At 49.4% G+C, this 63,312-nt stretch overlaps 2 protein-coding genes and 1 long non-coding RNA gene across 3 annotated transcripts; 1 reads left to right on the top strand and 2 right to left on the bottom strand.

Moving 5' to 3' along the window:
* The first annotated feature begins 19,117 nt into the window (after window positions 1-19,117).
* Window positions 19,118-22,080, top strand: LOC124692327. Its single transcript, XR_006999471.1, has 2 exons — window positions 19,118-21,407; window positions 21,733-22,080. It is a non-coding gene; the product is annotated as an uncharacterized LOC124692327 (long non-coding RNA).
* A 3,670-nt stretch (window positions 22,081-25,750) lies between these two features.
* Window positions 25,751-43,887, bottom strand: LOC124687192 (dCTP pyrophosphatase 1-like). Its single transcript, XM_047221006.1, has 2 exons — window positions 43,720-43,887; window positions 25,751-26,311 (listed from the first exon to the last, which is right to left on the bottom strand). The coding sequence occupies exons 1-2, from the start codon at window positions 43,885-43,887 to the stop codon at window positions 25,982-25,984; spliced, it is 498 nt and encodes a 165-aa protein (XP_047076962.1). The 3' UTR covers window positions 25,751-25,981.
* A 5,762-nt stretch (window positions 43,888-49,649) lies between these two features.
* On the bottom strand, window positions 49,650-62,163 carry LOC124690086 (cysteine and histidine-rich domain-containing protein RAR1). Its single transcript, XM_047223521.1, is given in 9 exon segments — window positions 49,650-49,976; window positions 50,064-50,284; window positions 50,386-50,552; window positions 52,821-52,903; window positions 52,981-52,983; window positions 53,959-54,117; window positions 54,119-54,199; window positions 54,202-54,231; window positions 61,954-62,163. Coding segments are annotated over 9 exon segments (1,047 nt in total). The 3' UTR covers window positions 49,650-49,883.
* Window positions 62,164-63,312: the final 1,149 nt, after the last annotated feature.

Raw genomic sequence — 63,312 nt, 5'->3', positions numbered from 1 at the left:
TATGCATTTATCTATTCTCGTTATGTGATCAATGTTGAGAGTGTCCACTAGTGAAAGTCTAATCCCTAGGCCTTGTTCCTAAATATCGCTATCGCCGCTTGTTTACCGTTTTTATCGCGTTACTACCGCTCGCGTTACTACCGCTTGTTTACCGTCCCGGGCAAAGCACTTTTCCGGTGCCGTTGCTACTACTTATTCATACCACCCGTATTTCACTATCTCTTCGCCGAACTAGTGCACCTATTAGGTGTGTTGGGGACACAAGAGACTTCTTGCTTTGTGGTTGCAGTGGTTGCATGAGAGGGATATCTTTGACCTCTTCCTCCCCGAGATCGATAAACCTTGGGTGATCCACTTAAGGGAAACTTGCTGCCGTTCTACAAACCTCTCGCTCTTGGAGGCCCAACACTGTCTACAAGAATAGAAGCTCCCGTAGACATCAAGCACTTTTCCGGCGCCGTTGTCTGGGAGGAAAGGTAAAAGGCTCTCATACTACCGGCCCCGTGTAAAGTATTTTTCTCGCGCCGTTGTGTGTGTGCTCGAAGCTATTTCCTTTAGATCCCGCAATTGCATCTTTTTGTTTCTTGTTTACACTAGTTTGGCATAATGTACAAGAGTGAGCTTCTTATTCTATTTCCCGATTTAAAACATGGATTGTTTGATGCGAAAATTAAAAAACCTATGAAATCTTATTTGCATGCCGGTAGTAATATTAGTATGAACGCTTTGAACACCATTGTTGATAATGATATAGAAAGTTCTAAGCTTGGGGAAGCTGGTTTTCATGATATTTTTAGTCCCCCAAGCATTGAGGAGAAAATTTTCTTTGATGATACTTTGCCTCCTATTTGTGATGATTATAATAGTGGTCTTTTGGCGCCACCTACTATGGAGAGTAAATTTTGTTGTGATTATACTATGCCTCCTACACTTGATGAGAATAATAATGATAGCTACTTTGTTGAATTTGCTCCCACTACAACTAATAAAATTGATTATGCTTATGTGGAGAGTAATAATTTTATGCATGCGACTCATGATAAGAATGCTTTATGTGATAGTTATATTGTTGAGTTTACTCATGTTGCTACTGAAAGTTATTATGAGAGAGGAAAATATGGTTGTAGAAATTTTCATGTTACTAAAACACCTCTCTATGTGCTGAAATTTTTGAAGTTATACTTGTTTTATCTTCCTATGCTTGTTACTTTGCTCTTCATGAACTTGTTTACTTACAAGATTCCTATGCATAGGAAGCATGTTAGACTTAAATGTGTTTTGAATTTGCCTCTTGATGCTCTCTTTTGCTTCACATACTATCTCTTGCGAGTGCATCATTAAAACCGCTGAGCCCATCTTAATGGCTATAAAGAAAAGAACTTCTTGGGAGATAACCCATGTGTTATTTTGCTACAGTACTTTGTTTTATATTTGTGTCTTGGAAGTTGTTTACTACTGTAGCAACCTCTCCTTATCTTAGTTTTGAGTTTTGTTGTGCCAAGTAAAGTCTTTGATAGAAAAGTAAGTACTAGATTTGGATTATCTGCGCAGTTCCAGATTTCTTTGCTGTCACGAATCTGGGTCTATCTCCCTGTAGGTAGCTCAGAAAATTACGCCAATTTACGAGCATGATCCTCAGATATGTACGTAACTTTCATTCAATTTGAGAATTTTCGTTTGAGCAAGTCTGGTGCCCTTTTAAAATTCGTCTTTACGGACTGTTCTGTTTTGACAGATTCTGCCTTTTATTTCGCATTGCTTCTTTCGCTGTGTTGGGTGGATTTCTTTGTTCCATTACCTTCCAAGTAGCTTTGAGCAATGTCCGAAGTGTTAAGAATGATTGTGTCACCTCTGAACATGTGAATTTTTAGTTATGCACTAACCCTCTAATGAGTTTGTTTCGAGTTTGGTGTGGAGGAAGTTTTCAAGGGTCAAGAGAGGAGGATGATATACTATGATCAAGGAGAGTGAAAGCTCTAAGCTTGGGGATGCCCCGGTGGTTAACCCCTGCATATTATAAGAAGACTCAAGCGTCTAAGCTTGGGGATGCCCAAGGCATCCCCTTCTTCATCGACAACATTATCAGGTTCCTCCCCTGAAACTATATTTTTATTCTCGTCACATCTTATGTACTTTACTTGGAGCGTCTCGTTTGTTTTTGTTTATGTTTGAATAAGTTCATCATGCTTGTGTGGGAGAGAGACACGCTCCGTTGGTTCGTATGAACACATGTGTTCTTAGCTCATAGTATTCATGGCGAAGTTTCTTCTTCGTTAATTTGTTATATGGTTGGAATTGGAAAATGATACATGTAGTAAATTGCTATAATGTCTTGGATAATGTGATACTTGGCAATTGTTGTGCTCATGTTTAAGCTCTTGCATCATATACTTTGTACCTATTAATGAAGAAATACATAGAGCATGCTAAAATTTGGTTTGCATAATTGGTCTCTCTAAAGTCTAGATAATTTCTAGTATTGAGTTTGAACAACAAGGAAGACGATGTAGAGTCTTATAATGTTTACAATATGTCTTTTATGTGAGTTTTGCTGCACCGGTTCATCCTTATGTTTGTTTCAAATAACCTTGCTAGCCTAAACTTTGTATCGAGAGGGAATACTTCTCATGCATCCAAAATCCTTGAGCCAATAACTATGCCATTTGTGTCCACCATACCTACCTACTACATGGTATTTCTTCGCCGTTCCAAAGTAAATTGCTTGAGTGCTACCTTTAAATAATTCAAAATTTATCACCTCTTATTTGTGTCAATGTTTTATAGCTCATGAGGAAGTATGTGGTGTTTTATCTTTCGATCTTGTCATTTACTTCTGACGGACTTTCACAATGGACTAGTGGCTTCATCCGCTTATCCAATAATTTTGCAAAAGGAGCCGGCAATGGGGTTCCTAGCCCCGATTAATTAACTTGCATTAATAATTCTCTTCACATGTTTTGCTCGATTCATCGTTAAGCAACTTAATTTTGCAAATAGACACTCCTTCATGGTATGTGATTGTTGGAAGGCACCCGAGGATTCGGTTAGCCATGGCTTGTGTAAGCAAAAGGTTGGGAGGAGTGTCATCCACAAATAAAGAAAAACTAAACTAAAATACATGTGTAAACAAAAGAGAAGAGGGATGATCTACCTTGCTGGTAGAGATAACGTCCTTCATGGGAGCCGCTCTTGAAAGTCTGGTTGATAAGGTAGTTAGAGTGCCCACTACCATTCGTTGACAACAACAAACACCTCTCAAAACTTTACTTTTATGCTCTCTTTATGTTTTCAAAAACCAAAGCTCTAGCACAAATATAGCAATCGATGCTTTTCCTCTTTGAAGGATCTTTCTTTTACTTTTTATGTTGAGTCAGTTCACCTATCTCTCTCCACCTCAAGAAGCAAACACTTGTGTGAACTGTGCATCGATTCCTACATACTTGCATATTGCACTTGTTATATTACTCTATGTTGACAAACTATCATTGAGATATACATGTTACAAGTTGAAAGCAATTGCTGAAACTTTATCTTCCATTGTGTTGCTTCAATATCTTTACTTTAAATTATTGCTTTATGAGTTAACTCTTATGCAAGACTTATTGATGCCTGTCTTGAAAGTGCTATTCATGAAAAGTCATTGCTTTATGATTCAGCTTGTTTACTCATGTCATTACCATTGTTTTGATCGCTGCATTCATTACATATGTTTACAATATGATCAAGTTTATGATGGCATGTCACTTCAGAAATTATCTTTGTTATCGTTTTACCCGCTCGGGACGAGCGTAACTAAGCTTGGGGATGCTTGATACGTCTCCGACGTATCGATAATTTCTTATGTTCCATGCCATATTATTGATGATACCTACATGTTTTATGCACACTTTATGTCATATTCGTGCATTTTCTCGGAACTAACCTATTAACAAGATGCCGAAGTGCCGCTCTCGTTTTCTCGCTGTTTTTGGTTTCGTAAATCCTAGTAACGAAATATTCTCGAATTGGACGAAACGAAGACCCAGGTTCCTATTTTCACCGAAAGCATCCGTAACACCCGAGAGCCGCGCAGGGGGCCCCGTGGGCCCCGCATGATAGGGTGGCGCGGCCCGGGCCCCGGCCGCGCCAGCCCTATGGTGTGGTGGCCCTGTGCCCCTCCGAGGCTGCCCTTCCGCCTATTTAAAGCCTCCGTCGCGAAACCCCCGAGGCGAAAAACCACGATACGGAAAACCTTCCGCAGCCGCCGCCATCGCGAAGCCAAGATCCGGGGGACAGGAGTCTCTCGTTCCGCACCCCGCCGGAGCGGGGAAGTGCCCCCGGAAGGCTTCTCCATCGACACCGCCGCCATCTCCACCGCCATCTTCATCACCGCCGCCGCTCCCATGAGGGGGAGTAGTTCTCCATCGAGGCTCGGGCCGTACCGGTAGCTATGTGGTTCATCTCTCTCCTATGTGCTTCAATACAATAATCTCATGAGCTGCCTTACATGATTGAGATTCATATGATGATGCTTGTAATCTAGATGTCATTATGCTAGTCAAGTGAGTTTTACTTATGTGATCTCCTGAGACTCCTTGTCCCACGTGTGTAAAGGTGACAGAGGTGTGCACCGTGTGGGTCTCTTAGGCTATATTTCACAGAATACTTATTCACCGTTGAATGGCATAGTGAGGTGCTTATTTATATCTCTTTATGATTGCAATGTGTTTGTATCACAATTTATCTATGTGCTACTCTAGCAATGTTATTAAAGTAGTTTTATTCCTCCCGCACGTGTGTAAAGGTGACAAGTGTGTGCACCGTGTTAGTACTTGGTTTATGCTATGATCATGATCTCTTGTAGATTGCGAAGTTAACTATTGCTATGATAATATTGATGTGATCTATTCCTCCTACATATGCATGAAGGTGACAAGCAGTGCATGCTATGTTAGTACTTGGTTTAGTCTTTTGATCTATCTTACACTAAAGGTTACTAAAATATGAGCATTATTGTGGAGCTTGTTAACTCCGGCATTGAGGGTTCGTGTAATCCTACGCAATGTGTTCATCATCCAACAAGAGTGTAGAGTATGCATTTATCTATTCTCGTTATGTGATCAATGTTGAGAGTGTCCACTAGTGAAAGTCTAATCCCTAGGCCTTGTTCCTAAATATCGCTATCGCCGCTTGTTTATCGTTTTATCGCGTTACTACCGCTCGCGTTACTACCGCTTGTTTACTCGTCCCGGGCAAAGCACTTTTCCGGTGCCGTTGCTACTACTTATTCATACCACCCGTATTTCACTATCTCTTCGCCGAACTAGTGCACCTATTAGGTGTGTTGGGGACACAAGAGACTTCTTGCTTTGTGGTTGCAGTGGTTGCATGAGAGGGATATCTTTGACCTCTTCCTCCCTGAGATCGATAAACCTTGGGTGATCCACTTAAGGGAAACTTGCTGCTGTTCTACAAACCTCTGCTCTTGGAGGCCCAACACTGTCTACAAGAATAGAAGCTCTCGTAGACATCAAGTGCCCACTACCATTCGTTGACAACAATAAACACCTCTCAAAATTTTACTTTTATGCTCTCTTTATGTTTTCAAAACCAAAGCTCTAGCACAAATATAGCAATCAATGCTTCCCTCTGCGAAGGGTCATTCTTTTACCTTTTATGTTGAGTCAGTTCACCTATCTCTCTCCACCTCAAGAAGCAAACACTTGTGTGAACTGTGCATTGATTCCTACATACTTGCATATTGCACTTGTTATATTGCTTTGCATTGACAAACTATCATTGAGATATATATGTTACAAGTTGAAAGCAACCGCTGAAACTTAATCTTCCATTGTGTTGCTTCAATGCCTTTACTATGAATTTATTGCTTTATGAGTTAACTCTTATGCAAGACTTATTGATGCTTGTCTTGAAAGTACTATTCATGAAAAGTCTTTGCTTTATGATTCATTTGTTTACTCATGTCATTACCATTGTTTTGATCGCTGCATTCATTACATATGCTTACAATAGTATGATCAAGGTTATGATGGCATGTCACTCCGGAAATTATCTTTGTTATCGTTTACCTCGCTCGGGACGAGCGTAAACTAAGCTTGGGGAAGCCGATACGTCTCCGACGTATCGATAATTTCTTATGTTCCATGCCACATTATTGATGATATCTACATGTTTTATGCATACTTTATGTCATATTTATGCGTTTTCCGGAACTAACCTATTGACGAGATGCCGAAGGGCCGCTCTCGTTTTCTCGCTGTTTTTGGTTTCGTAAATCCTAGTAAGGAAATATTCTCGGAATTGGACGAAATCAACGCCCGTAGTCTTATAATTGGACGAAGCTTCCGGAACACCCGAGAGCCGCCGAGGGAAGCCTCCGGGGGCCCCACACAACACCCCGGCGCGGCCGGAGGGGGGCCGCGCCCCCTAGTGTGTGGGCCCACCGTGCCCCCTCCGAGGCCGCCCTTCCGCCTACTTAAGGTCTCCGTCGCGAAACCCTACCACGTTCGACGAAACCAGAGAAAACCTTCCAGAGCCGCCGCCATCGCGAAGCCAAGATCTGGGGGACAGGAGTCTTTGTTTCGGCACGCCGCCGGGACGGGGAAGTGCCCCCGGAAGGCTCCTCCATCGCCACCACCGCCATCTTCATCAACGCTGCTGTCTCCCATGAGGAGGGAGTAGTTCTCCATCGAGGCTAAGGGGATGTACTGGTAGCTATGTGGTTCATCTCTCTCCTATGTACTTCAATACAATAATCTCATGAGTTGCCTTACATGATTGAGATTCATATGATGATGCTTGTAATCTAGATGTCATTATGCTAGTCAAGTGGGTTTTACTTATGTGATCTCCGTGAGACTCCTTGTCCCACGTGTGTAAAGGTGACAAGTGTGTGCACCGTGTGGGTCTCTTAGGCTATATTTCACAGAATACTTATTCACTGTTATGAATGGCATAGTGAAGTTCTTATTTATATCCCTTTATGATTGCAATGTGTTTTGTATCACAATTTATCTGTGTGCTACTCTAGTGATGTTATTAAAGTAGTTTATGCCTCATGCACGGTGTAATGGTGATAGTGTGTGCATCGTGTAGTACTTGGCGTAGGCTATGATTGTGATCTCTTGTAGATTATGAAGTTAACTATTGCTATGATGGTATTGATGTGATCTATGCCTCCTTTCGTAGCGTGAAGGTGACAAAGTGTGCATGCTATGTTAGTAATTGGTTTGGTTATGTTGATCCGTCATGCACTCTTAGGTTATTTAAACATGAATATCGAATATTGTGGAGCTTGTTAACTCCGGCATTGAGGGTTCGTGTAATCCTACACGCTTAGTGGTGTTCATCATCCAACAAGAGAGTGTAGAGTCTAGCATCTATCTATTTATTCTATTGTGTGATCAATGTTGAGAGTGTCCACTAGTGAAAGTATGATCCCTAGGCCTTGTTCCTAAATACTGCTACCGCTGCTTGTTTACTGTTTTACTGCATCTCTACTTCCTGCAATATTACTACCATCAATCGCACGCCAAAGAAGCACTTTTCTCGGCGCCGTTACTACCGCTCATATTTATTCATACCACCCGTATTTCACTATCTCTTCGCCGAACTAGTGCACCTATTAGGTGTGTTGGGGACACAAGAGACTTCTTGCTTTGTGGTTGCGAGGTTGCATGAGAGGGATATCTTTGACCTCTTCCTCCCTGAGTTCGATAAACCTTGGGTGATCCACTTAAGGGAAACTTGCTGCTGTTCTACAAACCTCTGCTCTTGGAGGCCCAACACTGTCTACAAGAATAGAAGCACCCGTAGACATCAACGACGAACTTTGGCAACGGTGCATACGAGGGGAGAACACTTTATTATCTTGATATTAATGTGAGGGATCATCTTATAATGCTACCGTCGCGTTCTAAGCAAAATAAGATGCATAAAGGATTAACATCACATGCAATTCATATGTGATATGATATGGCCCTTTAGTCTTTGCGCCTTCGATCTTCATCTCCAAAGCACGGACATGATCTCCATCATCAACGGGCATGATCTCCATCATCGTCGGCGTAGCGCCAAGGTCCATGGCGCCGTCTTCATGGTTGTTCACCCCATGTAGCAACTATTACAACTACTTTGAAATACTACTCAACATGAAATTTAAAGACAACCATAAGGCTCCCGCCGGTTGCCACAATACAATAATGATCATCTCATACATATTCATCATCACATCATGGCCATATCACATCACCAAACCCCGCAAAAACAAGTTAGACGTCTCTAATTTGGTTTGCATATTTTACGTGGTTTAGGGTTTTTGAGTAAGATCTAATCTACCTACGAACATGAACCACAACGGTGATACTAGTGTTGTCAATAGAAGAGTAAATTGAATCTTCACTATAGTAGGAGAGACAGACACCCGCAAAGCCTCTTATGCAATACAAGTTGCATGTCGAACGAGGAGCAAGTCTCATGAACGCGGTCATGTAAAGTTAGCCCGAGCCGCTTCATCCCACTATGCCACAAAGATGCAAAGTACTCAAACTAAAGACAACAAGAGCATCAACGCCCACAAAACCATTGTGTTCTACTCGTGCAACCATCTATGCATAGACACGGCTCTGATACCACTGTAGGTTTTCGTTGCATAGAAAACAAAAAATTTCCTACCGCAAGAATGCAATCCAAGCCAAGATGCAATCTAGAAGACGGGAGCAACGAGGGGATGATCGAGACTAGCCCTTGAAGATTTCCAAAGCCTGTAAGAGTAGGCTCTTATTGCTGCGGTAGACGATCACTTGCCGCTTGCAAAAGCGCGTAGAAGATCTTGATCACGGTGCCACGATCGGGCAGCACCTCCGTACCCGGTCACACGTTCGGTGTTGATGAAGACGACGTCCTTCTCCCCGTTCCAGCCGGGCAGCGGAAGTAGTAGATCCTCCTTGGAATCCCGGCAAGCACGACGGCGTGGTGGCGGTGGTGGTGGAGATCTCCGACGAGCTTCGCCTAAGCTATGTGGGAGAGAGAAGTAGGAGGGAACCGCTAGGGTTTGGGAGAGGGGCGCCGGCTAGGGCAGCCTTGATGGGTGCGGCCATGGTGGTGTTGTGGTGGCCGGCCAGCCCCTCTCCTCCCCTCTTTATATAGGTGGAAGCCCCAAGGTTTTAGGTCAAAGTGTCCGAATAAGACCCCAACAAAAAACCTTCCATGTGACCAAACCTAGGGGAAGTGGGACTCCCCCTTTCCTGGTGGGGTGGCCGGCCACCATGGTGGGGAGTCCACTTGGGACTCCTCCTCCCTTAGGCTGGCCGGCCAAGGTGGGTGGAGTCCCTCTGGGACTCCACCTTCCATCCTTATTTCTTCCGGACTCTTCTAGAACCTTCCAGAGAAAATACCGGATCATTTTCAAACCTAGAAACTGACTTCCTATATATGAATCTTATTCTCCGACCATTCCGAACTCCTCGTGATGTCCTGGATCCTATCCGAGACTCCGAACAAAACTTCGAACTCCATTCCATATTTCCATATCTACTTAAACGACATCAAACCTTAAGTGTGTCACCCTACGGTTCGCGAACTATGTAGACATGGTTGAGACTTCTCTCCGACCAATAACCAATAGCGGGATCCGGAGATCCATAATGGCTCCCACATATTCAACGATGACTTAGTGATCGAATGAACCATTCACATACGATACCAATTCCCTTTGTCACGCGATATTTTACTTGTCCGAGGTTTGATCATCGGTATCACACTATACCTTGTTCAACCTCGTCTCCTGACAAGTACTCTTTACTCGTACCGTGGTATGTGGTCTCTTATGAACTTATTCATATGCTTGCAAGACATTAGACGACATTCCACCGAGAGGGCCCGGAGTATATCTATCCGTCATCGGGATGGACAAATCCCACCGTTGATCCATATGCCTCAAGTCATACTTTCCGGATACTTAATCCCACCTTTATAACCACCCATTTACGCAAAGTGGCGTTTGATGTAATCAAAGTACCTTTCCGGTATAAGTGATTTACATGATCTCATGGTCATAAGGACTAGGTAACTATGTATCGAAAGCTTATAGCAAATAACTTAATGACGTGATCTTATGCTACGCTTAATTGGGTGTGTCCATTACATCATTCATATAATGACATAACCTTGTTATTAATAACATCCAATGTTAATGATCACGAAACCATGATCATCTATTAATCAACAAGCTAGTTATACAAGAGGCTTACTAGGGACTCTTTGTTGTTCACATAACACACATGTATCAATGTTTCGGTTAATACAATTATAGCATGGTATGTAAACATTATCATAAACTCAAAGATATATTATAATAACCATTTTATTATTGCCTCTTGGGCATATCTCCAACAAAAAAACCACGGGCGCCAGCCAGCAAAACTTCACTATATCGGGGAGTGTTTACAAACGCCGTGGGTTATCTTATATTCTGATAAACCCTAGCCGGCGGCTTACAAGATGTATATATAGGCGGTGCCAATGATCCGTACCGTACCGCGGGGGCCGGAGTCAGAAGTTAGCCTCCCTTTAGTATATGAATTTGGATCACAATACAACAAACTCCACCTTGAGACAAATTCCATCTTGTAGCATGAACTTCAACAATCTCCTGAACAACAAAGAAAAACACTTGTTGGTGCCAACAGCCACTTGGGCTAAACCGTTATACCAACCAAGCTTGAGCAAAGCTCAAACTTGGACAGGAACTGGCTTTGTCATCATATCAGCAGGATTATCATGAGTACTTATCTTGCATACCTTCAGTTTACCTTGAGCAACAATGTCGCGAACATAATGGTACTTGATATCAATGTGCTTTGTCCTCTCATGGAACATTTGATCTTTAGTAAGGTATATTGCACTTTGACTATCAGAAAACAATTTAATGCAAGAATCATCTCCACAAAGCTCACCATACAAACCTTTCAACCAAACAGACTCTTTGCAAGCTTCATTAATTGCTATATATTTTGGTTCGGTTGTAGACTGGGCAACAACAGATTGTAACGTTGCCTTCCAACTCACAGCACATCCACCAATATTGAACACATAACCTGTGAAGGATCTTCTCTTATCCAAATCGGCAGCAAAATTGAATCCACAAGTCCCTCACCGGTCTTGTCAAACTTCAAGCAAGCTTTGGATGTGCCACGAAGGTACCTGAAAATCCACTGAACAACTTTCCAATGTTCTTTACCAGGATCAGCCATGTATCGACTAACCAAACTCATAGCATATGATAAATCAGGATGAGAACAAACCATGGCATACATGAAGGAACCAACAGCACTAGAATATGGAACTCGTGACATGTACTTAATATCTTCATCAGTACTAGGACATTGCAATGCTGACAATTTGAAGTGAGAATCAATTGATGTACTAACAGACTTTGCATCATGCATATTAAAACGATGAAGAACTTTCTGAATGTAATTTTGCTGACTAAGAAATAACACACTAGATTTTCTGTCTCTTGTAATTTCCATACCTAGTATTTTCTTAGCAGCACCAAGATCCTTCATCTCAAACTCACTACTTAACTGTGACTTTAAAGTAGTGATCTCTTTCTTTCTATTGACAGCAATCAACATATCATCAACATATAACAGCAAGTATATTGGTGATCCATTAACAAACTTGATATAAACACAACTATCATACTTAGATCTCTTAAACTCATGTGCAATCATAAATGAATCAAACCTTTTGTACCATTGTCTTGGAGACTGCTTCTGCACCATAAAGGGACCTCTTCAATTTGCAAACAAGATCCTCCTTACCGTGCACAACAAAACCTTCAAAGTTGGTCCATGTATATCTCCTCCTCAAGCTCTCCATGCGTAAAAGCAGCCTTCACATCTAACTCGCTCAAGCTCAAGATAATGCATAGCCACAATACCAAAGAATGCACGAATGGAACTATGCTTCACAACCGGAGAGAATACATCATTATAGTCAATACCTGGAATTTGGCTGAAACCTTTTGCTACTAACCTTGCTTTAAACCTTGGAGGCTCATTAGGAGACAAACCTTCCTTTCTTTTAAATATCCACTTACAAACTGACAACCTTCTTTTGTTTAGGCAAGGGCACAACATCCCATGTGCCATTCTTGTCAAGCGATTGCATCTCCTCTTGCATAGCAGAAATCCACTTCACGCGGTCAATGGATGCAACGGCCTCAGCATATGTAGCAGGTTCAGTATCATGCTCCATCTGTTCAACACAACTCAAAGCATGATGAACAAGATTACATTCTTCAATTAAACGAGGACGTGGACCTTTGTTACGTCTCGGTCTATCAGCAGCAATGGAACCATTTGTTTGCTGCAAACAGGTGGTGAGTGCTGAACAACTGTGTTATCATTTTCAGCAACATCATTTTCTTTCTCCTCCACGTGCTCCACCTGCACGCTAATCCTCTGTTGCTCATCATCAGAAACATCAGAAATATCAATGTCATCAGAAACATATGTAGATGAACTCTTATAAAACATGACAGGCTCATTAAAGACAACATTCCTGCTATGCAAAACTTTCTTAGTTTCAGGATTCCACAACTTATATGCCTTAACTCCTGAACCATAACCAAGAAACACACACTTAACAGCCCTAGGCTCTAGCTTTCCATTATCAAAATGAGCATAAGCAGTGCAACCGAAAACTCTCAACTGTGAATAATCAGCAGGTGAACCAGACCATACCTCAATAGGAGTTTTCTTATCAAGCGGAATACAAGGCGGCTTGTTTATCAAGTAACAGGCGGTGGAGGCTGCTTCAGCCCAGAAACATCTATGCATACCAGCATTGGACAACATGCAGCGAGCCTTGGAGATGATTGTTCTGTTCATCCTCTCCTCCAAACCATTCTGTTGAGGAGTATATGGGATGGTGTGGTGCCTGACAGTGCCTTCGTCGCTGCAATAATCATTGAAAACTGTAGAACAAAACTCCATGCCATTGTCAGTACGAAGCAATTTAACTTTCTTTTCTGTTTGCTTTTCTACCATAACTTTCCACTTTCTAAAAGCATCAAACACATCAGATTTATGTTTCAGAAAGAAAGACCACACTTTTTTGGAGTAATCATCTATGATAGTAAGCATGTAATTTGCACCACCAATAGAAGTCTTGCGGGAAGGTCCCCACACATCAGCATGCACATAATCTAGAATCTCTTTAGTGGTATGAACGGAAGCATTGAAATTAACTCTTTTATGCTTACCGAAAATGCAGTGCTCACAGAACTCAAACTTACTCAAATTGCAGCCATCTAGCAGGTCTCTCCTGTGCAATTCTTCCATGCCATGTTCACTCATATGTCCAAGACGCATATGCCACAGATTAGTTTTACCAGGTTCATCAGGAATAACAGCAACAAAGCAATACCGTACAAAGTGCTACCTCTAAGAACATATAATTTTGCGGAATTCATATCACCAATCATGTGAACGAGAGAACCTTTTGATACCTTCGTAACTCCGCGAGAACCGGAGTGTTTGTACCCATCAACATCAAGGGTACCGAGAGAGATCAGATTTCGGCCATGCCGGTATGTGTCTCACATGTGTCGAGTGTGTGTCATGCCATCATGCATCTTGATCTCGAACGGAGCCAATGCCCACGATCTCATGTGGGTTGTTATCTCCCATACGCACAACATCTCCACTCTGCACAAACTCATAAGAACTGAACCAGTCTTTGTTACAGCAAATATGAAACGAACATGCAAAATCAAGGATCCACTCATCATTACCAGAAACACAACCAGCAAACACAACTAAGCAATCGCCATCAGAAGTATCACTGGAAAAAACAGCAGCCTTACCATCACCCTCAGATTTGTTTTTGGGTTGGTAAGTACCGTTCCTTTTCTCTTTGTTCTGCAACTTCCAGCAATCATCAATATTGTGGCTAGTTTTCTTACAATATTTGCAGAACTTACCATCTCGTCCCTTGGACTTTGAGCGACCTCCGTCGGTCTTGCTCTTATCTCTCGTTGTAGTTGTTGTTCCTCGTTCTCGGTCCCGCCTCGGACCTGAAGTGCTTCTGCCTTAGATGACGAACCCTCTGCCTGCACCATAGATTTCATCTTTTCCCTCTGCTGGAGGGCCTCATAAACTTCGGCAAGGGTTAGTTCATCACGTCTGTATAACAAGGTGTTTCCAAAATTCGCAAAAGAATTAGGCAACGAGACTAGTAGTATAAGAGTGAGATCCTCATCATCATACTTTACCTCCATGGACAGCAAATCAGAAACGATCTCTCTAAAGATTGATAGGTGATTCATCATGGACGCACCTTCTTGCAAATCAGAAACTTCGGCATCTCATGTTCTTGCAGCTTGTGCAAGAACAGCTTCATCTTCACGTGCATCTTACTGGTTAGATCTTTGGACGTGCAGATCGATTCCAGTTTCAACCACAACGCTGCTGCGGATTTCTCAGACAACACTTCCTGCAAGATATTGTTGGATAGATGAAGCTGAATTAAAGAAAACGTGTAAGAGTACATTGCCCCTATGTGTGGTTTTGGTAATTAATGACAACCCCTATGGACTAATGTTTTCATTGAGTTTATATGAAGGAATATTCCATAGGTACTACTTGCTCTCCATGTGTTGGATTCAAGTATGGATGTCATGAAGATAAAGGTATACCTTGTGTATTGGCATCAAGATCATCGGTATGAAGATATATATGTGATATGATCAAGAAGAAGAAATGAAGATGGAGTTCTTATGTGGAACTCAATATTAGCCATGCTCTATCTTATGTGAGTATGAGAAGATACAAGGTTGAGTTGGGCAAGTTCAAGATGAGCATCTTGAGTGAATCACATGCTTGAAGCTTGCCGTCCATTTGGTGATAATGGACATGTGAAGATGTGCATCAATGGGGCTTTCCCATCATAGTGTATGGGGGAGTATTCGTGAGTCTTCACGAAGCAACATTGATCAAGTGAGGCATTCCGGCTTGAGTGAAGCTTGAAGAGATATCATCAAGATCAAGCGGGATGCGCAAGGCAAAGGTATGGACTTGCTAGGTTTTTCTTTTACCGGTCTCAAGGTGGATGTTGGGAGACCGGATTATAGGATAGATAGCCGCACTATTAAGAGGGGCTTTCGGTTAAGTAACTTGATCACATCGTCTTAGGGAGCTCAATCCTTTGCATACTTTGCATATCCTTATTGCTTCTTGGTGTTTCTCTGTGTGAGGTTCTTGAGCTTGTTGCTAGCTTTACAACAAGCCCAAGTTCATCGAAAACGGAATCCGCATGCATCTTCTATTGCGTTTCGAAGTTTGGACGTCTTCACCGTTTCTTGACGGTGGGAGACTCCCTCTCTAAAATCAGCTAAAATGTTCTGTGAGGAGTCTCCATATTTGTTGGGGTTCTATTCGTCGTTATCTTTCCAACAAAATTGGTTTCATGTTAATCGGAGTTCGGGAGCAATAGTTATTAAAGAAAAGGTAAAAGAGAAAAAGAAAAAGAAAAGAAAAAAGGGCAGGCGGCCGGTTGCCGCCCGGCCTGCCGGACCGCATGCCGGCCCACCCGGTCGACCGGGCGGCCACCGGCCCACGCGCCGGGCAGCCCAGCTCCACCTCCGGTCCGACCAGTACCAGTAACCGGCCGCCGCCCCATCCGGCCCGCGCCTCCGTCGCGCCCGCGCGGCCCGGCTCCGCGCCGCCCGTGCTCGCGTCGGGCCGCCGCCGCCCACGCGGCCCGGCTGCCCCCGCGCGGCCCGAGGCCTCTCCGCCGCCCAGCCGCGGCGCGCGCCTCGCCCGAGCCTGGCCGGTCCGCCTGGGCCGGACCCCGACCGGCTCCGGCCGGCCACAGCTCCGGTCAACCGGCTGGGCCGCCGGCTGGGCACATTTTCTGGCCCGTTTTTCTGCCTTTTTCCTTGTCTTTTTCTCCCCAACGGTTATTTTTCTCTCTAGACTATAAATAGCCCTTCTTCCACCTTGAGCAACTAGTTCTTCCCATTCTCTCACCTCCATTGTTGCTATTTGAAGAACTTGCTCTCCCCCTTGATTCCTCCAACCATTTTTGTTCATATTTGAGGATTTGAGAGAGGAGATCTAGATCTACACTTCCACCAAACCATTTCTTCTCTAAGTGAGGGAATCTCTTGGGATCTAGATCTTGGAGTCTTTGGTTGACTTTCCCCTTGTTCTTCCTCTCCAATCTCATCCTAGCATTCGTTGCTTTGGTGGGATTTGAATGTGAAGGACTTGAACACCTCCGTGTTCTTGCTTTGCATCATTGCATAGTGTTGAGCTCTCCACCACGATTTGTTCGAGTGAGAGACCGTGAGCTTGTTACTCTTGGAGGGTGACCTCCTAGTTGGCTTGGTGATTGGTGCTCCGATGATCTCTTCAAGAAGATTGTGAAGAGGCCCGGGCTTCTCCTTCGTGGAGCTTGTGAAGTGGTTGTGGAGCTTGCCATCTCCGGAGCGGAGGAAAAGCTAACCATAAGGAAAGGGTCATTATCCTTCGTGGGTGTGGTTCGGAGAATAGGGTGAGCCTTCGTGGCGCGGGGAATCCTTCGTGGGACCTCCACTCCTCCAAACGTGACGTACCTTGTTGCAAAGCAAGGGAACACGGGAATACATCCTCGTCTTCGCGTGCCTCTGTTATTTCTATACCCGAGCTCTCTTTCCTTGTGATAGCCATCGTGCTTGAAGTACATATATCTTGCTATCACTTGTGCTACATATATCTTGTGCCTATCTTGCTTAGCTCTAGTTGCTATTGTTACACTTAGTTGAGCTTAGCATATTTAGGGTTTGAGCTTGTAAACTAAACGATAGTTTAATTCCGCATTCATACAAGACATATCCGCAAGAGTTTGTAATTGCCTATTCACCCCCCCTCTAGGCGACATCTCGATCTTTCAAAACGCCTTACGGTCTTTCCTCTTTTCTTCGTCGGTCCAGATCTTGGCATCTTTCTTGCCAAATCCATCAAGAGCTTCATCCAGATCAGAAGATTGGGTAAGGATCGCTCTCATCTTCACTTGCCAGAGAGAAAATCTCGTGGTATAATCCAGCTGCAGTAGATCAAACTTCAAGGAAGACATGTCGCAAAACCCTAGATTGAAACACGGGCTTTGATTCCACTTGTTATAAAAGCGACAAGCAAATAACAAAGAACGAAACAAGAACACACGCAGAGGACACAAGATTTAATGTGGAAAACCCCTACCAACACAGAAGGGGAAAAAACCACGGGCGCCAGCCAAGAAACTTCACTATATCGGGGAGTGTTTACAAACGCCGTGGGTTATCTTCACTCCGCTCGTCAGAAGTTAGTCTCCCTTTAGTATATGAATTTGGATCACAATACAACACGTGCGATATAGGGGTAAGTGTATGCATGTGTGAGCTTTAGCGCTACCCTGTTTAGCAAAAAAAAAAAATGGACACCGGATCAGAAAAATTCAGCACAACAATCACAGTTGGGCCGGCAAATTTGGCCCGTGAAGCACCTTGTCCAAATTTTCTTTTGTCTCCGCTTTTTTTTTGTTCCTCCTTGGGGTGCCTGCCTAAGCCTAATGTACATTGAGAACAAGCAAGTGCGTGTGGGTGGGGCGCCCTCTCGCGCTATCCACGATAGCCACTTCTTGTGGGCGGTTTTGGCAATCTAGGAGAAAACCGGCGTGGACTGGGCGAGGGATGGAAAAAAAACCCTCGCGGAGGATTACCTCAGCCGGCCAATGCTTTTCCTCCTCTCCACACGCTATCTCCCACCCAAACCCTATTTCTCTCCCTAGCGGCGGCGGCGAGCGGGCTGCCGGCGGCGGCAGCGGCGGCGGGGAATGACGAAGGATGGTTAGTGCATCCTCTTCCCCAGTCTATCCTCTCTCGTCATGTCCTCTCTCCTGTCTCATGGTGAGGAACGGGGAGAAGCGGCGGCGGGGAATGGGCGCGCTCTCCTCTGTTGAAATGTCTTCTCTCCTCTCTCCTGTGCAGCGCCGGGCAACGGAGAACATTGCCGTCTGGAGCGTGCGCGTTCACCTATTCAATCTTGCTGGCTCTCATGTCTCTATTCTAACCCCTCTCTATATTCTCTGAAGGGGCGTGGGATGGTGATAGAGAACTGAGGCGGCGACCATGAAGAAGCCCAACAGCAACTCTTCAAGTTTAGTGATTTCTCCACTAAAAAATCAGAGGTATACTTCATCAGAGTTTACCTTGTTTGTTACTTCCTTAGATTTGGCGAAGTTGAGCCTACTTGTGGATGTATCCAAGGTCGTGTGGCGATGATGGCCGTCAAGAAGGAGATGCAGGACGATTAAAACATCCTGGATAAATCTCTTGTTGGATAAACATTTGTTCTATGCAACAGTTTACCTTGACCGATGAGGTGTACACGCAGGTCTAGCTGCTGGTCGACAACTAGGTACTGCTGTAGTGATCTGAATAGCCCGTGGTAATGTATCTGTGATTGGTCAATAAGGGTTGAATTATCAAGGGTCTGCGCATTGCTTATGTTTGCAAGAAGCAAAGAGGCGGATGCAGGACGGGAAGAAGAGGACGCATGCGATGCTGTCGGAGATGATGCTGAGGATTGCTCGGATACCACACATCTTATGCAAGAGGCTCACTCGGACACCGCACATTTTCTGCCAAATTGTATGCAAAATAGCTGTTTGCGAGAAAGAAGCAAAGGGGCTCAAGTAAAAGATTGAGGGTGACTATCTCGTGAACATGTAAGGAATATATAGCCGTTGTTGTATTATGCTTCACATACTCATTTCGAATGTGATGACATGGTTTGCTCTACAAATGACATGCCTTAGAGACTTAACAAGTTTGTATACCCCTGTCAGTTTTTTGCTTCATGCTTAAATTTTGTAGTTACCTTATTCAGTGATAATTGATTTGTTTTCAGATTCATTTACTTAGAATCGTGAGGTGATTATTTATTTTGTAGCTAGCTATTAGCCTCCACCATGTTCACATTGGTTGTCCAGACAACGTGTAGTTGATTAACTTAGTTCTGAGCAATTAGATTAGGCAATATATTAGGTTTCTTCATTTGGCTGATGGATTTATGTGTTCTTGCATCTGAATGGTAAGATAGAGGAGTACCGTGCATGCCTGGGTTGTGGGAAACACTCGCCGACATCCAGATTGGTTGGTACTCTTGTTGGTGTTGCGCTGCAACGTTCCCTTTAAGCTATGTCTGAGGCGTTCTCTGTGGTGAGGGAAACAACAAGGAGGAGACGTTGATGTTCAGGGTATACCAGATTCGCTTTGTTATGGTGGAGATTTAATGCTGCACCATGCTGAGTACTGCCCTCCTTGCAACTTAGAAAAACGTTTGTTGGTTATTTTGCAATTTACAAAATCTGTATTAGCTTCCACTTGCTTGTATAAATTTGACTTTTACTACCTCCTATCCGTTTTAATCGGCACGGATACCACGCACTACATGCTTGCGATCTTCACAACTCCGCGTCGATTTAGTCAGATCGAAGGGAGTAGTTTTGCAATATGCTTCAGTTTTTACAGTATGCGGGTACCACCTAAAATATGTTTTTTTTGTTTTGTGTATTCAGGCTTAACAATATTCAGTAGCATGGTTAATACTATTTCCTGTTTTTTCAAGTTTTTTGTGTTCATGCTTAGTAATATTCAGTAACATGAGGCATTATTCACCAAGTCTACATGCCAAAAAATTACTGGGCTGTTAGATGACATGCTTCGTAATAGTAGAACAATCGGTGTGTGCAATCCATGGTTAACCAAAGCGTGCCTAGGTGCTAGGAAACAACAAATTGCCTACCGCTTTCATACATTGTCAACTTACTTTTTCTTAGAGAATGGTAGCTGCGGTACTTTAGTGTTCAAGTAGTAAGGGAAATAAATTGGCTGGCAATTTTCCTTTCCTTTTCCCCCTCCATTCTCCATGTTGCACACATTAGGGCATACTTCAGTCCCGGACTCCTGGATTTCAAATATTTATTCACTGTTGCTTCTGTATAAGGTTGTCATGTTAGTTGAGCTATCAGGTACTGCCATCACATGCATAATGAAGTTACTGCTAGCTAAGTTAGTTATAGTACAGACACAACTGAATAGTGATACCATCAATCTCCCTAGACTGAGCTTTGTTGGCCACTCCCAACTTATTCATCATATCCAGCTTAACTTGATTGATTGTTGATTTTATGATCCGAACCTTGACAATACGTAGTAAGAGTTTCCTTGTGCCTCTACACTTCTCGATTCACTCAGTGCAAAGAATATGCTATCGTCTTTGAAGAGGAGATGGGAAATAGTTGGGTGTGCACAACTGTTACGAACTCCTTGTAGAACCCCCATAGGCTCCTTGAGAAATAGTACTTAGTAGCCGTCTCATGCTGGTGAAAATACATGGACCACAAAGTCCATCATAGATTTCTAGGTGCTTTCTTGTTCATGATGCCCGCGCTTCCGCTGCTACATCTGTTCCAGAGATTACATTTTCCTCCAACCTACGACTAATTATATCATGTTGGGAGTATCACAAATTAGTGCGTGGTGTTTCTGAACCTGAAAGATAAATATATCTGGTTAGATACCCTGCTTATATCCTAAAACTTGATGGTATGTTGTAGGTCCACAAAAAAGTCTGATTAAACGATGGCTCGAAAAATCCTGTTTTGCTGATAGTTTTTTCTCCATATGACTCTGATATGTGCTGGTGATATACATTACGGACAGCTTCATTTTTTAAGTCTAGATCTAAATAAACTATCAATGTTCCTCATTTAACATGTCTACGAGCTAAGCAACTTTATAAATTGTGTTGTGCTGATAATATTTTATTAGTCATTATGGAGGTAGCGTGGAGAACGGTTGTCTGTGCTCACCTGGAATTGTAGCATTGTTCTCAGCATGTGTTATAGGTACTGTGTCCCATTACCTTCTTTGCATCCAGTTGCAACAAAAGAAACGCATCTGCTACGACTTTCTACCGGTTGACCAATGATCCGGATGAGAAACACTATTATCCCTGTCTCAGTCATTCCTATGAATCAAGAGAAGGGTTATATCTGATTAAGTATCACTACTAGAAAAGGAGGCAACAAGGGCATGTTTCTAAAGTGGTTCAGGCAAGCAACAGATCAAACATTTGTTATCAAGGTAACCTTTTTTGGATGGTTAATGGACTTGTTAATTGCTATTTAAAGTACTGGATTTGTGCATTGGTTTGCCTGATTCTCAAATTTTGTAGGTACATGGTTAAACTATTCTCAGTGATGTATCCCATTTAATGTGATAACTAAGTTTTCAGGATCTTAGTCTAAGCACCTCTGCGATATGACCATAACATCTGATGTGTTGTCAGGTCCATTTGGCTTATTTTGCTTTGGTAAGGGCTTCCATTATTATTACCTCGATGGTTATTGTCAAGCTCTTATTTTTATTTTTATCAGTTTCTTTAGTTAGTAACTTAGTATTTTTGTATACATATATATAAATATGCCGACAAGTTGCAGAATTTCCAAAAGAAATTTTAGTCCACGACTTGATGGTAAAGTATCGATACCGACTTGTGTAGTTTATGTTGGGTTCATAACTCAGGTGTACAAACCTGCTCTTGGCCATAGAGTTCATGAACTTTTTTTTCTGTAGATTTCGCTTAATCAAAATTAATCCCATTGTCCTGGATTTCCTTTTTTGTTTCTTGTGTATAGGTCACTGATGTTGAATTCAATAATGACCAAAGAGAAGTTCTTGCTAAAAAAAGGTGTACTAGAGGAGCTCTACATGTGGAACTGTCTACCCCCACTGGGACCTCAATTTACTCTTGGCCGCAATTCAGTGTGGTACCCACGGACTGAGTTATGTTTGTGTTTGGCGCTAAAATTCGGACTTTTTACATGTACACATATATTACACATAGTAAGCTAAGATTCTCGATCTAGGCTGCAATGGTGGATGCATCCCATTGCTTTTACCTATTTCTTTCAAACCGCATTAGCCACAATTTCAATATTGTAACTTTGATTTATGAAATTTTGGAGGTTGCTGACATTTCTTAATTTTGGACTTCAAGGGTTTTCATGGGATGGTGGCATGGTGCATTGAGAAACAGTTGTCAGCTTGTGTTATAATATGCTAGAAACTGTAAAGTGAAATGTAGTGGTTAAAATGGCCAGAATGAGTTTTGATTTAGATGCAAGACTGTCTAGAGGGATGCCAAGGCAACCTGTATTTGGGCGTTGAATTTTTATCATTGGACTGGGATTAGATCGCACAGCTCTGGCGAGGAGGCGCCCCATGGGGCGCCCCAACCACTAGTGATGTATAAAGCCTCACGCGAAAAATGAAGTAAATAAGATGAGAAATCATCTACATTTTCTCTTAAAAGAAAATCCTCGCCTCACCTGCCACCAAACTGAACTGAACAAATCTGAACAGCGATCTTGACCGATAAGACCCGAAATAATCCGGTCCCCTTGTGCGGAGCAGAGCAGATAAGCTGATAAAAATCCCACCCGGAGCACTTTTGTCTCCCAAATGGCACCACATCACGTCACCTGACCTGCCGACACATGTATACATCCCCAAAGGCATACGCATGTTCCTTCCGCTTGAGACCATGTATCCTACTACCAAGTTTACTATTATTGCGGTCATTACAGCATCTCCAGTCGCCCTCTCAAACAGTGCCGGATTGAATATTTGGGGACGTGTTTTGTTCGTGTCGCGTTTGGGTCGTCGCTGCCCAGCCACGTCGCCCAAACGCCCACCCCAAATAAATATTAGTGCACAAAAATAAAAGTTTTCATTCAAATATTATTATATATTACAAAGTTTGAATAAAAACGGCTAGATTTCATCTAAACCCTAGCCTACTGACCGCCAGTCGGTGCGTTCGACGGCCCTGCCCCGTCATCGCCTCCCCTCCGCCGTAGCTCCTGCTGCGCGCGCCGCCTCTCCATGCGTAGGGCGGTGAGCAGACGCCGCTGCTCCAGCAGCGCGTCGTCGCCTGCCCTCCCCTGCTGCGTCGCCTGGAGGGAGAGCTCGACGGCGCGGCGAATCTGCGCCTCTTCACGGGTACGTGCCTCGTCTTGGAGCTTCTTCTCCGAATCGAAGGACACGACAAGTGCTCGTTGCCGATCCGTCGCCTCGTCCGGGTGCGGCCCGTCATCGTCGGACCACTCGAAGTCGTCGTCGTCCTCCTCCTGCTCCGCCTCGTCGTCCTCCTCCTCCTACATTTGCGCCTCCAGTTGCACCGCCAACGCGTCGGCCTCCGCCACCAACGCATCCGCCCGCGCCCCCAGGCCACCTCCGTAGCCGCTCGATCGCCTACCGCCGTTCACGATACTGGAGCTCCCACTCCATGCGCTGGCGCTGCCGCTTCGCACACCACCGCTCGGCCATCTCCTCCGTCCGGCGCCGCCGCTCCTCTTCCGCCGTGGCGGCGTCGAACGCCGCAATGGTGTCTGCCAACGCCGCGTTCTCCTCGGCTGCGGGGTATCCCGCTGCTGACGCTCCCACCGCCGCCTCACGCCGCTGACGCTCCCGCTGCTCGATTGCCTCCCGCCGATGCCGCCGCTCTGCACGCCAAAGCTCCGCCCGGCGCCGCCGCAACTCTTCCTCCACGGCGGCATCGATGCCGAACTGCAAATCCGGTGGTGGAGGTGGTAATGGAGACGGCGGTGGAGGGAACTGGCCGGCGTCGGGGCGGTTCATCATTGCGCAGTGGTGTTCGAGCGACGATGGCTGTGCTTGCGGCGGAGAGAGGGGTCCCAGCGGCTGTGGTGGCCGCTATTGAGCGGGGGGGGGGGTCTTTTATAGACGCCGGCGGCGGGAAGAAAGCGCGGGAAGAGGCCAGAAGCGGCGGGAAGAAAGCGCGGGAACACGCGGTGGCGTGCGAACGCCGGCGACGCGTGGAGGCTGCGCAGCACCGATGAGACGTCTCGCCTGCCCCTCCGTCGCATTAAGGCAAAGCTGCGACGCTTCGGTCGTGTGTTACTGCACGCCAATAATTTCCATCGCGAGGTAGGCGACGGTTAGGTCCAAACTTGAATGTGCCGCTGACGCGTCGGTCCCGCCACACGTCGCTTTTCGTTGTGTCTGGCATGCACGGAGCATCCCCTGTGGAGCGGGGACGGGCTCGGGGCACCGGACACCGTATCGGGCCGCGTCGGACAAAAAGAGATTTTGGAGGACACGACTGGACACGTTTTTTTGTTCGGCGTGTCCAAATACCTTTGGAGGACGGTTTGGGAAACGCGAGTGGAGATGAGATGCTCTTATGTGAAGTAGTAAGAAGCAAACCTAGCTGAACCTGCGCTGTGTGAGATAGAGCTTTTTTTGTTTTGTTTTTTGATTGTAGATCAAACAAGCCTAATTTGTTTTTTCATTTTTGGTTGCTTACCACGCTTATCACGTGGTAGTGTGAGATAGAGCTGGAGGCATCAAAATCTGGATTGTCCATTCGTTGCGGTTGAACTGCGAGCAAACCGTGCAATGTTGGTCAGTAGCAAACGAGTATAGTAGGATACAGTTCAGTCTTCCAGGTGGGCACCAATAGTCAGTCCAAAAAGACACCAATCTGCCTTAGCCAATTTGAAATTTAGTTAGGCCTTGCACTTCTGGTAATAGTATTGTCATTAGGGAAAGCCAGAAGGGTGAGTCTTGTGCGTGCGCCGAGCTCGGAGTACGCTGGTTCACGTACGACTGTCTCAGCCAGCTGAACTTCTCCGTCAGAGATCAGCTTAGAGACCATGCTTGCCATCATTGCTTTATATTGTGCAAATGTAGGTTTCTGATTCCCTGTCCGCCCTGTTCTTGCAGAGTTAAACGACCTCCAGGCGACTTATGCAGTGGCAATGCCTGATATATTACCTCTGTTCTTCCAAAGGAAGGCTCAGCGAAGATTATCAACAATCTCAGCTGAACGGATCACCTAGCGCCTCAAGATTCACTGACGCTGAGTTCTGTCCATATAGTTGCTGCAGGTTCAGGTTTGGCATCCGCTGTCCATATAGCTACAACGAGACCGATTTATTTCGGTGACGCGGACAAGTTACATATAGCTTCAAGTCACTTCAGGCAGCTGTTCACAGAAGAATATATATTTCACAGTGGTTCTACTAACATTGAGTTGATATTGTAGATGTTAATATTTTTCCTATATATTTGATCAATCTTTATAAAGTTTGATTTTGAGCAAAACTAATAGGCATCCTAATATGGGAGGGAGAAGATATTACTGTAGGTCCATGAATACCTATTTCAGCAGACAGTGCAGGGAGATGAAGGAAAACTAGGGGTGAGTAAAAGTGGTAGCACCGTCAACTTGGGCCTTCCCTTTTGCACATACTATGCAGGGGGGGCCCATTGATTACACCAATGCAAGGAAACATGACATGACGCGAATCCATCCAGGATACAACTTTCATGATGAAGTTGCATTTTGCAGTACCGTCATGCATTTATCTTTACTGAATAGACCAGAATTCTGGTAAATGTAAAAAAAAAGATCTTTTCTGATCAATCCTGGCAGAAACAAGTTTACTGAACTTGATCCTAAGACTCAAGTCCACTATGAGTGAGTTTTTGTAAATATTTTGGATAAACTTTGTTGTTTGTACTCGCAGAAATAACACAGTATAAATGCCACACAACAACCAATGCTCTATTAAAAAGTGAATGCAACTGGTCACACTCTGGAGACTTTTAGCCAAACAGAGAACAGTGTCACAGTGCTGCAAGTATATGATCCACGGTGTTGCATTATGGTCCTCCTGGATACTGGAACAGGTTAAACAGAAGGTAAATACCATTTCATTTACTACTTAGCCTACAGAGGCTCCAGTCAACAGTTGTTTAATTATCCAGGCGTCTAATAATATAGAAGGAAAACTAAGACTGGTTACATAACCTAGATCAGAGAACACACAAGAACCAGTCAAGCTACCATTTAGAGACTTAGACTCCGTTGTTATGCTCGTTATTACCGGTGAGAGTGGTGACATTTTCATTAGCAGGGGCATTGCTATCGGAGCTGTAGTAGGTGTGTTTCTTGGATGAACCCTTGCACTGGTCAACCGGGTACTTGCGTGCGTTGATCTCCATCTTGCGCAGCGCAGCCTTGCCAAGGTCGACGCCGCACATGTCTGATAGCCGGACAAGGTATAGGAGCACATCAGCGAGCTCCTCTCCCAGATGCTCCTTCTCTGCCTCATCCCAGCCAGGAAGCCCCTTGGGCACCTCTCCTTTCCACTGGAATATCTCAGACAGCTCCCCCACCTCCCCTACCTGCACAGCATAAAGCACACACAATTACACAGTGAACCAAACTCCTGTGAAAAAATATCATGCTAGGTGTCAACTAGATTAGATCCAGGAGCCACTTGATGACCTTTCCACATTTTAGTTAATCACTTAATGAGCATCTTCTAGGTGGGCAAAACTTGGGCAAAAAAAGGATGTTCTAGGTCACCTTTGTTAGCCCCCACCAAAACAGAACACCACATCTCAAAAGAAATAACAGCACACTACATTACGAAAAGAAATTATTGGCATCTGGTGGCTGGTGAAGTCAGTGGGATCCGCTGATGTCCAACTCGTCCCAACTATTGATACGGATAATCTAGTCAAGAACAGAACAGGACAAATTGCAACAGAGCTCGTACTGGCAGCTACTTGCAGGGAGCTCAGGATTCAGCATTTCCTTTTCTATTCAGGTGTACTACCTGTACAGCTTTCCTGTTGACACCTGAATGGTTGGTGCCTTGGTGGATGGTCTACTTAGAGCACCTCCAGCCATCTCCCCCGACGAGGCCCCCGGCAGCCCTTTTTTTTCATCCGGACGGCGTTATTCGGCCCAGCCGCGCCCCCGGATCCTCGTTTTCGCCCGAAATAGGCCCTTAATCCATCCGGAGAGCCCAGGCCATCCCCGGCCTCCCGAGACACGGTCAGGGACTCCGGACGAGCGAAACATCGAGCGGGCCCGCGGTGTCGGCCACAGAAAGGGTAGTTCCCTCCATTTATTTCGTTTTCCCTCCAAAATGCGCCCCATATACCCATTTTCCCCGCCGAATTTTGGAGGAGCTACCGCCATTCCTCCACAGTTGCAGCTCCTCCTCTTCCCTTCCACCACCATGCCGCCGAAGAAGATCGCCGACGATGGCGCGCCGAAGGCGAGGAATCCACGGGCGCCAAAAGAGAGGCCGCCAGGTTGGATAAACGCAAGGTAGGCGGTGGATGTGGAGTGGCGGCAGACCGAAACTCGCGGCAGGGCGGAGAGGGAGAAGAAGCTCGCGGCGAAGAGGGCGGCGGACGAACAGGCGAGGCTGGTCTCCATGTCCATGAACATGGGCCAGCCGCGCATCGGCCAATTCCCCGGCCCATGGCCAACCCAAGGTACGACCGGCTCTCCTTCCACCTTCTCGCCGGCGTCACCGGCCATGTTCCACGACAGCTACGTCGCCGGCATGTCGAGGTTTACGCCGTCGGCGCCGGAGTACGACGATGCGATGCACAAGGGCATCTCGCCTGCCCTGCGCCAAGGGCCGCTCTCCTTCTCCAACCCCGGGATACCGCCGCCGAATGACGGCGTGATGCACGAGATGATCACGTCGGGCTCCATGGCCGCCGCGTCGAGCCCGGGTTCTTCACACAAGAGGAGGCAAGGGCGTCGGAAGCCGTCGCGTCGCGGGGTGCCGTCAATGATCAGAACGACGGGTTTGGAGACGGCACCCAAGACGTCGACGAAGAAGAAGAGGAGCAGGCCGACCTCGACGACAAGGAGGACGCGCCTGAGCCCATGGCGACGTGGAAGGGGAGGAAGAAAAGGAAGAAGAACTCACCGCCGATCGAGCCGCGGATCAAATGGACGGGCAAAGAAGAGGAGTGTCTCGCCGAAGCTCGGAAGACCGTTTACATGAACGGCACCGGAACTATGAGATGTATCGGCAGCGGGTCAAGTTGGCGTTCGACGAGCGCAAAATCGTCGATCCCTACTTCAACAAGACGGTGATGATACGCGGCGACAAGGCCATGGGCACCCATTGGGGGATCATGCAGGCAGTGTGCAGCAAGTGGCACAGCATACAAGAGGACATCGAAGCTCGCCCGATGAGCGGTGCCGACTTTGAATCAAAGGTAAGCTCACTCGCCGTGCCGTCCGTCGACCCTGGATCGCCGAGAATTCATTTTGATTCGCCGGCCTGTCTTTGCAGATGCGGCGGGCGTTCGACATGTACAGCGATGACACCGACGGCCAGACGTTCAAGTACCTCAACGTCTTCACCCGCATCGAGAATTGCGAGAAGTGGGCGGACGTACGCCGGAACCTCGCGAAGAACAAGGACGAGCAGTACAACCCGACACTCCAGCCCCTGCCGCGTCGGCGGGCCGCCCCGAGTTCGGCCAGAAGAAGCTGAAAGAACTAAAGAAGGCAGGCCATCCAGCCAAAAGGTTGCAGGCGTCCTTTGACAAGTGCTGGGCCAACGCGAGGGCGCACGCCGCCGGGAGGGACGACAAGTACGACGTGCGGTGGAAGGAGATGCTCGCCAACCAGGGCGTCCAGATCACCTTGCTGAAGGCAACCTCCGCGGCAAAGAAGAGGAACACCGACCTGGCGTTCCTGATCGGCGGCAACGACAGCAAGATGGACGAGGAGACGAGGGCTTGGTACGACGCCCATCGCCAAGACATCCTCCGGCCTCCGTCGACTGCTTCGTCCTCCCTCGACGTCCACTCCCGCCGGCTGCGACACCGGCGGGCGACGATGCATCGCCGCCCGATTCCGCGCCGTACAAGGCACTTGGAAGGGACCGCCGATGTGCCCGTTCTCGTCTCAGTTTCTATTTCGATCGCCTGGAATGTGGCTGATCCGATCGCCGAACTATTGGGCGATGCTTTTGTGTAGCGGGAAGACGATTTTTTGAAACTATCCCTGCTGATGGGCGAATGCCGGGGTGCGACTGGGGAAATGTTTCCACCCACGCCCTTTTGCATCCAATCCGGCGTTTGTTAAGTCCGGATTTCGGCCCGGGGGCCTCAAACGGCTGGAGATTCTCTTAGTTTTTAAGAATGTAATGTTTTAGTCCAACTAGAACTAATACATATCTTAATTGCTGACAAAAATAGAGGTTTTCAAATCTGGAAGAATTTTGCATGATGTACATGAATGCTGAAGCCAAATATTTCTCACAGTCCTTCAAAAAATCTTAACCTTCTATATCCTATCTTCCGGCCACGGAAAAAAGGGAGGCAAAATCAATGATATTAATGCTTCAATAGTTTTTCACATCCTACATGAAGGGGGAGACCGATGTTCCTTCATTTCAGTTAACCACAAGAACAGATTTGTTAATTTAGCGAAAGCGACCACTCGGTAGTTGTCGTGGTATCGTCACGGCATATGCCATAGGGTGGCTAATCGAAGGGGCTCCTGAGAGATCTCACGGCGGTATCCGGAAGCGGGTATGGGCACGAGCGACACGGCGACGTACCCAGGTTCGAGGCCCTCCGGTGGAGGTAAAACCTCTACTCCTGCTATGAGTGTATATGGTAATCACACGAGTACAATGGTGCTCCTAGAGGCGTATCCGGCTGGCCCTGAGAGGCTAAGGGAGACGATGGTCTCTCTCACGGGGCAGCGCTGTAGGTAGGTGAAAGCAATAAGTGTTCGATCCTCCCCCGCACGAGAGGGGTAGTGCGGCTTATATAGGCACCGGCACTTTACATATAAGACCCTATAGTCTACTGGCCGGCTTGGCCGGCCCGGCTTCCGCTCCTTCCCGAGGCGGTGACGTCGGGAGCCGTTGAGGCGTCGTGGCCTGTCCCATCCGGCTGCTCGGGTCGGCGGTATGGAGAGGAGGTGTCTCTGTCGCCGTCGGCCACCGTAGCTCGTACGGTGCGTCGTAAGCCATGATGGCTCTGTCCGGCGCGTGGCACTATTGCTCCACGGTGCCCGCGCTTTACGGAGGATGAAGTCGAGCGTGGACTTTGGGAACCCGGATCACCAACCCGGTTCCTTCCCGGTGCAAGACTCGCCGGCCTCGAGTCGGTCCGAGGTACGGACCCCCGGTCGGATATGGCTTGTAGAAGCCGGCTCGGCTACGGCATTGGCGGCCGTAGCCGGGCCGACTAGGACCTGGAGCCAGCCGACTTCCGGACCAGCCGGCCACGGCGCCGGCCCGGCTGCTCCTCGGCCGGCCTTTGCCGCGAGCCGGCCGGTGGTCGGCCGGCTGCTCCGCGTCCATTGCCCTACCCGGGGTCTTCCCCCGACATTAGCCCCCGAAGCGCGGCAAGGTCCTGCGTTTAGAAGGACCTAGGCAGGTTTTCCTGGCTTCTTGAATATATTTGACGGCACTTGGAGGGGCCGACTGAGGATTTCCTTTCAGCCGGCTGCGCCCTCATCCGGCTCGTTCTTGCCGGCTGCTTCTAGCCGGCAGCTTTTTATACTTGTATAGTTTCTGCTTTCTTGCAAGATTTGTTGGTGACTCCGCCTTGCTGAAGAGTTTTGGTTCGAGTGGAACTTTTCGTCCGGCTCCGGCTTGCGCCGGAGGCTCCGCCGCCTCGGGTCCTGCGCCCGACTTGACCAGTCTGACGCCTGGCCTGGCCGTCGGTTCGTCTGGTCACATCAATGTCCCTCCGGATCCGATGCGGTTGTGGGCGACGTGGTGTGGCCGTTTTCGATAACCGCAGCGATCGTGGGAGGAGTTATGGCGCAGGAGATCCGGAGACGTGGCCCACGATCGCCACGTGGAGGCCCACTTGCCCGCCGCGGTCGGCTATAAATGCCGCGGGGAGGGCACGCGGGCGGTACTTGCTCACTTCTTCTTCCTCGCGCCTCTGCCTCCGTCGCTCTCCGCGCGCCCAAGCTCTTCGCTGTTCCGGCGAACGTCCTCCGCTGGCGAACTCCGGCGACCGAAACTCCACCGTTCCGCCGCCGCCGCGCCATCCATCCGGCGCCACGGGGCCGCGCGTCTCGACGGAGCGTCCGCAGCCGCCGCTGTCGCCGCCGCGGTCGCAAGGTTCTTCCTCGCCGTTCCATCTTTCCTGGTCGTCTTCTTCTTCTTCGGCCTCGTCAATGGCGTCCCCCAGCGGATCTTGGAGGGGTTCCTACATGCGGGAGGACGACATCGAGCGCTTGGTGCGCCTCCGGCGGATCCCGCGGTCGGTGATCACGCGGGAGCACGGCAAGGAGATGGAGCCCAAGCCGAGCCCGGCGAGCGCGTCGTTTTCGGCGCGCACCTTGACCGCGGGCTGGGCCTGCCGGCTTCAACATTCTTCCGGCGGTTCCTCGACCACTTCGGTCTCCGGCCGCATCACTCGCCGGCCAACGCGTGCGTCCTCCTGAGCTGCTACGTCGCGTTCATGGAGGCTTACGCCGGCCCGTGGCCCGACATCGACTTACGGAGCCGGCTCTTCTACTTGAAGGCCCAAACCACCGAGGGCCGCTGCGGGCTCGTGGCGCCGCCTCGATCTACACCCGGCCCGGTACGCCTTTCCCCAAAATCCCCACCGTCGACTCGGTGAAGAATTGGCAGATGTCATTCTTCTACGTGCGCAACGACGGGGCGCTCGTCGACCGGATCAACCTGCCGGAGTTCAACCCGGCCCCTCCAGTCGGCCGGATCAACTGGAGCCACAACGCCCGCTCGACGGATTCGACCGCCGAGGTGAACCTGCTCTGGGACTTCCTGGCGACGGCCACCGATGGCGGGCTGACTGCCGAGGATCTCCTCTGCACCATCGCTGAGCGCCGGGTGCTGCCGCTCCAGATGCGCTCCCATAAGATCGGGCACATGTCCGGCCGGTTCGATCCGAACCGGACGTCCAAGCGCGCCGCTCAACAAGGCCCGGGTGGCCGGCCGGGTGAACCATATCACCAAGGCGAACCTCACGGAGAGTTGGAGCTACGGGCTGGTGCCTCACGACAGGGAGCATCCGCCGGCGCGGGTAAGTCCTATGTCTTTGCCATTTTCCGGCTTGCGGCTGCGAGGCCGACTTTCCTTGTCTTCTGCCGACTTCCGGCTCATTATATGTTCATGTCTTTTCTGTCTTTCTAGGTTTTTGAGCGCCAGAACGCCGAGGACGGCGACCTGGCGACGAAGAGGTGGACGCCGGATCTCGCCGATCCGGCCGACCAAGCCGGCGAGCATGCCGGCGACGACGACTCCGCCGCGGGCGCTGATCTAGGCGGCCGGGGGGAGCACAATCCGCCCCCTTCACCGGAGCGGCGGGAGGAGGAGGTGGAGCCGGCGGCGTCCGGCACGGGGCCAATCCCCGCCGTGCCTCTGCGTACGAGGCCGCCAAGCACCACGGCGACTTCGGCGCCCAAGGGCACGAGCGAGCCGGCTCCACGCCGCCTTGGAGCGAAGGCGAAGAAGCGGCGCCGGCGGCGGCCGAAGATGGTCCCGGAGAAGTCCGGGTGAGTTCTTTCTCTCTTTTTCTTGTTTGATTCCTTTTCTTTCCTTACTTTTGTGCTTATTATCTCTTTGTTTATCCGGCTAGGGCCCCTATCAAGTTTGCCCGGGCGGCGGCTCCCGGCAAGCTCCGCGCGTTGTGTCGCCGCTTCCCGCCCGGCGAGAGGGAGCGGACGCCGCAGCCTTCCTCGCGCGCATCTACACCGCCGCCGCCCGCCGCGGGGCGCCTTCCTTCGCCGTGCCGGCTGGCCTCGGCGCACGAGTCGCGGCACGCGGGCTGAGCCGGCTCGCCGGGCGACGCCCTGGACGACATGTTCCCGGGCCGGACTCGTCCTCTTGGCCCGGCTGCGCGGGGCTGGTGCAGGAATGCCGCCATCGGCCGGGCCGGAGCCGGCAGCTCCGCACCGCTGCGGCCGGAGCCGGGCCGGGAGGGGCTGCGCCGCCCACGATCGGGCCGGAGCCGGGCCGAGCGTGGTGGTCGCTGGACGAAAGTCCGGAGGAGGCACCTCGGGCGCCGGAGCGGCCCGGGCCGGCCGGGCCATCGCGCTGCGCCGGAGCGACGCCGCCACCGCGGCCGACGACGGAGGAGCCGGCCCGACGGAGAGCCGGCAAGAGGCGAGCCGGTGCGCACGGAGGGCGCCGACTCGCGCGCGCTGGTGAGGACGGGGACCCCAACGGCGTCACCGCAAGGCACACGTGGCCAGGGCGCACTTCTTCTTCGAGGTGCCGTCCGCCTCCGACTCCGGCCTCGGCTCGGCTGCCACCATGGAGCGGGCGTGGCTCCGCGCCGACTCCTACGAGGTGACCAGCCGGGAGGGAACCCCGGCCAAGCATCGGTGGAGATGTTCTTCTCCGGCCTGCGAGGCCAACCTCAAGGCCATGGCAACCGGGGCCGCGGCCGACGTTGCCAAGGTGGAGGAAGCCGGCAAGGTAAGCTTCGGCTGTTTTTAATGCGATTATTATCCTGGTAGCCCTCCGAGGCATGGGCCGGCTGCTTGGAGCCGGCACGGGTTTCGCTTGATTGACTAACTTTTTCCTTTTTCCTTAGGTCGTGGCGGATCGGCGCACCGCTCCGGCCTGACCGCGCCGTGACCCACTACCACAAGGCCAAGCTGGACCGGGCCGACTTGGCCCGTGAGCTTGAAGCCGCCAAGGGTAAGCTCTACGCTTCCTTCGACTTGATGTCTTGTTTTCTCTCTAATCTTGGTTGGCTGACATTCCTTTCTGGCCGACTTGTAGTTGAAGCCGCCAAGGTCCCGCAGCTGGAGTCGGATCTCCGAGCCGCTCGCGACCAATGCGCCGTGAGCGAGGAGGCGGGCCGATCCGCCGCCCGCAAGCTTAAGCGGCTGATCGGGAGGCGACGCGGCTGCGCCGGTCGGAGCGGGAACCACCTCAAGGAGCTTGCCGCCCTCAAGAAGGACGGGGAGGAGAAGGCTGGCGGAGCGCGAGCGGGCGGGCTGGACGAGGTGGAGCGGCAACGGCTTGCGCTTCGGGAGGAAGTCTCCACCAAGTCCACGGAGCGGCGGCTACCGCCAAGCGGCCGGACGGAGGGGATTGGCGCGCTTGACCGCGGCTTGGCGGGTGAGTGTCTCTATGTTTCCTTCCCTTTGCCGGCTTTCGGTGTCGGCTGCCGGCTTAGGTGTGGTGGCCGGCAGCTGAAACTTATCTTCTTTCGCTATTCTCCATCTTGGTGGGGCGTCGGTTCGTGCCGGCGCGCCGGCTTCTTTGTTCCTTCGAATTCTCCATCTTGGTGGGCGGTCGGCTCGTGCCGGCGCGCTGATCTTATAGGACTTCGAAAATTTGCATTTTTCGGCTTATTTCGGCTTTCGGTGGTTTTCGACATGCTTCTTCCCGCGGCGGCCTTCCCGGAGACGCGAGGATGCGGCCTTGGCAGCCGTTGGCGTTGAGCGTGAGTCCGGAGGCGGGCGGCGGCGAGGGCAGCTCGGAGTATTTCTCCATGGAGGATCACACGGCGTCCATGAGTGCCCGCGTCGAGCCCATCACCAAGCTCGGCTGGGAGCTTCGGAAGGCGGCCGAAGAGGCGGGTGCCCATGCTTCGTGGCTTTGAAGAGGCGGCGCCGCAAGATATCTCCGGCCTCGTCGGCTGCGATGGAGCGGGCGCCGGATCGTTTCCTCGGCTCGGAAGGAGTCGGCCACGCGCGCCGGTGCCGACATGGCGGCTGTCCTTCGTCCTCTCTTGGTACAACGAGGTGGACACGGGGCAGCTTGAGTTCCGGCGAGCCGGCGTGGAGGACAAGCTCCCGGCCGATCTCAAGGCCGCCCGCCTTGCTCGAGCCGAGCGCCATCGCCGAGTTCGTCGACAAGACCCTCTTCGTCGCGGACCCGAACCCTCCTGCTGTCCGATGGAGAGTACATGGACGATGAGGAGGCGGAGGACGTGCTGAGGACGACCGGCTGCCGGCTCCAGCGATGCTCCTCAGTGGCGCTTAGATTTACCTGCTTTTGATTGTTGCTTTTGCCAAGACAATTTATTAAATCCCGGGATGCGGGTGCATATGTAAGACAATATAATTATCCTTTTATTAAGGCACACTTTAATGTGTTTGTTAATCATTTGTGTGCCGGCTTGCTTTCTTTCGACTTGTTCGCTTTTTCCTATCCGCCCCACTCTTTGGTTGTGCTCTTGCCGGTCGTACGTCCAGACTTGCGATCCGTCGCCGGATCAAGAGCGGGCCGGCGAGGAGGCCGACGGTACTCGGTCGAACGAGCTGAATTCGGCAATCCGACACTTTATGAAAGTTTGCAAGTCAACTCGCTTTTACTCTTTCCCTTAGTCGTTTTTCGCGTGCGGCTCCCTAGGCCTTACTCCCGCCGGCCGGACGGCCGGGTTGCGATGCTGTAGGCTGGATCGGAAGCCAGGCTGTCGGAAGCCGGATCACGTTGCGAGCCGACCGCGTGAGAGGGTTCAAGCCAATTGGCGAAACAAGGTAAAGTACGCGAAAAACTTGTCGGAAACGGCGCTCTTGGCGCATGCTTTTCATAGCTTACAAAAGGGATACAAGGGATACATACATTCACTGCTCTCATGTGTAAAATGGGCGGAGTAACCTGACATTCCGGGGACGTTTAGTCTCCTCGTCGGCCTTGTCGGCTTGTTTTCTTAGCCTCTTGGGCATCTATGAGATAGTAGGAATCATTGCCCTCTTGCCTTGCTCACGATGAAGGGACCCTCCCATGGGGATGCTAGTTTATGCTTTGTCCGTGCTGTCCGTTGGATCAGCCGGAGCACTAGGTCTCCTTCTCGGAATACTAAGGTCTTGACCTTCGGGCTGTGGTAGCGACGGAGGCTTTGCTTGATATACGGTTGACCTGGACTCGGCCATCGGCCGGACCTCTTCAACCGAGTCGACTCCATCTTCGCGAGCTTCTTTGGCTTCGGCTTACGTGTAGAGCTTGATTCTTGGCGCGTCGTGCTCGATATCGGTCGGCGGGACGGCTTCGGCCCGTATACGAGGAAGAAGGGTGTGAACCCGGCGAGCGGTTTGGCGTTGTGCGCGAGGCTCCACGGCACTGCTGGGCAGCTCTTCAATCCGGCGGCCCGGTGAGCGCTCAGCGGCTCCACCGGCCTGGGCCGGATGCCGGCTAGGATCAAGCCGTTGGCTTTCTCCACTTGGCCGTTGGTCTCGGGTGCGCCACGGACGATAGGTCCATCCGGATCCCCATCTCTCCGCGATGAGCGTTTGAAGATGCCCTCGGCGAAGTTCTTCGCCATTGTCGGTGATGATGCTATGCGGGTAGCCATATCTCACGATTATTTCCTTGAGGAATGTGACGGGCGTGGAGCCGTCCGGCTTCTTGATTGGCTTGGCTTCGATCCACTTAGTGAACTTGTCAATCATCACCAAGAGATGAGTCATGCCGCCTCGGGCTGTTTTGAATGGGCCCACCATATCCAAGCCCCATACGGCAAATGGCCGAGGTAATGGGGATGGTCTTCAAGCGGAAGCCGGCGTGGTCCTTTGCTTGGCGAAGCGTTGGCAGCCGTTACACTTCTTCACCGGTTCTTCGCGTCTGCGGCGCGATCGGCCGGTAAAAACCGTGCTTGGAAGGCTTTGGCCACTATGGCTCGGGAGGAGGCGTGGTGGCCGCACTCGCCACTGATGGATTTCCCGTAGGAGTTCAATCCCTTCAGCCGGCTCGACGCACCGTCGGAACACCCCACTTACGCTGCGTTTGTACGGCTCGTGGTTGATGATTGTATAGGCCTTGGCCCTTCTCTCAATCTGCACGGCACTGGACTGCGTCATCGGGCGGCACACCGTCGGTGAGGTAGGAGAGGAATTCTTGTGCCCATGAAGGTACGCATCTTATCTCGAATACGGCTGACCAACGGGGTCTCCCGCGTGGGAGCTTCCGGCTTCGGCGCATGGTCGCCGGGTTCGGCTTGCTAGCCGGCGGGTTCGGCTTGCTAGCCCCGAGTGTGGCGATGAAGCCCCGGGTTGGGCGAGAAGTCCCGGGTTCGGCATGGTAGCCGGCGGGTTCGGCTTGTTAGCCCCCGACTTGGGCGATGAAGCCCGGGTTTGGCTGAGCGGCCCCGGGTCGGCCGGCACGAATATTGAATCCGAATCCGGTGACGGTATGATGGACGGCTTCTTGATAACCGCCAAGGCGATACCGGCGGAATGGCTTGCCGGGTTGAGCCAATCTTGGACAAGGCGTCGGCCGCCTCATTGTTTGCTCGTGGCACGTGGTGGAACTCGCGGCCGTCGAAGAAGCCGGATAGTTGCTTGGACATGGAAGCGGTATGAGGCCATGTTGGCGTCCTTCGCGTCCCAGTCGCCAGATGCTTGCTGTATAACCAAGTCGGAGTCGCCGAAGCAAAGTATGCGACGCACGCCAATCTCCTTGGCCAGCTTCAGCCCATGAATGAGCGCTTCATACTCCGCCACATTGTTGGATGCGGCGAAGTGGATTTGCAGGACGTAGTCCAGTCGGTCTCCCTTGGGAGAGGTGATGACGATGCCGGCTCCTAAGCCGTTGCGCATCTTTGAGCCGTCGAAGTGCATCTTCCAATGCGTGGAATCCGGCACGGGCGGCGGGTGCGCATCTCAGCCCGGTCGACGAAGAAGTCCGCGAGGATCTGCGACTTGATGGCTGTGCGTGGCTCGTAGAGGATGGTGTGGGCGGCTAGCTCCAGGGCCCACTTGGCAACCCGGCCGTTGGCATCCTTGCTGCCGATGATTTCCGCCAGAGGCGCTGTGGCGACCACCCGGATAGGATGTTCTTGGAAGTAGTGCTTGAGCTTCTTGGCTGCCATGTAGACGCCGTAGGTGACCTTCTGGTAGTGGGGGTAGTTTTGCTTCGGTCGGGAGAGCACTTCGGCGAGGTAGTAGGCGGGCGGCTGGACCAGTGCTCTCTGTTTCGGCTTCTTTGCGCTCCACCACCGGGACAACGCTAACCACTCGGTTGGTGGCTGCGATGTACAACGGCATCGGCTCCATTGAACCCGGCGTTGCAAGGATTGGCGCGGTTGAGAGCACGCGCTTTAAGTCACGGAAGGCTTCATCCGCTGCGGTGACCGGACGAACTTGTCCGCCTTCCTCATCAAGCGATACGGGGGCGGTGCCTTCTCCCCCGGCCGGGTCGGCGAAGCGGCTCAAGGAAGCCGAGACGGCCGGCGAACTTACGGGACGTCTTTGAGGCCTCTGCGGCGGCTCCATCTTCTCAATGGCACGATCTTCTCGGGTTGGCTTCGATTCCTCGGCGAGAGACGAGGTAGCCCGGGAGTTGGCCGGGCGGCACGCCGAAAGTGCACTTGGCCGGGTTGAGCTTCATCCGGAATCTTCGCGGATTGGTGAAGGTTTCTCTCGGGTCATCAAGGAGGGTAGGCATCTCCTTGGTTTTTACAACGACATCATCCACATATGCGTGAACATTTACTGCCGATTTGATCCTGCAAACACTTTTGCATGCACCTTTGGTAGGTGGCGCCTGCATTTTCAAGCCGAATGGCATAGTCGTGTAGCGATAAGCCCGTACGGGGTAATGAACGAAGTCTTTATTTGATCGGCCGGATTCAAAGGAATGCGGTGGTAGCCTGAATAAGCATCTAGGAAAGACAACGAGTTCACGGCCGGCGATCGAGTCTATGACTTGATCTATGCGCGGCGGGGGAAGGGGTCCTTCGGGCACGCCTTGTTCGAGCTGGTGTAGTCGATACACATGCGCCGGGAGCCGTTCTTCTTCAAAACCGGGACCGGGTTTGCCAACCGGTCCGGGTGCGGTACTTCCATGATGAAGCCGGCAGCTAGGAGCCGGGCAATTTCTTCACCGATGGCCTTCCTTCGTTCTTCGGCGAAGCGCTCGAGAAGGCTGCTTCACCGGCTTGGCTTCGAGCCGGACGTGGAGGTGGTGCTCGGCCAACTCCCTCGGCACACCCGGCATGTCTCTTGGAGTCCATGCGAAGATGTCCCGATTCTCACGGAGGAAGGCTTGGTGAGCTCGCTTTCCTATTTCTTGTTCAAGCCGGCACCGATGGTGACGTACTTGTCCGGCTGCGCCGGGTCCGGCGGGATCTTCTTGGTGCTTGTCGGCCGGCTGGAAATGAGTCGTCCCAGCCGGGTTGCCTCCGGCTCGGCATGTCCGTCTGCGCGGCCTTGGCGAGGGCAACGGCGTCGTGGATGAGGCTGCTTCTCGGTGGCGATGACCGGCGTCCGGGCCATCTTGGAGCTCGCGTGGCGCGGTCCATGGAGCGGCGATAGTCGCCGGCTATGGTGATGACCCCCTTTGGGCCGAGCGGCTTCATCTTTAGGTACCCATAGTGGGGCACCGCCATGAACTTGGTCGGGGCCGGCCTGCCCGGGAGCGCGTGGTAGGGACTCACGAGGTCCACCACCTCGAACTCGATTCTCTCGGTGCGGAAGTGGTCCGGCTTCCCGAACATCACCTCCGGCGTGATCCGGCCTATCGGTGGCGAGCGGTGGCACTGGCACGATGCCATGGAAGACGGTGGGGGTGGGGCGCAACTCGGCCTCTGGATGCCCGGCTTGCGGGCGGTGTCGCGGTAGAGGATGTTGATCGTTGCTGCCGCCGTCGATGAGGACGCGCGAAAATCGCACGCTGCGCCGAGTCGTGCCGATGGTGGGGTCGAGGACCATGGCGTAGCTGCCCGGCTTCGGCGGGACAGCCGGTGTGTCGCGGCGATCAAATGTGATGGCCTGCTCGACCGGTTTCGGTGCTTGGGGGACCGGCGGTATGACCGCGTTGACCTCGAGGAACGGCTCTGCGCGGCTCGTCTTGTCCTCGGGCTCGGAGGTGAAGATGATGTAGGTAGCATCTTCGGCCGGATATCGGCCATGGTGCACTTGGTTAGCCTCGTGGTGCTCGAGGTTGGCGTTCTCTGCGCCGCCTTGACCACCCGGCCCGCCGAGCTGGAGGGGCGGGGGTGGAGGGGAGGGGTTCGCCGCTTGTCGGCCGCTTCATGAAGTGGCGGTCGCGGGTGGTGTGGTTGGAGGGGTTCTTGCCGCTGTGGTACTTGCACGGCGAGTCGAGCATCTGCTCGAAGGAGTACTTCGGCTTCCATTGCCGGTCTGTTTGCTTATGGCGGCGGCTGCCGCCTGCCGCGTTGTCCGACCACGGCTGCCACATGGGCGGAACCGTACCGGCGGTCCGGCTGGTCGGCTGTGACGCTTGCCGCGGTAGTTGTCCCGCCGGCTGCCATGCGAGCCGCCTTCGGCCGGCTTGTGCTCGGCCGGCTTGTGGTTGTCCCGTCTTCTTCGGGGCTGGTGAAGCGTCAGCCGGCGCCTTGCCGGCTTCCTCGGCCGGCGCGTACTTGTCCGCGATGGCCATCAAGGCGGCCATTGTCTTGGGCTCGCTGCGGCGTAGCTTGTGCCACGGCATGGTGTTGGGCCGGCAGCCTCCCATGAAGAAGGCTGATGGCTTGCATCTCGTGCACGCCCTCGCAAGAGTTGCGCATCTCGCACCGGCGCGTCGGGTACGCGCGATCCGTCTCGTCCGGGCCACTGCTTGCACATCTCAAGGCGGTGAGGGCGACCCGGCCGGCGATAGGTGCCGGTGAAGTTGCTTCGATGAAGGCGGCCTCGAAGTCCGGCCAGCCGTTGATGCTTGCCGGGCGGCGGGTTGTTGAGCCATGTGCGGGCGGAGCCGAGCGGCATGAGGGGAGTAGCGCACGGCCCAGCGCTTGTTGCCCGGGAGATGCCGGCTAGCGGTGGAGTAGTCCTGCAGCCCGGTCCTCCGGCTTGGCTGTGCCGTCGTACTTGGGCGTGTCGCGGGGAAGCTGGAAGCCGTCGAGCACGGGCTCGTTGGCGATGCGGGGCCCGAAGCACTTGGGGCAAGCCGGTGCCTCCTCTTCCGCAATGCGGGATTCGATCAGCCGGTCGAGGCGGTCTCGGCGTCGGCGGGCTCGATGCGCGGGCCCGGCCGGGAGTGGGCCGGCCGGCGAGCGCCGCCGCTCGGGAGCCGGCCGGTGAGGGCGTCGCGGCTCGGAGTCGTGCTCCTGGTTCCGGCTTGGCGGAGCCCGGCTGCGGCTGCTGCCGCCGCCTGGTTGGTTGCTCGGCCGGCTCGGGGTTGCGCGCGTGGCACGGGAATCGCTGCGCCGGCTTGGTGCTGGGGAGGCGGACTCGGCCGTGTCCTCGGCGTTGCTCGCGGCACCACGAGCGTGGAAGCTCTAGGGTCTCGGGCGTACACGGGGTCTTTCGGCCGCCTGTTGGCAGCCTTCACCAAATCAGCCACCCGCGCGGTGCGGCGGCGTAGCTCTTCGCCCTCGGGCGGTGTAGCTCTCTGCGGCGGCTTCGGCCGCGAGCATGTTCTTGTCGGGGGTGTTGTAGATGGGCAGCTCCATGGATGGAGCCGGCTCGTCCGCGCCGTCGCGGTCGATCTCGGCGCCTAGGTCGCGGCCTCTGCGGCGGATCTCGCCGGCTCGGGTGGGGGTGTCGCCGCCTGGGGTGAGGCCGTGGGCGCGGTTGTACTCGCGGCCGGGTGATGTCCCACGGCGCTTAGCGGCAGCCAGCTCCTCGGTACGCGAGGAGGAGCACGCGGTGCGCCTCCGGGTGCTGCCTCGACGGCGGCGGCGTCGGTGCGGCGCCGGTGGTGAGCGGGGTGCTCGGCTTTGCCGGACTTGCTCCGGCCCGGGACGGTGGTGGTGGCGCCTTTGGGCCCGAGCCGGAGGCGTTGGGGTCAACGTGGCGCTCCGAGGTTGGGGCCGCGGGTGCGCGGGTTCTTGGTGACTTCTTCGCCGACCATCATGACTTGCACGACGGCGGGGGCTGGCGGGAGCGGCTGCGGCCGGCTCGCGGAGGAGGGCTAGCGCAGCGCAACACTGCCGCGGGTAGCGCGGCGGTGCGGCGGTGGCGACGTAGACGCGTGGCCGCCGAAGGAGATGATCGCTGCCGCCGGTCGGGAAGGGCCGGTCGGCGAAGCAGCCGAGCGTTGTCGGCGGCGCGATCGAGGAGCCGAATCTCCGGATCAAGCACGGAGCGACTCGCTCGCCGGTGGTGATGGTGAGGCCCGTCCGGATGAAGACACCGGCCGAGGATGCTGAAGGCCCCACGGTGGGCGCCAAATGTCGTGGTATCGTCACGGCATATGCCATAGGGTGGCTAATCGAAGGGGCTCTCGAGAGATCTCACGGCGGTATCCGGAAGCGGGTATGGGCACGAGCGACACGGCGACGTACCCGAGGTTCGAGGCCCTCCGGTGGAGGTAAAACCTCTACTCCTGCTATGAGTGTATATGGTAATCACACGGTACAATGGTGCTCCTAGAGCTGTATCCGGCTGGCCACCGAGAGGCTAAGGGAGACGATGGTCTCTCTCACGGGCAGCGGCTGTAGGTAGGTGAAAGCAATAAGTGTTCGATCCTCCCCGCACGAGAGGGTAGTGCGGCTTATATAGGCACCGGCACTTTACATATAAGACCCTATAGTCTACGGCCGGCTTGGCCGGCTTCGGCTTCCGCTCCTTCCCGGCGGTGACGTCGGGAGCCGTTGAGGCGTCGTGGCTCTGTCCCATCCGGCTGCTCGGGTCGGCGGTATGGAGAGGAGGTGTCTCTGTCGCCGTCGGCCACCGTAGCTCGTGCGGTGCGTCGTAAGCCATGATGGCCTGTCCGGCGCGTGGCACTATTGCTCCACGGTGCCCCGCGCTTTACGGAGGATGAAGTCGGCGTGGACTTTGGGAACCCGGATCACCAACCCGGTTCCTTCCGGTGCAAGACTCGCCGGCCTCGAGTCGGTCGAGGTACGGACCCCCGGTCGGATATGGCTTGTAGAAGCCGGCTCAGCTACGACATTGGCGGCCGTAGCCGAGCCGACTAGGACTCGGAGCCAGCCGACTTCCGGACCAGCCGGCCACGGCGCCAGCCGGCTGCTCCTCAGCCGGCCTTTGCCGCGAGCCGGCCAGTGGTCAGCCGGCTGCTCCGCGTCCATTGCCCTACCCGGGGTCTTCCCCCCGACAGTAGTTGAGACACATGATATACAACTCTAAAACTTTGATAAAAACATGAGGCCTTCAGCATTTTTTATCGAGACTAGGTATGTTTGGACTTACACAGACCGAACGTTTATTAAGACTGGTCAGGTTTCTACAAACTAGAAGATATAGTTGTCTGCTAAACAAGTAAAGTAAATAATTAACATATGTAACTTCTTGTTCAGTATCAGTTATAAACTAAATGTTTATATGAAATCCATAATTTTGGCGCCGACAATATCCATGACCATGAGGTGAAGGCCAAAGGACAATGAGAAAAATCAAATAATAATGTTATGCATCAGTGTTATATTAGTTCAATAATAATTAATATTCTAGGATAACTGCAGTCCTGCACGCCTACTGGTACTGTATTATGGAATGCAAGAAAAACCTAATGGTATTATGATTTGATCATCGAACAAATTTTGCATATTGGAAGTAAAGTGATGTGATACTTCAGTCTGCACACATTGAATTAATACAGTATATCTCCAATTTTACTATTACTGTAGATATGAGTGCTCTTTTAGTGCCTACTGATTACTGTGTAAGCAGAAGCAAAAAAGTGAAAAGCCATATTACCTTGCAGTGCCCTGTAAAGCAGAATAAAAAGAAACAAACCTGATAACGATGATTCGGAAAAGTTTTGTCAACATGCAACCATTTTCCTCTGGCAAAAAAGTCACTAACGCCTAAACAGACCCTTAACCTAAATTCTGCCGCTCTATTTTTCAGACCAGGAGGAACCCCATCCTCCTTCACACCCTAAGCTAAGCCGCTAATAAATGGGGCGAGAAATGAAATAAACCAGGGATGTATGAAGTGTGAATCGGACCAGGGCAAGGAGGAGATTCCTGGGGGAGTGGAACTGCTCCCAGTCCCTCTCCCTGGCGAAGTCCGCCATCCTCCTCCGCAGCTCCTCAAGGCTCACCGCCTCTGCCCCCACCTTAGTGTCGCAAGAACCGCCGCCGCCCTTCTCCTGCTCCGCCTCCCCGCCATTCATCTCTCGCGATCTCTCCTGCGGCCGTTTCTCCTCCTAATCTCTCTCTTCTTGGTGTCAGGCAGCGGGCGCAGGAGGAAGAGGAACAGAGTTTGGAGGAGGCAATAAATAAGGGGACGGGCTTAGGGTGGGGTTAAGCGTAGGGTAGGTGTTCCTTTATTTGGAAAAAGGTACGGTGTGCAGATTTGGGCTCGGCCCGGACGCGTCGCAACAGAGTGAATGATGGGCCGGCCTCGCGGGCCCTTTTCCCGACAGCCACATGCAACGACAGTCTTCCAGGCTTCCAGCAGCTGCTCACTACAATAACTGCAATGTGAGTTTCCCATAAAGAACATACTGCAGTGTGAGTTGTAAAACTATGGAAGTAACAACATCATATATTTAAAGTGTTTTGGTGATATGGCATGAGAATAAAAGAATGAGAGGTGGTAATTAGCTATGCCATAACATCACACACCCCAATGCAAGATGAGTCTACATCATAATAAATGACATGACGCATGAAATCACATACGACTATGAAGTTAGTAACATAAAGTAGTAACATGTGCATGTTAGTAGCTTATGTTACTCCCCACTATAACTAGCCTAAGGCCATCTCCAACGGGGCGACCCATCCCGCCCCCACACGTCTGGGTGGGTCGAACCAGACAAATATGTATCCTAACATGTGGATGCATCCCAAAAATGGATAGCCGCGGTGTCCAAGATGACCCAAAGCCGGCCCAAATCTAGGCCTGGTTTGCATGGTCGCGGACACCGAGGGTTGGCCTCTCGCGTCCTCCCCTTGTCCTCCCCTGACCCGCGTGTCTGCCTCCCAAATCACAGTCACTCCACTCTAGTCCCAAACCTAGAGGATGGCCGACGAAACTGCCGCCACCATCGGAGACGAGGCCGAGCTCGCCGCCGTTGTCGCTCCTGTCGCTGAGGAGATCCCGGCAGTGTGAGTTTCCCCTAAAGAACATATTGTAGTGCAAGGTGTAACCGTCCCAACTTCCTTCAACGATTTTGGAAACAGATTGGGAAGAGAAAATCGGCATGAAGGGTTTTGGGAAGAGAATGCCGCTATCTCCGCCTCTTTATTGAGAAGACATCGATGTGACAAAAAAAATATACCCGTTTAATTATTTATCCTTTCTTTCTAACATAGTAATATGAGATTTTCATGTAGTCTGTTTTTTATTACGAAATATATCTTGTATGACCTGTTATCTCTTACTCTTTAATTATCTCTTGCTGGGGTGTACAATATGCTTACTCAACAACTCGGGTTGCAGAGAGGCAGAGGATTCTCGACGGAAACCTATTGCCAGAATCAAGCTTGGTTGGTCATTCTACCATGAACCAGATTCTTGGAGGCTTCCTCTGTGGAACTACGACAAAACCGACAGACACTTAATATTCAACAGACGGTATCCACCTAGCTCGATGCATGAACCAGAGTTTCGGATCATCTATCACATGGCTTTCTAGAGGTACTAAACATGTTCGGATATGACCCACAGGCTTCATGTTTCTCTCCAAGTACCAATAGACGCTTACTAAGCGCCATATGTCCTCTCTCTTAAAACTCAAGTCCATAATTATGTGCATTGCCGTGATACCCCCACGTCAGGGAAAATCTATTTTGTAAGTGCTACGAAAATTTTAAATAAGTGGATGTCCACAAGATCTATGTTTACATTCCCTAGATTTTTCAGAAGCAAATTTGAATCACACAAAGTGAAACAGAAAAGCCAAATTGCTATGTAAATAGTGTCATATGTGGTTTTGTCTTTTTTGACACTATTCATGTTGGATTTCTCTTTTTTGTTTCTGTACGTGTATTTTGAATTTGGTTCTGCAATTTCTAGGAAACGTAAACACACATCTTATGAACATCCACGATATTTTTTTTATTTTTTGACAGTTACTAAATTAAATTTATAGTGGTATCATGGTATCAAATAATGTGTGGTATCACTGGATATGCTCTCCCCGCCGTCACACGTCGCCTCTCTCCTAGAGCTGTACTAGGTAGCGGTTCAGTCTCTTCGAAACACACCAATGATTTAGCAAAATTTGCTTATAGTTCTAAGGTATTTGGGAGGGGTGATCCTCCAGAGTTTGGTTTGACATATGTATGTAATTCATGAGGTAATACTCATTTTCTATAAATAATAAATCTCAAGCGGTATCTGTCTTTCCTTCAAAAGAAAAAAAAAACGTACCAGCTGCTGTTGGCTAAGATCAAGTGCCCCCTATGTACGTGACAACATGGGTACACCATAGAAGGGCACAATGAAGCCTTTCTATGCCCGGCCGTGTACTAATGTGTGCAGTCGACGAGTGAATGCGGCCGGAAAGTTAGCTGGCCCTGTAAATGAGGCCGGCCCATGCCGGGGCTCCAACCAATCTTCCATGAGCAAAAGAGGAGATCGACGTAATTACTCCAAACAAAAAACAAAATCTCGCCATTTTCTCCATAAAAAAAAAAAATCTCGCCTGGTCTCTCAGCCCCATCTGCCCCAGCGAGCATGCAATCAATGCGCGACTCCTCGTACCAGTACAAATAGGGCAGGCACAGGCACTAGTAGACGTGTACAGTAGCTCGACGTTACGTGCAGCGCAGTGCTCATGGCACTCGTCTGGATTCGCGGCGGCCTCTTCCTCCTCGTCGCCATCGTGCTCGCCCAGCTCGGCGCGCTCTCCGGCGAGACGCTCCGCGGCTCCGTCGCCTGCCTCGACTGCGCCGCCGGCCACGACCTCTCCGGTACGTACCGCACTTAACGAGCCAGGCGCGTGCTTCGTTGCTAGGGTTACAGTCGTCACACTTGCACGCTACTTTGTATATATATGTGCCAGGTGTGGTGGTGGCGGTGCAATGCCGCGGCGTGGAGGGTGACAGCGCGGGGCTGCACGCGGCGCAGACGGACGGCGGCGGAAGCTTCGGCGTGGCCATGCCGGAGGCGCCGGACGTTTCGCGGTGCGCGGCGAGGGTCCTCGGGGGCACGGAGCAGCTCTGCGCGCCGCAGAGCCTCGCGGTTGCGCGCGTCGTCGCCGGGCGGGAGCCAGGCACGTACGCGTTGGGATCACGCCTCGCCGTCTTCACGAGGTGCGGAGCCCTCGCAGCGACGATGGCCGCCACCGGTGGCGGCGGCGACAAGCAGCCACCCCCGACGCCTGCACCGCGGTTGCCCAGCCCGCCGGCCATGACTGCACCACGCGTTGGGCGCAGCAGCCCGCCCTACGGCCTGGGAATCCCTCTCATCTACGTCTTCCCTTTCATCCCAATCATCGGCATCCCCTGATGAGTGAACCAAAGGCTGAACGCAGCCTTGTGCTTGCAGTGTTCTTAGTACTAGATGATACCCCGCGCGTTGCGGCGGGTATGCATTGATATAATAGATGCTCAAGACATATTAAAACAACCTCTTCCATTATCATGCAAAAAGATATGTGCAAAGTTGTTTGACACGAATGTTTATTCTGTGTGGTGATCATATGTGTAATCTCTGTAAACAGATTGTCTAATAAAATATATGGTTAAATAAAAAAAGATTACAATGCAACATAATTTCTTTTCTTATCTTGTGAGAATCATGAGTACAAAATCAAGCATTTATCAAATTAATCCCTCTTGAAACTCAGTCTTCAACCCCTCCACCTGCCTCATGGCACTAAGTTTATAACTGTAATTGGAAGAAGGATGTGTGAAAACGATGTAGAAAATAGTCTATCATGAACCGTAAGAAGAAACCTAAGTTTAATATGCCAGCGTTTTTTGTACATACCAGCTCACAATTATCAATATCGTTTTCATCCAAAAAAAAAATGCATGTTTTAGTGCGCTATCAATCTATCATCGAAGCATCCAACTTTGAGGATGGTACTATTGGTGCATCTGATGCAGATCGAATGGATGCTAATAAGGAACGTTTGACATAGTAAACAATATTGAGAACCCACCTCAATCCAGAATCGAGTTTCCTGCCAGAAGAATGAAGACTGAGATAAAGAACCGAAGGCGAATTAGCTTTAGCTATGTCAATCTCGAGCTCATTTGGAAGGTCCATAGAAAAAATTCTCCAAACTGGACATGATGAAAACTGGAATGTAATGAACAAATGCAGCCGTGATGGAAGAGAGAGAAAAACACAGAGGACAGCGGTGGAGTCATGCCACCTTGGGATTCATGTGGATGCTATCATGGCTATTGATGTAAATTTTAAACATTTAGGATAATATGTAGGAAAAGACCAGAGTAATCTTAGTGCACCAAAGTAGAGATAATGAATAAACAAAAATTCTGAAAGCTTTAAAGGACGATATTCATAGAAGTGCCTGCGAAAAGAAACCATAACAGAAAAAGTTGCGGAGGTCATCCTGGATGCTAGGCCGATGGCCTCGTTAGTACGAAGTGACGCAACCTACAATCAAAATGAGAACATAATAAGGAAACATGTTCAACCTGCTTTATAGAAGAGAGATCATGATTTGTCAAAAGGATTATAGGAGAGAGGGATCGTACATAACAGAGGTGATTAACAAATGATGTATCAATAATTAACGACTGCCAGGTAGGGGCTCAAATCGTGGAGAAGATAGCATTGGATTTGATGCTCAAACCCTGATGGTTGATGGTAAGGACTAAGGAGCGAGGTCAGCAAAGTGGAGAGAACGTTGTTCATGGTGTTGCCATGAGGAGGAGGTTGGCTACTTGACTATGTGTATGAGGATTGTGTAGGGACTCGGGAAGGAATATGAAGTGATGTCTTGCTGGCGATGGGATGCGAAATAAATTCTGGCTTGCAGCCTTGCGCTACCATGAATTGAGGTCGACCACGACATTTAAACTGGAAAAAATGTACAGAAACTTCCGTCAGTTTCTTGTGCTATTAATTCTCTCAGAGATTGTGTGGGGAAGGAAGAGAGTGCGCCGTTGCATATTTTAGTGGAGAAGTGGATACGTCAATTATGGGTGATGGTGGCGGCCAAAGAAGAACAGTAACCGAATCGTAAAATGGCGGGTCCGACACCTTTTTCCAGCCGGAGGGAGTACATCAAACGGCTGCATGTGGGCTAGTAAATTCTCATGGGTTGCACCTCGGCTGCATTAACGTGTTGAACATAACGGAACACAAATGCGTGAAGGAAGTTTTTTTTTCTTTTGATTAGGTGGCAAATTATCTTAGGTGGCAAGCTATGATTGCTTGGAGGTGGATGATGAAGTGGATACCTTGCATGTGCAGGAAAATGGGATCACCTATTAAGAATAGAAAGATTTGGGAATTTCCTTTCAGCCAAGTTTGCAGCAATCTACTCTTAGAATTCTGTTGATTTTCTTTCACCCAAGATTGCGGTAACCGTTAGTGATCGATGTCAGTGATGTCCCAGTATGCATGTAAACAGCGAGCAATAATGCGTGAGTATTTGTTCCCTAAATTGAGGAAGGATGCAGAAGGAAATACAGTGCACACGTGCCAGAATATCTGGCTTCGAATGGCATCACATTCAACTTCAAACAGACACGATTCAAGTCTAATTAGTTCCCCTTGTAGAACAATTAAATCAAAACTTCAAGTTCTGATTCCAGAATAAATCGTCAGTATTTGTTACTACCTAAAATGAGGATGCAGGAGGAAGTAAAGCCACAGCATCAGCCATCACCAACGGAATTCATTAGGGCAGCAGCAGAACACTGCACATGTGCCAGAATATCTGGCTTCGAATGGCTTCACATTCAACTTCGAACTGACACATTCAAGTCTAATCAACTCCTTCTGTAGAACAATTAAATCAAGTCTTGACATATGGTTTCAAGTTCCAGTTCCAGATTACATGAAACATCATATGAGATTTAATCACTCAGTGTCAAACTCAACCAGCCTATTCTCAAACATCAAATCACACTTCCAATCGTAGTTCTCCACAAATCGTGGCAATATGCCAATCTTATGCACTAGGAGATACTACAACAAATACCATTACGCTTGACAGTATCTTATTGCAAAGTAGCGTCACACGGCATCGGCGTTGTGCCACCCCTTTGTGCAAGGAGGTATCTCCATAAATTCATCAAACTCCTTGACGTGAATATCACAACATTTCCACTGCGAGAACAGATGCATGATTTACGGACAGTAAAAATCAAGAATAATAAAAACACAAAATTTAGAGCGCGAGAAAAAAACACATACCCCCCTCTTCCTGTCATGGAAAACTGCAGGCCCTGGATGGTGTTCGCACGCAGCATCATGGTTATCCTTCTCCTTGTAGGTTTTGCCGCATCCTTTATTCTTACAAAGCCTTGGCTCATTCAGATCAACTTTTTTCTTGGGCAGCGGAACCGAGCATTTCTCAATAGGTTCCGCATCTGTACCATTTACAGCAACTTGTTTTTGTGGCTTGGGCTGTGATCCTAAAAATACATCGATGCATAGTTCATTCAGTTAGCAATTAGAACTTGTGAAAGGTTGCATTGAAGTGAAGTGTTCCGAAGTATTCAATACACAAACTCACCATGGTCAGAACAAAAGAAACCCTGACGGCACCTTGAGCAGGCCCCAGATTCCACACCCTGGTTAGAAGACTGGATTGGAGCTGCCTTTGGGAGAGCTGCCTTTGGGGTGTTAAGAGAAACAGCTTTCGTGACTGGTTTTTCACTTGTATGCTTCCCTGTGGCACATCTACACCGTGATAGAGCACGCGGTCAGTTATTTAGTAAGGATGGTGTGGTCTAGAATGGGAGGCAATGGATAAAATGAAATATTTTACAGATCATAATTTTTTTTTGTAACTCGGTTGACACAAAGACATGATTTCAGGTTTATCCTAGAACCTGTTTTAAGTCTGCACCCGGATTGCAGGTGTTACAATCCGGTATCACGTGGCATTAAGAACATAACTGTACTGTATAATAGCAGGCTTCAAATGAATCAAAATAAATGCAAATGACGGTTCAGAAATTCAAAATGGAGGCCGGGAGCACATGGCTCCAGTCTAAACAAATGGGCATTCCAAATATACAAAAAATCAGACAATTTTGACACATGTACATGTGTGTGTGTCACTGTGTCCTATGTTTGCACATCAATGTTCAGGAAAAAAGCCATTTTTGTGACCTGCATAAAAAAAAATTGGTGCTCCAAAAATTGCTTTTTACGGCATTTTTCCCCTAGGACACAACAAATGTCTTCTCTTCATGAAACTTTGCAGACATGTAGAAGCCACGAGCATGTACAATGTAAAAAAAACAGATATTTTTTTAGTTTGAATTTATCTATCATCCGGAGCATATGCTCCTGGGAGTCAAAAGGCCACACTCAAAACAGTTTTCCTTATCAGATAGTACTCCCTCCGTCCCAAAATATAAGGCACCCTTGATTTTCGCTGGTCAACAACTAACAAATTTGACTATGATTTATACTTATAATATGTCCACAAAATTAGTATGAAGTGAAAGAGTTTGCAAGACAAATACAACGATACCATTTATACATTCCCAATCCATATAATTTGGTACAGTATATATTAGTGGTCAAAGTCATGCATCAAATACCGTGCAAAACAGAATGTGCCTTACATTTTGGGACGGAGGGAGTAGTAGCATACAGAAACAGCAAGTGTGGATTACAAATATATGTTTATGAGGTAATGTTCAATTCAGAGAATGATGCGGAGCCTTCCAGCATCTGGGGTTATCCTAGTGTTTCGTTCATGGAATGCAGAAAAATGGAAAAGAACAAGGTGAGGCCAGAGGGAATATTCAGCCCAATATGTTAAACCATACAATAACTAAAAATAGTCGAACAAACCATCCTCGCTCCTTCCACTGGTCGTGTGTTCTAACGTGAGTCCCAAATAGCATATACATACCACCCCATCACTCCAACCAAAAACAAGATGGAATCATTTCGCTCTATTCCATTCCCTCAACCAAACAATATCAGAAATGTTCAGTTCTTCATACAAAATACCACTCTGGAAGCATTCCATAGTTTTCAAACCATTCTACTAGTACAGGGCCCATGTGTTGCTATGAACAAAAAGGCAAGGAGTTAAGGCCACATGCATAGAGATTGTCGAAAGAGCTTTGGTGTCTTGCAACCTTTGTGTGATTCTGGGAAGTAAAAGGGCAAAAATACAGGTTTTTTGTTTGTTTGAGACATGTCAGGTACACATAGCTGACCGCACACACACTCACAGAAAACTGTTCGGTCATGTATGCTCGATAAATGCCAAACAGAATCGGTTTGATAAACAAAGAAACAGTCTTTAGGAAAGTAATGAGTTTGAATGCCATCCCACATCTGTTTATCTTCTGCCAGTTGCAAGAATGCTGGTCCAATATGTGAATATAATAATGCATTTGTTAACGGGTGCCTTTTACATGAGTGGTAATCCCATGTGTGAGGATGATTTATTTTCTTATCTGAGTCTTTTACTAGATTATTGGTCCCACATATATTATATACTCCCTTCATCCTAAAATAAATGACTCAACTTTTTCTAGATACGGATGTATCTACACAAAGTTGAGTCGCTTATTTTAGGACGGAGGGAGTATAAGTAATGAAGGTAGAGTGAACTCAACACCAAGTCCAAACTTTATAAGAAGAAAATATTACATTCCACTTAGCCCCTCAACTAAAAGCAACCTAAGTGGTCCCTTACTGTTCTATCCTGCAAGCAACTATGATAGCAATAAGTGAAGAGGAAAGACTATAGGTTGATCATACAGTTGTTAATAACTAATCGGTGGCCAAAGAAAGTTCAAACACCCATTTGTTAAAACATAAATTAGCCAGGGAGTGAAAAAACTAATTTACAAGTTGCCATGCATAAAGACTCGCTGATAATTATTTTCAATCTTAAATTCCCATGCCATCATGAATGACAAAACAAAGGTGACTATGCTGCCAGTGCATGCAGTGTAAGGGAAAAATGATCCTTACCCAGGAATAGCCAAAAATAAGCTAAAATCGTGGCTTCTTTGCTTGCAACAGCTCCACTCTTTCATGCCATCATGAAACATAGGCTGAAAATAACATATCAGAAAACCTATGGGTTTATCAAAAAAAGAAATAACCCCTCAGGTACAGCGGAAGAACTTACTCCCTGCAACAACAAAAAAAAAGAGAGCTGTCAGAACACTACTAGCTATAAAAGCAAACATATTTGTTGAAGCACTTCACAAAAACCAAAAAACAGAAATTAAGTCTGTCAGGTCAGAAAGGGAGAAATGATGCTGAGTTATGCTCATGTCATACTTGTTCATAATATATTTTTAGAAGTGTTACAAATTTGATCTCATAACAGTTGGTGTTACGTATGCACCTTACTAGTATTTTTAGAGAACTTTCAAGATTTACAATAGTTCAACTGGTGAATATATATCACAACCGAAATTGAGATTGCCAAGGAACTAGTGCTTCGTGTTGAGAAATTATACTTTTTTTGTTAGGTGAAAAAGGAGAACTGCTTGAACAACAGGTAGTTATGCTCTACCTTGCGTTGCAGTTACTTCTAGCATTGGTATAAAAACGCTACTGATTAACCATAGTTATTAAGAATAGAACACTGCCGCAGTGCATGAAGTGCCTAAATAGCTATCTTCACATGGTAAATTTGCATGTGAGCATGTGACCTGCATTTACTTGTAGCATCTATGGTCAATGCCATAAACAGCCGCTTCTCGCTGAACAATGCAATTAGCAGGCGCATGATATCTAGCTATCATCATCCATTGAGTCGAGAAGATCTTGACATCAACAACACAATAACTGTATATGGTTTCCCAAGTCGTCTCTTGAGACTGTCTCCAATAGCACAAAGAAGCGAAGATTTGGGCAGATTAAAACTCCTACGACACAGCAGAGTTCGTATTCAAGGTCTCCGTGGACACAGAGCACGTAAAGCCCTTGACTGCCGACTCCACCCGGATCCTAAGCATACGGCTCAAGGTTGCGAGCTACTGCGGCCAGATCGGAGAAGCAATCCTAGGGTCTACAACTGAGGCGGGGCAGAGGAACTCCTGATCCACTCCACTGGGGCTGGAGGAAGCGAAGCGATTTTGGGGATGAGGGAGCTTACGTTGGGGTGGTAGTGGCAGGAGCCGTCGGGGTTGTCGTCGTCGGTGAACATGGCATCGCAGCCTATGCGCTGGCACCGTAGCGGCGCGGGCGCCGGCGCGGGCGCGGCGGCGGTCTTCTCCGTCTCGGCCGACATCGCGATGCCTCTTCTTGTCCCCGTTTCTCTCCCTCTTCTTCCTTTGTGGTGGACCTCTTTCGGCGCAGGGAATAAAGCAGCCGAGGGGCAGGCTCCTGCAACTGCAAGTCGAGACTCTTCTCGACTCCGAGCCGGAGTCTAACCCGTGCTCGAAGGTTACGCGAAGTCGTATACTAATTCTGATTTCTGAAAAAAGATACTCCTACTCGTAATTGGTTTCGCAAAAAGATGATAAGTTTGTTTTTTACAGATTCACAAAAAATTGTACACATTGCAAATTCTCATGTTTTTAACCAAGTCTTGTACGGAGTATGTATGTAGCTTGACCATAGAATATGTAGGTAAGTACTACATCTATCAATGAAGTTTGTCTAAATTTGAATGTATGTAGACACTCTATAAATACATCTGAATATATGAATCTCCGACATCTCTTTATGGATGGAGGGAGTAGTATTTTTCGGATTTCTGAAACTTTTCTAGTACAATGTTTATTGTCAGAAATTAATTTGATGGTAGAGTAAAATGCTTTGGGACATGATAGTTCAGGTGCCCTTTGATTCAGAGATGTCTTAAGTCATTTTCGAGGATTGAAAATCCGACCCTTTTTTATGCCTGCAGTTTACTTGTTCATGCAAAAAGGAAGTTATTTGATTTATATGACCGAATCACATACTCCGTATGATTTTCCAGGGATTCCTTTTCATTACCTTTTAAAGCTAAAATATTCCATTCACTTATTATTTTTTCAAAAAATCACATGTTTGTTCTGTTTAGCTATATCACACACAACAAAGCCATAACATGCTTCGATGGCTCTTTACGTACGTATGGTTAGTACAATGCACATAAAAACTACAACATTGTGTAGTATTTGTTACTAATGGTGAATCCTTTTTGTAGCATGTAAAGGTAAAAGGAATAAAAATGATTAGAAATGAAATTGTGATCCTTCATGATCCAACAAAAGAAAACTGACACTAATTAGTAATTTTTTGATAAATGGTGCTTTTTATTGGTCTCAAAATTTCGCATCGAGGTGATACAAGACATTAACTAGTATGCATTCAACTTTCTTCGTACGTGGAATTCTTTAATCTGAATCATATCAATAATAAGGCACGATCTGTTGAAAACATTTGTACAAAATTAATCCGAAACATTCCGTTTTGACAAGCAAGATTTGCTATTTAGAAAGCAAAATTTGGGATTTCGTTTGCACCATGTATTAGAACGGTATTGTATTGTTAAAAGGGTGTATGTAAGTCTCAGTCGTACTGAAAATTAATTTATTTCTCAGTCAAATTACTTTAGTGTATTTTAATGTGAATCTGAACAACATACAAACAACAACAAACATGAATCTTCAAGCAGAAACAAAATCCAACGTAAGAGCACGTGATTGAGACATAAGCTACGTTTCAGCTAGCTGAAACTTAGTAGTTCCATTGTTAAAATATCCACCTGTAAGAGGAGGTGGGATATTGAGGAGAATGTATCCTGTGAAACAAGTGAATTTGTGCCCCGCAAAGGAATATGGGCCTTTGCAAATGAATCTCTAAGAGCTCTAAGGGCATCTCCAACCGGGCGACCCAAACGGACGCGCTGGGCCGTCCGTTTTGGGCCGTTTGCGTGCCCGAGCGGACGCGCGGACAGCGCCCTGCGTCCGCGCGTCCGTTTGGGTCGCGCGGTGCGCCCAACGCGGCAGATTTGGGTCGCGGCGCCCTATGCTATGTTTTTCTTGTAAATTCACTAGAAAAACGCAAAAAAATATTATATAAAATATATAAAATAGTACAAATGCTCAAAATGTATTACACATTACATAGTCCATGTAATCAAGGATAAAGTATTATTGAAATAAAATGAAAAAACGATACAAATGCTCTAGGCTTCGGGATTTCCTTCATCATTGTTGTTTGCGGCATTGTTGCCTACGTGCTGCCACATGTGCTCGACCAAATCAGCCTGAAGCTGGTTGTGTACAGCTAGATCTCGAATTTCATGGTGCGCATGAAGAATGTCCTGGAATGATGCCGGAGCACCTTGCTGAGGAGTAACCAACTCTCCTTGGCCTTCCCGAGTCATTATCAAAGAGTGAATCATCCCGCTCTACCTCAACAATCATGTTATGCATGATTACACAAGCGGTCATCACCTCCCACAGAGTTTGCACATCCCGAGGCTGCGGCGGGGTATCCGATGATAGCCCAACGAGCTTGGAGGATGCCAAACGCCCGCTCGACATCTTTCCGGGCTGCCTCCTGCTCTTTGGCAAACCTTGCCTCCTGCTCTGAGTTGGGGTTTCGGATTGTCGGAACGAGTGTAGTCCAAGGTGGATAGATACCATCAGCAAGGTAGTACCCCTTCGTGTAGTGGTGGCCATTGATCTCAAAATCCACATCAGGGGACTGACCGTACGCTAGCCTATCAAACACCGGAGAGCGCCGCAAAGACATTGATGTCATTGTGCGAGCCAGCCATTCCGAAGAATGAGTGCCAAATCCATGTGTCATGGGAAGCAACAGACTTCAAGAATGACTCGTGCACCCCTCGGAATGGCCGCCGTATACCCCCGCCAACCAAAGGGGCGGTTCTTCCACTCCCAAGTGCATGCGAGTCTATGCTGCCAAGCATCCCAGGAAAACCCCTGGAAGCGTTGATCGACAACGGACGAGCCGTGTCCTCCGAATTAGGTTGCCGGAGGTATCGTTCTCCGAGCGAACCGATCACGGCTCTGCGGAACACCGTACATCGATTCCAAGCCGGTTGACTCACTCATGCGCGTGTACTCATCTACGAAATCACCGGCAACGCCATATGCGAGCATCCTAATCGCTGCCGTGCATTTACGGGTACGAAGAGAGGCCTACCTTGCCAATTGCATCCACTTTCGCACGAAGTAGTCGTCGTAGATCTTCACGGCATCCATTATCCGGCGGAACAGCGGCCTGGTCATCCGAAAACGACGGCGAAACATGGACGGCACGAACAATGGCTTGGGTTTGAAGTAGTCGTTGTAGAGCTGGTCGTGGCCGCGTTCTCTTTTGCGGTCCAAGGCGGCCGCGCGCCCCGGCAAGGACCCCCGATGCACGGGGATTTGCGAGACAACGTGCTCGTGGATGAGCAGCGCATCATCCGTGAAAAAATCGTCGTCGGACTCCTCTTCTGACGACGTGTCGATGAAGTTCTTGAAGTAGTACTCGTCGTTGCTGTCCACCATGATCTGAAAAGGGACACATTTTAGTTCGAGCATTTGACCGAACACCTCGCGAGCGGAGGCGATCCAAATGCTTCAGTAGCGACTCGCGAAGCGGCCGTCTCGGACGACGTCCGGTCTGGATACACGGTGCGGGAGAGCTCACCTCCGGCGGAAACGGCGCAGGCTCGCGAACGGCGGGAGGTGTCGCGACGGTGAGAGGACAACAGCGCCGGCGGCGGCGTCCTCCGACTGCGCTACGACGCGGCGAAAGCGAGCGCGGGACCTCGACCTATGCTTCGCGCCGCTTGCCGGCGGCTCGACGACGATGGCCGGCAGCGACGCGCTCCCAAATCGCCGGTCCGTGGGTGGCGGCGGAGCGGTGGGGAGATGTGGGCGACGGGCTTGTGTTTTGGGAGGCAGACGAGGCGGGCCGGGGGCGGACAAGGGAGGACGCGAGCGACCGGCCTTTCGCGTCCGCGGCCACACAAACTCGTTCCAGATTTGGGTCGAGTTTGGGTCGTCCCGGACGCCGCGGCCATCCATTTTAGGGATGGATCCGCGCGCTGGGCCGCGGTTTTGTCCGTTTCGACCCATCCGGACGCGCGGGCGCGGGATAGGTCGCCCGGTTGGAGATGCACTAAGCTCCCAGGGTTGGGAGCACCTCTGGTGAATCGGCAGGTCCCTTTCACGTACGGGCCCCACTTAGCTCAGGCGGTTCCCTGGGTCGGTTCGCTAGGTACCGACGCCCAAATCCAGGGGAATGCCTCCCACCTCTCTCCATTCATGAATTTCATTCTCCGTCCGCTGACCCGGCCGCCATCGGTGCTGCACGCACCGCCATGCTGTTTCCATTAACCGGCCGTGCCGCATCGGATGTCTGGCCATTCCCGTCGCGTGCCTTGCCCGCCGGTCGCCGCTGGCCGCTGCTCGCGTACCCGCCGATCGCCGCCGCAAGCGTCGGTTGCAAACACTATAGATGGAAATATCGGGCACGGCAGTACCACAAGCAGCATATGTACCACGCACCAGCCCAGCACAATGTCCACCGCCTTATCCAGATCTCGACCTCCCTCCCATGAGAAAGCAGTGACAGGCGACGGCGACGAGATGGAGTTTGGAGGAGCAGACAGCAGCGGAGCTTGCGACGGGGTGCGGCCGCGCTAGACAGGGACGTTCATCACCTCCCATCCCAATTGACTCCCTCGGCTCGGTCCGCATCCCTTCCTCTGTTTCCAAGTCGGTCTGATTCATGTTGATCTCGCCTGCTCGGAGGATGAACATGCGAGCTGCTGGATGATTTGCAGTCTGTGTACGCTCCTTCCCTCTCCTCCAAGTCCTCTCTGTAGCAATGATTATTCAATTTTTCTAGACGACGTGGTGGTGTGTACGCCGGATGTAAAGCAGATTGTTTTCCCCCAAGTTCTTGTTTTTCAGTGCTGCCTTGTTTAATGTTACATGGTCTGTTGTACCGGTGCTGTACCATTGTGATTAATAGGAAATGAACTACTTAATGTTCCATGGAACTTCCTGCAATTCGTTTGTCCCTTGGCCACTGCTCTGAATTTGTATTGTGCCACACGTACATGGAGTAATTCAGATTTTTTTTTTGCACAACACACCATTTATTGTACTCAGCTATAAATCATGACTTTCTGTAAATTGTAAGTAGTACATACATAAAAATGATTCTGTGGTCATAGAAATGCTTCTCAACAGTATTTAAATTATGAATTATTTTCCATATAAGCATTGACAACCATATATTATGGCGTTAATTAATTTGGATTTTGTATAGTTCCCTAGCTGGCTAGCTGAGATGCAGAGTACCTGCCAAAAAACAATCGCTTAGAGCTACAATTAACTAATTATTTAGGGGCATGTAACCGAACGCCTTTTGCTACTACTGAAGGAACATTTTTGGTCTTATCCTAAGTTGCCTAACAAAAAATGAAGTGGAAGTTGTGGAGGTCGATACTCAGAGCTGAGGTATCAAAAACTGATTGAGTGTATAAGGAGGTATGTGCTCAAATTTTCTTGACATTTATTTCTACCGCTTCTTTATTTCCATATTCAGCTTTGCCGAGATACATTTTTTAGCCAAGTGATTTACAGGTTTTGGCAAAGTACATGCACAAAAACTGCAAAATGTATGTGTTATGGTGTTAACGCAATTTGCTTCTTATGATGCTTTGAGTTGATTACTCACGACCCTGTCTAGATTGATGAGCTTTTGAATGGAAGGAATGTGATCCTTGCATCCTAAGATAACAGTCCATCTCCAAACTGGGGTTCTAGCAGTTATAAAGTGGTTTCTATCTACAGAAGGTTGTGCTCCTATAAGAATAAGGAATGTAGGGGAGTCCACCAAATTTCTCCTCCTAATAGAGTAAGAAAGATCTTTTACGGGTTGCTGGTGCAACGGAATTGCAGTCAACCATCTAAACTTCATGTAAATTGCTGCAAATGTTTGCTACGGGTGGGCATAATTGTTATTCTGGGTAGTCTTTTCTCCTATTGATTGATCTCATGTCTTTTTTGGTAGGTCACATTTGAACTGAAACAATTCTAGAATGGATGAGCTGCTAGCATGTAGCACATGAAAAAGAGATGTTTGTTTCTCTATTATGTTGTTTCAGAGATTAGTTGCATTAAAGTAGTGTGTACATCTATTCAGGTTTTCCCCCTTTCACATGCTCATTTTCTTTTTTGTTAGGATGGATGGAACATGACTTTTTTGTGGGTGACAAATCTTAGTTTTGTTCTTAATCAGTTCCATTCCACGGACATTTAAGTATCTTTATATGGACTAACATTCTTTTACATTCTAAATGATGGATGCACAACCTCTCGGTTTATCCAGTCCTATTTGACCCGTTTTCATGGCATATGAGACATTGAGAAAATTGTTGATGCTAAAAGAAAGAAGCCTATTCGATGTATTCCATAATTTGGGAAGAAACAAGGTGGGTAAGTTGTAAGTGCATAGTTTAAACTGACACCGGGTTGGGCAAAATTATACTTCGATGTTGGCTTATTTGAGGAAGAAAAGAGATGGTCTTGGGGTGCGATTCTTCGCGATGAATCAGGTAATACTCTGCTGTCTTCCTGGGGATGCATAGATAACTGTCCATCTGCTGAAATGGCGGAATCGATCACCGGCCCACTAACCCTATCTTACCAGTTTACGCCTAGAAGATACAGGTTGAGAATGACTACGCAACTCTTATTGCTGAATTAGATGGGCAAGGTGTAAGCAAATCAGTCATTGCTGGAACAATTGCAGAGATGAAAAGAATACTCTAAATGCATGACGCCATAGCAGCTGAGTTATGTTACACATTGGTTAGAGAAAATGCATACATTTTTTAAGAGTATTACACATAACTGTGAACAAAACTGTATAGTTTTATTTGGTTTCATTACATCCTATTCTATGCTGAATTATTTACGTGTTTTTCTTCCCTGTATAAACTTTTTCATTTTGCTTTGAAGTGCAAGGAAAATCATGTTCATCAGGGTGATGATTAAATTAGAGCATATTGGCCCTTGCATCTAGCACCCCATCATAGTGACCATTTTGAATTGCAGCATATGTAAGTCTGGCCTAGGCTTATCTATATTTTGTATTGCAGCATATGTATATTGTCTCCCTTGGTTATTAATTGTAAACCTACAGATTTATGAAGGTGATGCAAGAAAGCGGAAGCTCACAGGTTTTAGTCTAGAATCTCTACATGTTAGGGCATTTCTTTGCATATTGAGATTTTAGTTTCACATTTGTGAGTGTCGTAATTTCAACTAAATATGGGTGTCTAATTATTTGTTCAACTACATGTCTGCTCAAGCACTTCTTTGATCTTTGCTTCTGGTTTGTAGGATACCAATTGATGACTGTTCTTGCTACTTTATTTTAAACATAAGACCAAAGGTCCAGCTTTAAATTAATAAAGCCACAACGGCAGAGTTACAAGATGCTGAAAAACAGCTTACAAACATCAAGAACCAAGCAAACGAAAGATAACAAACAACGCAACTTGATCTCGATGCCATCATCTGAAGGAGAAGTCAAAGCTTAGGAGAAGCAATGCCGTGCAGCTCGCCACCGGAGAGCCTGCCGACATCAAGTCTTGGCGCAACGCAGCTAGCCTGCCATCCGCCTCCACCCTCAAAGGAGGCCCCAACCTTCTCGCCCTGGATCGTAGAGCGTCGAACCATCAACAGGCGGAGCAGCTCACCCTAGAGCACGCATGAGCACCTGGGCGAATGCCAAGGACCATCGCCATACAAGATCACCGCATGCGAAGAACAACGAGCAGTGCCACCGCCACCTCACCGACACCCAAAAGACTTCAGCTTCAGGACATAGCTCGCCGAAGAAGACACGACAAATGCCGCTACTAGCAGACCAAACGGCACCCGCAGTACGCCCACCTCCCGCCGTCCCAAGGCGACGTCTCCAGGGAGAAGAACGACGCCAGAGCGCCATCGCCACCCAATCCGTAGATCTAAGGTTTTCACCCGGGCAGAAGGGGAGGAGGGAAGCGGGATGTACCTCAGCATCGCCACCAAGAAGGATGACGGCGTCCGAGACGTCGCCGACGCCGTGGCCGCCCTGCCGGCCAAAGATCTCTCCGGGCCAGAGCCCCCGACCCTGCCACCCCAACAAAGCACGCGTAGCCGACGAGGACGCCAAGATCCTTGGCCTTGGGGTGGGTACCGCACGACCGTCGGACGCCGTCTTCAGCTGACGCGGGGTCGACGGGGTGACCACTGCGAGCGCCCTCCACCGCCCACACGCCACCCGCGCGACCGAGGAGACGGTCTCCAGCACCGACCGGCGCCCCCGCCGCCAGGGACCGTGTTGCCATCACCTCGCAGAGGCCGCCGCCTCAGATGCCCAAGCCTCCACCGAAACGGACGCCGGTCGACCACGCCCTGGCCCACGGCCGCTCCGGAGGAGCAGATCGGAGCAGGGGCGCTTCCCGCATGGCCGCACCGGCACCAGCAAGCCTCGCGCGACGTTCCTCCCCCGATCGCCGTGCCAGGAGCCGGGAGCCCGAATCCCCGCCGCCCCCTTCACCGGCATCGCGGCCTTTGACCGGTGGTGGCTCCGGGGATGACGAGGAGGAGAGATGTGGTTGGGGGAGGCGGCGGCGGGCTAGGGTTTCCTCCCCCCTGTCACCAGGAGGAGGCGACGCGGGGGAGTGAACCGTTCTGCTATCCTGCTGTATGTCAATCCAATGATCTGGTGACTAAATTTGTTCTTGCTACTTTATTTCCGCAGGTGCGTTGGTGGGTGTGCGGTGCCGTGGCTGGGGTTTGACGGCGGGCTTCCATGATTACACGGGGAGTTGCCTGGCACCGGACTGCAAGTAATATCCGAGCATGTAGCCGCAGCAACCACCAAGAGGTGCCTCTTTTTTATTTTTCTGTGCCTCTCCTCTCCCTTAATTCCTCCTTTTCCCTATCTGCCTTCCATCAGTGTCCTGGAAAGCATGGTGTGTGTCCACGTATACTTTGGTCCTTTTTGCTCATAGGCTCTCCATTGTGGACTTAAACAACATGCTTTCCAATGGTGGAACTGGTTTATTCAGAGCTCTAAAAAACCACAATGTCAAGTTCTCTTCAAATACATTATACATGCATTCGTAATTTCCCTTGGCGTGTTATCCTTTTTGTGTCATCATGTATACGTGGTTGATTTTAAGTATTGATTAATGGACAGGTGTTTGATGCTTTGATGAAATGAATCAAATAGTATATCTATCAAGATACTGTAATCATGAGCTTTGATGTATATAGCAAATGCTATGGTGTACACTGCGGCTTATAAATAAGAAAATAGAAAAAAATATTGGTATACACTGCTCCTCCATGTTTTTATATCATTGTTTAGAACTGTTTCATATCGATCATTCAACTTATCAAACGAATACTTCAAAAATTCCATTTAAGGAATAATGTCCCTTCTAATTGCTTGAGAGATTTAGATCACGTGAAAAAAAATACCTCGGCCA

The sequence above is a fragment of the Lolium rigidum genome, chromosome 2 (genome assembly GCF_022539505.1).
Source record: "Lolium rigidum isolate FL_2022 chromosome 2, APGP_CSIRO_Lrig_0.1, whole genome shotgun sequence".
Classification (NCBI taxonomy): domain Eukaryota; kingdom Viridiplantae; phylum Streptophyta; class Magnoliopsida; order Poales; family Poaceae; genus Lolium; species Lolium rigidum.
Note: the sequence above shows the minus strand (reverse complement) of the source record. Positions and strands in the feature narration are given on the sequence as shown.

Bases quoted from the DNA above. Each gene is read 5' to 3' on its own strand.
- LOC124687192 (XM_047221006.1), bottom strand. From the start codon at position 43,887: ATGAATGGCGGGGAGGCGGAGCAGGAGAAGGGCGGCGGCGGTTCTTGC. The intron at 26,312-43,719 runs GTCCGATTCACA...TATGCTGTGCAG, and splicing joins GGAATCTCCTCCTTGCCCTG to GTAGGGGAGGTGGGGGAGCT.